At 41.8% G+C, this 72,089-nt stretch overlaps 1 pseudogene; it reads right to left on the bottom strand.

The window, feature by feature from the left end:
* Positions 1–35,755: 35,755 nt before the first annotated feature.
* LOC124272933 lies at positions 35,756–65,770 on the bottom strand (annotated as a pseudogene).
* Between the last annotated feature and the right edge of the window lie 6,319 nt (positions 65,771–72,089).

Raw genomic sequence — 72,089 nt, 5'->3', positions numbered from 1 at the left:
AAGAAAGATGAGGTTTTGGTGATATTGTATTGTTGTGTTATGTACAATAATCACACAGCACCAGTTGTCTACATTAGGTAAGAAACGTGAGGTTTTGGTGACATTGCATCGTTGTGTTATGGACAATAATCACACAGCACCAGGTGTCTACATTATTTAAGAAAGATGAGGTTTTGGTGATATTGCATCGTTGTGTTATGTACAATAATCACACAGCACCAGGTGTCTACATTATTTAAGAAAGATGAGGTTTTGGTGATATTGCATCGTTGTGTTATGTACAATAATCACACAGCACCAGGTGTCTACATTATTTAAGAAAGATGAGGTTTTGGTGACATTGCATCGTTGTGTTATGTACAATAATCACACAGCACCAGGTGTCTACATTATTTAAGAAAGATGAGGTTTTGGTGATATTGCATCGTTGTGTTATGTACAATAATCACACAGCACCAGGTGTCTACATTAGGTAAGAAACGTGAGGTTTTGGTGACATTGCATCGTTGTGTTATGTACAATAATCACACAGCACCAGGTGTCTACATTATTTAAGAAAGATGAGGTTTTGGTGATATTGCATCGTTGTGTTATGGATAATAATCACAGCACCAGGTGTCTACATTAGGTAAGAAACGTGAGGTTTTGGTGACATTCTATCACTGTGTTATGTACAATAAGTACCGGTTGTAAGTCTGTTATATTGCTGGTTAGTTGGTCCAGTCTTATGTACTGGTATGTCTAATGGTGTACATTATCTGTTTTATTGCATAAATGCATGAAATACAGAACACAGCAATGTCATTCAAAGTCCAGAACATCCCTGGCTGGACTAACATCCATGGTCAGACTTGGATCCCTGGTTGGACCTGGATCTCTGGTTGGACTAACATCACTGGTTGGACTTGGATCCCTGATTGGACCTAGATCCATGGTTTGACTTGGATCCCTGGTTGTACTTGGATCCTTGCTTGGACCTAGATCCATGGTTTGACTTGGATCCCTGGTTGGACCTAGATCCCTGATTGGACCTAGATCCATGGTTTGGCTTGGATCCCTGGTTGGAGCTAGATCCATGGTTTGACTTGGATCCCTGGTTGTACTTGGATCCCTGATTGGAGCTAGATCATGGTTTGACTTGGATCCCTGGTTGGACTTGGATCCCTGATTGGAGCTAGATCCATGGTTTGACATGGATCCCTGGTTGGACTTGGATCCCTGATGGGACCTAGATCCATGGTTTGACTTGGATCCCTGGTTGGACTTGGATCCCTGATTGGACCTAGATCCATGGTTTGACTTGGATCCCTGGTTGGACTTGGATCCCTGATTGGACCTAGATCATGGTTTGACTTGGATCGATGGTTGGACTTGGATCCCTGATTGGACCTAGATCCATGGTTTGACTTGGATCTCTGGTTGTACTTGGATATCTTGTTGGACTTACAACCATGGATGGACTAGGATCCATCGTTCAACTCATGGTCATCTGCAGCTGTGACTGCATACATCAGCAACAGAGTCTTGCTTGGTCAGGCAGCATGCACAGAGTGCTCTGAAACAAGATGTAAACAAATTGAAGAAGAATGACAAAATGGCTGGTGTCCAACACTGACCAGTGAGCCCTACCTCCCATTAAGACTTGTGGTTAATTAGTACCAAGCGATTAAAAGTTGCCTGCTTCACTCTCGCCCGCGCCAACGAAACCACAGACAGGTTACGTAACTCTGTCGCCAGAGCACTGCAGTGATGTCATATGAGGAAGGATTTTCAGTTAGTTGTATAGAATGTGTGTAGCAAGCTCGTCATTTTGATGATTTCTCGACATCAACGAAGACATGCCGAATCGTTGCATTGTCGTTGCAATTACTCCTAGAGGTCGGGCGATGGTGTCGCCATGCACAGATTTCCACAGGACCCCGCAGTTCGTGTAAAATGGGTTATGTTTGTGAGTGCGAAGCGAGCGTTGTGGAAGCCCGAAACGATATCTTACATGTGTTCAGATCGCTTCACGGAAGTTAAAGAATCAAAACTACTTACTAGTCGTAGAAAATATGTATATGATTGATGACCATAAAGATTTTCCATGACACAACTTGTAACATAACGATTTCTGCCTCAGAAGCGAGATTGTGGTCGAAGTAACAATAATACTGTAAGTAGTATTATATTGACACCCACCTCGCTTCCATGAGAGAAATTGTTATGTTATAAGCTATGTCATGCAAAATCCTATTGGCCATCAATCAAATACATATTTTACTACCAGTAGAAAGTAGTTTTGATTTTGTAACTCGGTGAAAACAAACCTAAATAGCATTTATACTCAGACTGGCGGATGTTCTCGACAGGGCGCCGCCATTTTAGAAAATCGTGAAGTGACGGGCTAAAGTCTGTTAGAATTAGTGAGATTATGGATTCTTTTCATCAAGTTAGAAAATCCAAACTACTTTCTACTCGTAGTTAAATATGTATTTGAATCATAACCAAAAGGATTTTGCATGACACAACTTATAACATAACGATTTCTTCCATGGAAGCGAGGTGGGGGGGAGAAGTGACAATACTGCGTGATAAATTTCTTGCTACATTCACGTGGTTAACGTCCACTCACCAGTATGTAGATACTAATCAATGTACGTCTTTATATTTGGTCTTATAATCCTAATTAGTTCATATCATACTTGTATGCATTTTGAAACTAAATAAAAAGCAGACGATCTGCTGATACTTATAGTGCATTTATAACAGGACTGTAATATCTAGACATTTTATAGTTTGCCAATGTGAATCATAATTCGCACACACGCCCTAGTGTATGTCTAATTATACTTCACGGCGAAAACAACGAATGAATAATAACAAAATGCAAATATTAAAATTAAAACAGATTAAATTTATAGGAACAATGTCAGGCTATTACTTTGTTCGAGGAACGTATCCATCAATATCCACAAAAACGAGTGATATGCCATTCATCTGCAGCTGTTCCAAGTAATGTGTCTTTTAACAGTCGAGTATACGAAAAAGTGATATATCGTTTCAGGTATGTCACATTGGTGTATAGTCTCATTGGTCACCCCAAGATAGCACACCTGGCAACTGATTGCATAATGTCCGCCATTCTTTAAAAACGGTAATTTAGTTAGCCAATAATGAGCAATCAATCACTGTATTGGCGGTTAATCCTTTGAAGGAAGGACGTTGTTTTTACGCAGACACAGACACGCAAGAGTGTATTCAGTATAGATGAGTAAATCTACATACATAAACACAACCTTTTGACAAATCCGCTGTGTAAGATAAAAGTAATTAATCAATCAGCGTGTTATAGGTTAATCCTTTGATCGATGTTTATAATGTTGAATATTTACTCCAGACACAAGACATGCCAAATGGGAACCTTTGTCGGGTAATCTAAGTGGTGTTACCACTAATTATACCTGTTATAAATTCATTAACTAACCATCAAGTGAATGATGACAAATAACATGTGTAGGTTTATACCACCTAACACAGGTTACAACGAGGGAGTATTAATTGCTGTATTGCATGCAATTTTAATCGCATGTGAAAACTTATGGGCCGACACTATTATGAGAATACAAACAGAACTTCATTGTTGCATAAGAAATACATATAAGCATTTGCTGTGTGCTAAAACTGTATGTACCTATTTACCTATTATTAAAAATTTCAGATTCTTCTAGCAATGGTAAAGTAGGGTTGTTTAGTTTACTGATTCAAATAAATCAAATGTCAAATTTTAATATCATATGTAATAGACGTCATATTTTTACATGACATGATTAAATATCGAGGTAAAAAACACAGAAATGGGATCAATTTGGATCAGTCATTATACAAATATGGCCTAACGACACCAAGCGGTTTTGACAGAATCGTCTATGAAAACAAGTTGTAACTCGGAAACTAGGCAAAGCAGGAGACAAAATTATATGACAGTAGATTGTGAGAACATATAGCTTTCATTTTCCACAACAGTTGTCACGATTTCAGGTTTATACAAACCTGTAAACAAGATAATTTACCCCCTGCCTGAAATGTAGATGAATTCTGCATCGGCCCTCATATCTATTCCTCATATGACGTCACAGAGACGCCCCGCTCTGATTGGTTGAAATTTCATTCGCTGGCGAGAATTGTGCACTGTTGTCAAAAAGGTCAATTTAAGTTGATTAAAGATCGAAGTGGGTAGTTTTAATGACGGGTTTCATTTATAGCGATGCCAGTTAGTGATTTATGTATTTGTACCCCCCTAGAGTATATGTGATCTTTAAGACTGACAGTGTACTGTACAGGGGTGGCTGGTGTCCAACACTGACCAGTGAACCCTACCTCCCATTAAGACTGACAGTGTACTGTACGGGGGTGGCTGGTGTCCAACACTGACCAGTGAACCCTACCTCCCATTAAGGCTGACAGTGTACTGTACAAGGGTGGCCGGTGTCCAACACTGACCAGTGAACCCTACCTCCCATTAAGGCTGACAATGTACTGTACAGGGGTGGCTGGTGTCCAACACTGACCAGTGAACCCTACCTCCCATTAAGACTGACAGTGTACTGTACAGGGGTGGCTGGTGTCCAACACTGACCAGTGAACCCTACCTCCCATTAAGGCTGACAATGTACTGTACAGGGGTGGCTGGTGTCCAACACTGACCAGTGAACCCTACCTCCCATTAAGACTGACAGTGTACTGTACGGGGGTGGCTGGTGTCCAACACTGACCAGTGAACCCTACCTCCCATTAAGGCTGACAGTGTACTGTACAAATGTGGCCGGTGTCCAACACTGACCAGTGAACCCTACCTCCCATTAAGGCTGACAATGTACTGTACAGGGGTGGCTGGTGTCCAACACTGACCAGTGAACCCTACCTCCCATTAAGGCTGACAATGTACTGTACAGGAGTACTGACCATGTGAACTGTACAGTACTGGGTGGCTGGTGTCCAACACTGACCAGTGAACCCTACCTCCCATTAAGACTGACAGTGTACTGTGCGGGTGGCTGGTGTCCACTGTACACCTCCCAATGTGGTACTGTACAAATGTGGCGGTGTCCAACACTGACCAGTGAACCCTACTCTCCCATTAAGGCTGACAATGTACTGTACAGGGGTGGCTGGTGTCCAACACTGACCAGTGAACCCTACTACCTCCCATTAAGGCTGACAATGTACTGTACAGGGTGGCTGGTGTCCAACACTGACCAGTGAACCCTACCTCCCATTAAGGCTGACAATGTACTGTACAGGGTGGCTGGTGTCCAACACTGACCAGTGAACCCTACCTCCCATTAAGGCTGACAATGTACTGTACAGGGGTGGCTGGTGTCCAACACTGACCAGTGAACCTTACCTCCCATTAAGGCTGACAGTGTACTGTACAAGGGTGGCCGGTGTCCAACACTGACCAGTGAACCCTACCTCCCATTAAGGCTGACAATGTACTGTACAGGGGTGGCTGGTGTCCAACACTGACCAGTGAATCCTACCTCCCATTAAAACTGACAGTATACAGTACATGGGTGGCTGGTGTCCAACACTGACCAGTGAACCCTACCTCCCATTAAGGCTGACAATGTACTGTACAGGGGTGGCTGGTGTCCAACACTGACCAGTGAACCTTACCTCCCATTAAGGCTGTCAGTGTACTGTACAGGGGTGGCTGGTGTCCAACACTGACCAGTCAACCCTACCTCCCATTAAAACTGACAGTATACAGTACATGGGTGGCTGGTGTCCAACACTGACCAGTGAACCCTACCTCCCATTAAGGCTGACAATGTACTGTACAGGGGTGGCTGGTGTCCAACACTGACCAGTGAACCTTACCTCCCATTAAGGCTGTCAGTGTACTGTACAGGGGTGGCCGGTGTCCAACACTGACCAGTGAACCCTACCTCCCATTAAGGCTGACAATGTACTGTACAGGGGTGGCTGGTGTCCAACACTGACCAGTGAACCCTACCTCCCATTAAGGCTGACAATGTACTGTACAGGGGTGGCTGGTGTCCAACACTGACCAGTGAACCCTACCTCCCATTAAGGCTGACAATGTACTGTACGGGGGTGGCTGGTGTCCAACACTGACCAGTGAACCCTACCTCCCATTAAGGCTGACAATGTACTGTGCACGGGGGTGGCTGGTGTCCAACACTGACCAGTGAACCCTACCTCCCATTAAGGCTGACAATGTACTGTACAGGGGTGGCTGGTGTCCAACACTGACCAGTGAACCCTACCTCCCATTAAGGCTGACAATGTACTGTACAGGGGTGGCTGGTGTCCAACACTGACCAGTGAACCTTACCTCCCATTAAGGCTGACAATGTACTGTACAGGGGTGGCTGGTGTCCAACACTGACCAGTGAACCCTACCTCCCATTAAGGCTGACAATGTACTGTACAGGGGTGTCTGGTGTCCAACACTGACCAGTGAACCCTTCCTCCCATTAAGGCTGTCAGTGTACTGTACAAGGGTGGCTGGTGTCCAACACTGACCAGTGAACCTTACCTCCCATTAAGGCTGACAATGTACTGTACAGGGGTGGCTGGTGTCCAACACTGACCAGTGAACCTTACCTCCCATTAAGGCTGACAATGTACTGTACAGGGGTGGCTGGTGTCCAACACTGACCAGTGAACCCTACCTCCCATTAAGGCTGACAGTATACAGTACATGGGTGGCTGGTGTCCAACACTGACCATCCCTGTACCAAGATCTGAAACAGACATCAGTGGTATCAATGTTTCTGTATTAAATCACATACAGCCTTTCAGTGTTCAGACCAACCTATTAATATAACAGACCAATTAATTTCTCTGTACACCATGTACATGTACACCAAGAACTTGAGGGAGATAAACACTCAATATTTGCTGGGTTCAAGTCAGGTCAAATTTATGAGAAAATATTCTAAATATATTTGAAAATGAATACTATAATGCAGTGTTTCTATTTCTGCAAAGTTCTTTACAGAATCAGAATAGACATCCTTCTGTCTTGAATAGTACAATTCTAGTAAGTTTAATACTTACATGAGTGAGTGATGGTCACAACAAAGGCAGAATTCTCTGGAATATTTTTGGAGGTCTTGCACTCTTTTTCTGAGTTCCTTGTCTCTGGTTGATGGACCTCTTTATCACCTTGTACTTGTAGTGGTGCTGTACTGGAACAGGGATTGATTGATTGATTGATTGAGTGAGTTAGTGGGTGGGCGAGTGAGTGTCAGAGAAGAGTGAGTGAGTGAGCGAGAGTCAGAGAAGAGTGAGTGAGAGTCAGAGAAGAGTGAGTGTCAGAGAAGAGTGTCAGAGAAGAGTGAGTGAGTGAGTAAAAATGAATTAGTGAGTGACTGAGTGAAAGTGAATTAGTAAGTGAGTGTGTCAGTTAAAGTCAAACTTAAGTTTACTTCTGTCATTCCTGATTGAGTGACTATCACTCAATACTGCATGAGAACGATGTAGTTATATGTGTCAACTCTCTATGACCACATACAGGCCATTATTGTGTATTCTTGTTTCACAAAAGAAAGAGGTCCCAAGTCACTTCCATGGAGTGAGTTAGTGAGTTAAGATGTCACCTACAATTTTTCTACACACATTCAGCGTAAGTCATCATGTTAAAAAACACAGCAATGAATCTTATAAAATGTGGTCAGTTCTAATTAGTGGGTGGATGCAAAACATAAATATCTTACACATATCATCCAATCACAGCTGTGACATGCCTCCATCAGAACTGAAGTTTATTTACGATACGGGCTTTTATTTACTGCAGTAGAACGTGTAGACAGAACTACATCTGTACTACGCCAATCTGTGATGTGTTCATCAGAACTGCTGTTATCCATAATGTCATAACAGCTGTGACCACATCAAATCAGGACACACACACACACACACACACACACACACACACACACACACACACACACACACACACACACACACACACACACACACACACACACACACACACACACACACACACACACACACGCCCGCCTCCGTGATGTAGTGGTTAGAGCGTCCGCCCAGAGCCGGAAGGTCGTGGTTTCGATCCCCAGCCGCATCATACCAAAAGACGTTAAAATATGGTACTTGTTGGTCCCTGCCTGGCTCTCGGCATTATGGGTACAACAAGGACTGGTTGGCTCGGAGTCAGTATAATGTGTCTGAGTGGGGTATTCATGCTTCACTGCGGCATGATATCTCAGTGGGCTAGCACTCTAAAACCAGCTTAAGTCTGGGCTAGTAAAAGCAGCCACACATACACATACACACGCATGCACGTCGTCATATGAGCAAAATATTCTCAAGTAGGACGTTAAACCCAATTTCACCTCACCTCACCCAGTATCTAACCACACCGCTCCCCCAAGCTGACAACTCATGTGCAGTAGCCCCCACCCAGTAGGCCAGTATGTAGACTAGATAAATTGGTCTCTTACTGTAACAAATGGCAGTAGCCCCCACCCAGTAGGCCAGTATGTAGACTAGATAAATTGGCCTCTTACTGTAACAAATGGCAGTAGCCCCCCACCCAGTAGGCCAGTATGTAGACTAGATAAATTGGCCTCTTACTGTAACAAATGGCAGTAGCCCCCACCCAGTAGGCCAGTATGTAGACTAGATAAATTGGCCTCTTACTGTAACAAATGGCAGTAGCCCCCCACCCAGTAGGCCAGTATGTAGACTAGATAAATTGGCCTCTTACTGTAACAAATGGCAGTAGCCCCCACCCAGTGGCCAGTATGTGTAGACTAGATAAATTGGCTCTTACTGTAACAAATGGCAGTAGCCCCCACCCAGTAGGCCAGTATGTAGACTCAGATAAATTGGCCTCTTACTGTAACAAATGGCAGTAGCCCCCACCCAGTAGGCCAGTATGTAGACTAGATAAATTGGCCTCTTACTGTAACAAATGGCAGTAGCCCCCCACCCAGTAGGCCAGTATGTAGACTAGATAAATTGGTCTCTTACTGTAACAAATGGCAGTAGCCCCCCACCCAGTAGGCCAGTATGTAGACTAGATAAATTGGCCTCTTACTGTAACAAATGGCAGTAGCCCCCACCCAGTAGGCCAGTATGTAGACTAGATAAATTGGCCTCTTACTGTAACAAATGGCAGTAGCCCCCACCCAGTAGGCCAGTATGTAGACTAGATAAATTGGCCTCTTACTGTAACAAATGGCAGTAGCCCCACCCAGTAGGCCAGTATGTAGACTAGATAAATTGGTCTCTTACTGTAACAAATGGCAGTAGCCCCCCACCCAGTAGGCCAGTATGTAGACTAGATAAATTGGCCTCTTACTGTAACAAATGGCAGCAGCCCCCACCCAGTAGGCCAGTATGTAGACTAGATAAATTGGCCTCTTACTGTAACAAATGGTATTTAAAAATTAACAGTGTTCACGAATAGCGTCTGACCCTCTGACAAATCCGGCAGATTCGCCAACGGTCTGATAGAAGTCTACATCCCGCTGGCCCCAGTGTCTGGCTGTTTATTTCACAGTGACTTTGACTGAAGTTGTTATATTTGACATATGACACTTGTTTGCCGTTAAAAATCTTATGTTTGTTAATAATTTCAATGCCAATTATACGAAATGTTAAATCTGAAATGTTTATCTAATTTTATTCTATGGGTCCTGTGAATTTTCAATGGGTCAGACAGACATCTGAAACTTACAGGACCCAATGTCTTGTTACTTTGAAACACCATTTGTGAACACTGAAATAATACGGATAAGATTAAGCTAGTTGTTTTTCGAAAAGCTGGTTGATTGAAAAAACATGAAACGTTCATGCTGGATGGTGACATTTTGCAGATTGTTTCTAGTTACAAGTATTTGGGTGTTCATATCTCAAGCACTGGTTCCTGGTATTTAACACAAAAAGTGTTATCACAACAGGCTTGGAAAGTTGTATTAATGTTGCAGTCTAAAATGAAGAATGTTTATAATCTACCAACTAAAGTATTACTACATGTATTTGACGTAAAGATACTGCCTATCTTGATGTATGGATCAGAAATGTGGGGGTTTCACCCGTCTCCTAATGTTTGAAATAGACAAGATAAATTTTGCAAACTTATTCTCAATCTCAGACGAGCTACTCCAAATGTTGTTGCGAGGGGTAAACTGGGACGCTGTTCTTTGAAAGTTAATCAATTTGTGAAAATAATCAAATATTGGATAAGACTGTACTCAAAGAGATAATGTGTATTCTTATCAGTATGATCGTGCTTAAAAGGGTATTGACTGCTGGGCACTTAAAGTTAAAAAATTATTGTTTAGCTACGGTTTTGGATATTCTTGGATAAATCAAGATGTTGATTCTGTGGAAGACTTCTTGTTGAAATTCAAATTTAGATGTATTAATATTGATAACCAATTGTATTTTGAAAATCTTCAAAAGTATCCAAGTTTGACAACGTACAGACTTGTAAAATGTTGTAATATGTTCGAAGACTATTTATCGTTAGTCACTGTTAGAAAAGCCATAGATTTGCCCTTTCACAGCTTCGATCCCCTACACATGATCTTATGATTTCTGAAGGTAGAAAACTTCCCATTCCGAAGTGACAGGTTATGTCCTTTGTGTATAATACATTTTAGAGAGGCAAGCATCACTTTTGCCTTATTTGGCCTTTCTACTGTTGGTCTTAGAGAAAAATACATACCAAAAATACTACAGTAATCCCCATGTGAAGCCAAAATTTATCCAACTTACTTGACATCTACAGATGCAAGTATTGTCACTTGTTTAGACAAGTATGTTTTTACTTGCTTTTAAGAAGCCGCCAAGTTCCTCCAGTGTCGTGGACAATGGAGTGCAAATGTATGAATGTGTACCACCACCATGCCTCTGTTTTGTGGATGTGAATTCGATGATGTAATTTATACTGGCCTATGCCTATTTAATGGAATAAACATTATTCACTGGAAGTAGGCCAGTATCACTCTGATCTCCCCACACCCCCAACAACAAACTGTCCAACCCCCATCAGAACCCACCACCCAGCATCATTCTGCTCGCCCCACACCTTACCTCCAAAATGACCAAACCCCATCAGTACCCCCACCCAGAATCATTCTGCTCCAACCACACCACACCCAAAACTGACCAACCCCTTTCAGAACCCCCAACCCACTGAGTATTATTTTCTACTCCCACATCCCACATCCAAACCGACCAACCCCATCACAACCCCCAACCCCCCACCCAGTATCATTCTGCTCTCCCAACACCTCACCTCCAAACTTACCAAGTACCCTTAGAACCTACCACCCACCTAGTATCATTCTGTTCTACCCACCAACCACCTCCAAACTGACCAACCCCCATCAGAAACCCCATATAGTACCATTCTACTCTCCCTACAACCCACCTCCAAACTGACCAACCCCCATCAGTATCCCTACCCAGGAATCATTCTGCTCTCCCAGCACCCTACCTCCAAGCTTTGACCCACCCCATCAGAGACCCACCACCCAGCATCATTCTGTTTCTCCACACCCAGCCTCCAAACTGACCCACCCCCATCAGAACCATCCACCCGGTATCATTCTGCTCTAACCACACCCCACCTCCAAACTGACCAGCCCCCATCAGAACACCATTTATACAGTATCGTTCTGCTCTCCCAGCACCTCTGCCTCCAAACTGACCCACCTCCCTCATAACCTCTCACCCCAGTAATATTCTGCTCTCCCCACACCACACCTCAAATCTGACCAGAATCCCTATCAGAGACCCCCCACCCACATAACATATCATTCTGTTTCCCACTCACCCCACCTCCAAACTGACTAACCCCCAGTGTCATTCTACTCCCCAACATCCCACCTCCAAACCAAGCCAAGCCCCCATCAGGACCCACCACCCAGTGTCATTCTGTTCTCCCCACCCCACCTCCAAACTGACTAGCCCTAATCAGTTATCCTATTATAGAGTATCATTCTGCTCTCCCCCACATCCACCTACAAACTAACCCCACCCCCATCAGAATCCCCACCCAGTATCATTCTGTGCTCCCCATCCCACCTACAAGCTAAGCCACACCCCAATCAGAATCACCAACCAAGGATCATTCTGCTCTCTCCACACCCCACCTCTAAACTGACCAAGCCCCCATCAGAACCCAGCACCCAGTGTCATTCTGCTCTCCCCACATCCTACCTACAAACTAACCCCACCCCCATCAGAATCCCCACCCAGTATCATTCTGCTCTCCCCACATCCACCTACAAATAACCCACCCCATCAGAATCACCAACCAAGTATCATTCCTGCTCTCCCCACATCCCACCTACAAACTGATTCAGCCCCCATCAGTATCCCCTAACAAATTATCATTCTGCTCTCCCCACATCCTACCTACAAACTAACCCCACCCCCATCAGAATCAATACCAACCAAGGATCATTCTGCTCTCTCCACACCCCACCTACAAACTAACCCCACCCCCATCAGAATCACTAGCCAAGGATCATTCTGTTGTTTCTCCCCACACCCACACCATAAATCTAACCCACCCCCATCAGAGATCACCAGCCAAGGGATCATTCTACATCTCCCCACATCCCACTCTACAAGCCTAACCCACCCCCATCAGAACCACCAACCAAGGATCATTCTGCTCTCCCCATCCCACCCTGCACAAACTAACCCACCCCATCAGAATCACCAACCAAGGATCATTCTGCTCTCCCCCACATCCCACCTACAAATAACCCACCCCCATCAGTGTCCCTAACAGAGTATCATTCTGTTCTCCCCACATCCCACCTACAACCAACTAACCCACACCCATCAGAATCCCACCCAGTATCATTCTGCTCTCCCTACTCCCCCACCTACAAACTAACCACCCCCCATCAGAACCCCACTTTTTAGTGCCACTCTGCTCTCCCTACACCCCACCTTCTTCAAACTGATCAACCCTATCAGGACCCACCCCAACCTAGTATCATTATGCCCTCCCACACCCCACCTTCAAAGTGATCAACCCCCATTAGAGCCCCCACCCAGTATCATTCCTGCTCTTCTCACACCCTCTTCCAAATGACTATCCCTCAACCATGCACCACACCACACACACACAGTATCACACTGTTGTCTCCACACGCCTCCTCCAAACTCACCAACCAATTGTTTGTCACAGATTATGTTACATTACACATTTGCGATACTGATATAATGGTTATTGATAGAGACAAACATAGGTTCAGTTTACTACTGTTTGGACAGCGAGCATTCAACCTATAAATGCGTTGTCAGTCATTGACCTGAAAAATACTAATTATGTCTAATAATAGAGTGATTCAGTTTTGGCTCCGTACGTCACTAAGGGATTCGCAATACAATTAGGAAGGCGTGTGAAGGCCATGTGTTTTATAATCAGACGTAAGTGAAGAATTAGATCACCATAATTTTATTCATCTGCTCAGTGACAGTTGATATTTTTTGGCTCCACGTCACTAAGATGCGTGACTTGAACACAATTAGGAAGATGTGTAGAAAGCCATGTGTTTTATAATCAAGGTAAGTGGAAGAATTAGTCACCCATAATTTATTCATCTACTCAGTGACAGTTGGCATTTTTTGGCTCACGTCACTAAGGAAGCTTATTCGCGATACAATTAGGGAAGCCGTGTGAAGGCCATGTGTTTTATGCAGAGGTAAGGAGTGAAGAATTAGTCACCATAATTTGTTTGCATCTGCTCAGTGACAGTTGACATTTTGGCTCCGTCACTAAGGGGCCTTGATGCGATACAATTAGGAAGACGTGTAGAAGCCATGTGTTTTATAATCGAAGGTAAGTGAAGTATCAGTCACCATAACTTATTCTATCTACTCAGTGACAGTTGACAGTTTTCAAAACCGAAAATAACCTCGCGTAATCAATATTGGCTTTACCTAACACGCCCGGTACGGTATTCAGAATTAACAAGGTACATGAAAATCAACAATTATACAAAGCTTCATCAATATAAAATGTTTCTAAAAAACATAATTTTCAGCCTTTGACACATCGCTATCGAAGGCGAATGACCATGCTCACACCACAGTATCTATAGGTCAGTTGCACTAACGAAGCGTAATCAATATTCGTGATAGCTAAAATCCGACAAACAGTATGGTGAATAGTTTACTCCAAAAGCTGATACCGATGTAATATTGAAGTTCATGTCTCACATTGCTGATAAGAAGGTTTTTTGTCAGGAAATGTTCAGAATTTGTCTAATTTTGTCTATTTTTATAAAAAAGACGCACTTAAACAAGTAAAAATTCGAGCAAGCTTGAATGAAAATTTAAAAAATATTCTGCATCACTTTGGAGACTTTTACTGAATAAACACAAGCATATTTTCATAATTTATTAATTAAAACTATTTTATTTAATCATATAAAGTCATTATAATAGCTTTTACTTAGTAACTTTTCATGAAAATGTGTTGTAAAGTTATAAGGATTGTGTCTGAAATGGGCTTCCATAATTATTTTCCCCGGGCAACACCCCACCTTCTAGGGTCATGACATTTCAGTGTTACCATTCACCAGTGCAGACAACCAGTAGATCGGTGCTGTCATGAATGAAAACTATTTTTTAGGGCTTAATTTCGTCTCGATGTTTTTGCATTAGTGCAGAAGTATAAAAATACGTTTGCTAGGAAACTTTGGATAAAAAACTCTCCTTTGAAGCTTGTGATTTCCTGACAGCAGGAAAATGAAGACGACTTCTTGTTTACAAACACCAAATTTGACATCACAACTTTGTATGTAGCGACCGATAGGTGCGCGAAAATAGATGTCCGCGAATTTACATTACGCCAGGAAATTATATAATCATTTTTAAAAAAAGCTGGAGCTAGAGTGACATCCCACCATTTTCAAACTCAGTGTTCCTCCCCATCCCCCTTCACCCCCAATGGGTAGTGTTGGTCACACAACAAACCCTACGAGTTGAGATAGCACGATCAGTGAAGATGAGTCAGTTTGAGCTATATCACACATAAACTACTGTCTTGCACTCTTTTTGAAATCGGGGTGTATCAAAATTCCAGCTAAAACAGTACACACGGAAACAGGTTACAGTACGGAACAAATGCCATTCCCGAAGTATTGGAGTCTATTCAGCACAGTGTCCGAGGGTAGTCACTGCCATTACCATTTGGTTCACGAAACAAGCATTTAAAGATACTCTACAGTTCAGTGCCACTGATCGTTCAACTCTTACAAAACCCGCTCCTGAACGTCTTTGGCAATAATATCGTTAGTAAATGGTAGCACTATACCTTAGGCATAGAAAGCGTCGATTCTTCTTGCATGACACGAACTTTGTGCTGTAGAAAAGAGCCATCGTAATCATCATCCACACCAATTCGCCAACAACTCCTGGCAGCCATTTTGAAAGAACAAGGTCAAGGCCGTCATCGACGACAAGCGCACTCCACAAGCTTTGTACAGCCGCGAGGAGCGAAGTTAAGCTGGGCCCCGTCTCGCATATAGCTTTGGCGAACTTTAGCGCGAGCAAAGGGAGCCGGGAACCAGCTTAGGAGCGAAGTAGCTTGTCTCACAGTCCCTGGACCACATTATTTTCCGTACTACCGAGCTCTCCCTGCAATGCTAAAGACTAAATGAAGCAAGTCTAGATTTCGTCAGGAATCTCCCATCTTACTGGAACTCCTTTTCAATTTAAATAGGTTTCATTGTTACCATTCTGCGAAATAGCCACTGGCCCGCTAGCCCGTGGGTAGTAAAAATCCAGTCGGGCCACTAATTCTTCATAGTCACTGGCCCGGGATTTTTCGTGGGGTCATTTTGAAAATATATCACTCTCTCCGACTTGATGATAATACACTTTTAAATCATGCAAGATTATGACCTGATATAAATGTTTATCATATTAGCAGCTTTCTACATTCAAATTTCGGGATAGGTAATTCTTTAGTGGTCTAGTTACTTTCAGACATAGCTAGCCCGACTGGCTAGCAAAATTTGTAAACCATTTCGCAAACTGATTGTTACTATCAACGATATATATATTCAGGGACTAAATCTAGAGGAGAGAAGTGGTAGGCTACCGTTATGCTTATTTTGCAAAATCTTTGTCCCGTTGTTTAAATTGTAAATAATTACACTTTAGCATGTGCTTTTAACGTCCTCAATAATTACACTTTTAAGGTAGTTCACGGTACAATTAATTTCTCCGGGCTTCTTCTTCAATAACAGAATGGCGATGTAGCACACTGGGCAATCCGCGGGGTTGTAAAGAAAGCTTCAATGGCGCTGAATAGAAATTATGAATACAGAAATAAGTTACAGCTTGACCTGAGCTACTCTACATATGCATGACCCGGGAGGTCAAATGGCAAAAAACGGCAGGTCGAGTTAACTTCATTAAATAGGGGAGCTGTACTTGCCAGTATTCAGGAGACATCCATCTGATCAGTCACAAGAATATGGTCATTGTGCATGACCACTATAAGCATCGGACCGCCTCCCTGGTGTAGTGGTTAGAGCGTCCGCCCGGAGAGCGGAAGGTCACGGTTCGATCCCCGGCCACGTCATACCAAAAGATGTTGGTCCCTGCCTGGCGCTCGGCATTAATGGGTAAAACAAGGACTGGTCGGCTCGGATTTCGTATAATGTGTCTGAGTGGGGTATTCATGCTTAACTGTGGCATGGTATCTCAGTGAGCTAGCACTATAAAACCAGCTTCAGTCTGGGCTAGTACAAGCATCCACACATCCACACGCATGCACGTCGTCATATGAGCGAGATATTCTTAGTACGACGTTAAGCCTCTTACTCACCTCACCATACAGGTGTGCGAAGTGCACGTGTGAAATTGAAATTTCACAATACACGCTTGGTGACAACAAAATAATTATCGTTTGTTAATCAGAGTTGGTCTGTCGATTTCATGGCACTGTGCAAAATGTGGTTTTGTTGCAATTATTAGATTTTGTGTTAGTGAGCAATTCATCGGTCTTAAATACAGTCACACGGACTGTACCTCTACCCAGAATGTGAAGGAGTCTTCAGAGGGATGAGTTGGGGCGGTGGGGTAGCCTAGTGGTTAAAGCGTTGGCTCGTCACGCCGAAGACCCGGGTTCGATTCCCCACATGGGCACAATGTGTTAAGCCCATTTCTGGTGTTCCCCGCCGTGATATTGCTGGAATATTGCTAAAAAGCGGCGTAAAACTAAACTCAGTCAGTCAGTCAGAGGGATGAAGATGTTGTTGGAGGTCGAGTTTAGAGTATTATATGTGCGACTCTCCCACATTACCAGCTCTAACACAGCTGTTTGCAAGTTGGATCTGACAGTCAGCACTTCTATTCCTGACGGATTAGGTGCGACTCTTCGGTCACATTGGTTATTTGTTGGCTGTTATTTAACGCCGCACTCAGCAATATTCCAGCTCTATGACGGCAGTCTGTACATAATCAAGGCTGGACCAGACAAGTCAGTGATCAACAGCATGAGCATCGATCTACGCAATTGGGATACGATGACATGAGTCAACCAAGTCAGCGAGCCTCACCACCCGATCCGGTTGTCACCTCTTTCGACAAGCATGGTAACTGAAGACAAATTCACGGATCTCTTCGTTCACAACCCACACGTCCACCACTGATGGGGTCTACCGGTCCTTACTTTGTGAGACACGAATTTTGAGTAATTTATTTGCACATGTGAATGATTCATTTCCGTGTTCGTCAAGGTTGCTTCAGCTATTTGCTCGCAGAGTTTTAAAATATCGTTATTCATTTTTATTTCAGCGTAAGAACATATGCATCACTTTACAACTTTGGTATGTAACCAATGGTAAATGCGCAAAATGGTTAGAGTGAGTGAGTATGGTTTTAGGCCGCACTTCCAACAATATTCCAGCAGTAGGGTTTCTCACATTGTTTCTTTATATATCTTAAATTCAAATGAACGCGGACTTGTAAATTTGTCACTTGACATAAATCTTCATTGAGATATTCATGTTGTTGACCTGAATTGTCAGAGATCGTTACACTGCCTAGAGTTGTCTACCCTGTTTATATTGAACGAAGCTGAGTAAAATGTCCAAGGTTCACACAGTTTGCCACGAGGTCAAAGTGTATAAACTGCTTCTTTCTATTCTTTCATCAGGGGAATACTGATGGTTTTCAGTGGTATGCTTTACTATGCAATATATGTTTTGTTTCAAGATACTGACGTTTATTATGTTGGACGCTTCTTTCAGCAGGGGCGGTGACCTAGTGGTTAAGGCGTTCGCTTGTCACGCCGAATACCCGGGTTCGATTCCCTGACTAAACTGACTCACTTCTTCAGCAACATTCCATCATAGGTACAAAGGACTTCAGTATCTCACTTTTGCCGCATGCTGAGGTGAATGAGTGAGTGAGTGAGATTTACTTTCACGCTGCGATTAGCAATATGCCAGCAAATTCACAGCAGGGGACAACAGAAATGGACAACGCTTAACTGCGGCATGGTATCTCAGTGAGCTAGCACTATAAAACCAGCTTAAATCTGGGCTAGTACAAGCATCCACACATCCACACGCATGCACGTCGTCATATGAGCGAGATATTCTTAGTATGACGTTAAACCCCATTTCACCTTCACCTCCACTATAGCATCGACTCATCTTCGATGATGCAGGGTGATATATTTCTACAACGTTACATTATGTGCCCTGGAATCACTGATCCGAATCTTCAGCAGACCTGAACACTCATCTGCGAGAGGAACTGTGGAAAATAAGATACATGGATATTCATCACTTCCCGAAATTTCACGACATTAGCATATAGCACGTAGGTATAAACATCCCAAGTGAGTGAGTGAGTAAGTTGAGTTTTACGCCGCACTGAGCAATAGTCCAGCTATATGGCGGTGGTCTGTAAATAATCGAGTCTGGACCAGACAATCCAGGGATCAACAGCATGAACATCGATCTAAGCAATTGGGATACGATGACATGTGTCAACCCAGTCAGCGAGCCTGACCACCCTATCCCGTTAGTCGCCTCTTAAAAGTACGACAAGCATGGGTTGCTGAAGATTAATTCTAACCCGGATCTGCACGTGTAAAACATCCCAAGAGGCCCGAGAACATTAAACACTGGATAACCGAATGTGGATAGTCTTGTTTCATATTCCTCAAGGAGGGTCTGGAAATAAAGGATAAAGATCCTAAACTACAGCACGGGAGAAACACTGGGGATTACACTTTCCTAGTAAAGTGCAGATTCTAGACCTTTTGGGAGTGTGTGTCTCATCCGGGTTCAAAACTGTATGTACCCTCAGAGGAGACCGAAATCCCCTAGAACAAAATGTCTCTGCAACCTGGCTTCCTGGAGGTCCGGCATTGCATTGTCTAGTGTATGTACTTTGTGCACGCGTCTGTAGTCCCAAATATAACACCCAACATTTGACCACCTTCTCATCGTGATGATTTGGAGATTTTACGTGCGCTTTCCGACCTGATGCTTAGTTTGCACACGGTTCAACGTTTTGAAAGGCTGGACGTATTTATACCGACGGAGTGACGTTGGGATAGCCTAGTTGTGAAAGCGTTGTCTCGTCTCACCCAAGATCCGGGTTCGAGTCCTCACGCGGGTACAATGTGGGAAGCCGGTTTCAGGTGTTCCCCGCCTTTATATGGCTGGAATATTGCTTAAAGCGGCTGACAGTCATACGCACTCACTCACTCACTCACTCACTCACTCACTCACTCACTCACTCACTCACTCCACTCACTCCACTCACTCACTCACTCACTCGTGTAATGGAAGGATATGTTAGTGAAATAGGCGTTGCCTGACCTGCGCGCTATCTCTGTTGGACATTCGACACAACAGTTTGAAATCTTTCTGTAACCCAGTCACTATTTCCTCCTTTGACTATTCAGGCGTTGGGTTATTGCACGTCACAGACACTTGTGATATAAAACCTGGAAATATTTCCCCTGTTGGTGATACCAGGAAGATTTGTTTTGCTTGTTTGTTGTTAGACGCCGCAGTATGATCTTCTGGATCTCGGCTGATTACAGAATGAAAGTGTAGTTAAATCCTGGCTATGTTTCCAGATTCTTTGTATGATTCACTGAAAAGTAAACAGAGCAAAGTTGGATTATTTGTTTGTTTGTTGATTAAAAACACTCAGCTATGTTCCAGCTTTATGACGGCTGTGTGTAAATAATCAAGTCTGGGATAGACAATCCAATGATCAACAGCAGGAACATCGACCTACGCAGTTGGGATACGATGACATGTGTCAACCAAGTCAGAGAGCCTGACCACCTGATCCCGTTAGTCGCCTTTTATGACAAGCTCGTTGCTGAAGACAAATTTGGCAGACCAATTTCAGCAAAAAACATCGTGTTAAAAAGGACAACATTACATATAGAAAAAAATATTGTCGGTATTTATTACTAGATGGATGTTCATTCAAAAACATTAAATTCATACAGAAAACCACCCAGACACAGCTACCACGTGATTAGACATACACTGCTTGCTTTTTACAACTGATTCTGATTCAGTATAGCATAGCCTCAAAGTTTCTGATGAATTTTCGCCTTCATCGAAATTCTTCCATATTGTTCTCAATAACATTAAACAAAAAGCCCATGTGTACTCAAACAGGAACGTTCCTGGCCTTATTCTCTCTGTAGAAATAATCAGGCTCTCTTATTCCAGTTTTACAGATATGTCTCATTTTGCAGTCTTAATATTTTACGTGGTATCGGCAATATTTCAGCCATATCGTGACCACAAAAAGTCATATCGATCTCTGCTTCCTTGTTGATTCTACTTCTGTGCCGTGTCTTCCTTGTTGAATTGATTCCCTTGTGAATTAGGGACGGTGCGGTAGCCTAGTTGTTAAGGCGTTCAAGGCAAAACATTGATTACACAACAGTCTCGTTTCTTGCTGACTAGGTTCCGTCCTATTGCGCAACTTAGTACAATAACCAGTCCAGAATTTTGAGACCAATTCATCAAACTGGATGCATAAATATTAATCAGTATTATTTGATACATCTAAGCCCTTGTATATTGCAAAAGTACGCTCCTTCTAATCCTCGATCGCAAACACGTCGGGCACCGTGCTCTGTCGCACAGCATGCTCTCACAAACAGAAATCTGGAATTGTGGAAATCTCAAAACGAGGCTCTGCCGCTAGAAGAGTTTGGCGGTCTGGTACGGACTTGATATTACATCAATCACATTGTGCGGTTCAAAACTACACTTAATAAGCGCAAAGAACACTTAACAGGTGTAACCAGTGAGCCAGATGAATTGTGAATCATTTTACGACCTCATCAAACAGGGGCAGTCTGTGACGTCTTAGTTAAGGTCATGCTGCCAACACCTCGATATAACATATAGAAATACGATGTTATTAAAGTTTAAACTTTAATTAACTTCTAAAGACCAATTTCTTATAAAACAAGAAATTAAAATTCAGTGTAACCATAGTTGTTTGTGGTGTCTCTTTTCACTTTCACACGAGAAAATGCGGATCGGCTGAAAAGTAGGTCATTGTCTGAATAGGTTAATGAGACTCATGTTTTGGTTTGGCTCGTCACGCCGAATGCCCGGGTTCGATTCCTCACATGGGTACAATGTCACCTCGGAACACCAGATGTAATATTGCTAAAAGTAAAAACCAAACTATCTCACTCCTTGTGATTTGTTTCCATATTTCCATATTTATACTTTTTAGATTTTTATAACTTCTTTGATTGGCGTATAAAATATTCACAGTACAGATTTAACTCCATTGTATTTACAGGGCCTCAGTCTGAGATAAAAGCTAACCTTTTTCTCCTACAATGATTATTTTACAATTTTTCACACTCTGCAACAGTTGTTTCTTGTTTTAATAGCAGAATTTTATTTCAACCTTTCTTTTGGACATCAAAATCCATATTATTGGTTTATTTCGGTATGGACGAATATAGGACAATATAACTCTTCTAAAAAAGATGCATTTCACCTAAATATGAATGCATTTGAGAATTTATTTTCGTGATTTGCATAAAGCTGTGTTGTTGAGCTTTCTTGTAAACTAAAGCCTTCTAAAATATCTTTGATAGTTTTTCAGTAATTCATAAAGGTAGGAGGGTAACGTTTCTTTTGGCGTCTAGTGTAGGTTCACAAATTGCACTCATATCAACCAGGGTCTTCGGTGTGAGCGAACACTCTAACCACAAGGCTACCCCACCGCCCCCGTTAAATTGGATGATAACACCAACAAGAATCCCATTTCGTGATTATTTAGACAGTTCAATTTGACGCCCTGACCCAGGCAGCTACTCTCAGTGAGTGAGTGATTGAGTGAGTATGGTTTAACGCCGCTTTTAGCAATATTCCAGCAATATCAAGGCGGGGGACACCAGAAATGGGCTTTACACATTGTACCCATGTGGGGATTCGAACATGGGTCTTGAGGGTTAATATTGAACGCTTTATAAACCATTAGGCTACCCCACCGCCCCGTACTATTTGGTAGTGACTTATACATGCAGACTTACGAAATCGTACAGTATACTCATCTCTTCTCATTATGGAATGGGTTTTGTCTCCTTTTCGTTACGTATCACATCCAGTTTCGTTTTTATTTCCATTTGTATTTCAGGGAAACTACACACTTCCAACCACTAAGCTTGAAGTCAACCTGTCAACGGTTCCAAGTGGAGACTACCGCATAAGGATGAAGATGGGCTCCTCAACTCAAACTTGCTACGAGATATACTTTTCAGTTGACTGATCCATGGCCTCATTTCACAAAGCACTAAGGTGATCGTAAGTCACTAAGGTAACCTTAGTGCAATGTTAAAGAATGGGAGTTAAGGTTAACCTTAGTAAAGCTTCCTTCGTGAAAGGAGCCCCATTACGACAGATCGATAACCCAACAATTAATTCAAGCTTTGATATCTGATTCCTCGTAATATGTGTTAAAGAAGGCGTGCACGTAGTGACCGTAAGATATAACAATTGTTGCAGCGTCGTATGTATTTTCTCTCGTTAGCTTTAATCAGTGTGGATCAGTGTGACCGAGCCTCTGTCATGTTATAAGTCTTGTACTACTGATGCAAACACCAACGTCCATTTGCATCACATTGAAATTCTTGCATTATTTGACTGTCACTCAATAAAACACGCAGAATACAAATGTGGTCTGTTTGTTGATATTTTGAGTTATTCCTATGACATTTGTTCATATACCATCACATTATTCTTATCGCTTCAAAAATCCAAGAATTCATATTTTTAGCAATTATACTGCGAATAATATTTTTCAATATAAAACATTAAATGAGTGTCTTTTGCATTGTAAGTATGTTAGGAATAAAATATGTATTGTGTGATTCTACCTCACTGATTTGTACATGCTAGTAAGTAATATGTAGTATTTGAATTTTTTTAGATCCGGGTTACAATTAGTCTTCAACAACCCATGCTTGTAAGAGAAGGGTAGTCAGGTTTGCTGATTTGCTTGGTGCATGCCATCCTGTCCCAAATGCGCAGATCAATGCTCATGATATTAATCACTGGATTGCCTGATCCAGACTGGAATATTTACACGCCTCCGTCAAATAGTTGGAATATTGGTGAGTACGACGTTAAATGTACGAACGAGAGAGCAAACATCAAACGAGCAAACGAGCAGGCCATCAAACAAACAAGCAATCTTTAATATCGTTGTTGAGCTATGACGTTTATCATCTACTCTGTAAACACAGGGAACCATTCATGCCAACCTTGGCACGACAGCATCATATCGGCAAAGTCAACAACAATCTCGAGCTGCGTCTTGCGATTCACTTCAAATAGCTACTCCATTCAGGAAGTTCAGCTGGATGATAGTAATTCGCAAATTAATTGGAAATTACATTAATGCTTTCTCCCGGTACAATTTGTGTTCATGCTTGGGGAAGACGGGTTCATAGCGTCAGTTTTTTAGACCGCCACACACATGTTTTTTTCAAAGTGATTAACGTGAAAACCCAACCCAACATGGACGATGTAATTTCATCTCAGTACAACACCAGGAATATTAAAACGCAACGAATTAATAGATCAAACATGTAAACAATCGCATTCCGGTGTTTGGCAGGAAAGGTTGTGAGTAAGTGAGTGAATTTAGGTTTACGCCGCACTCAGCAATATTCCAGCTATATGGCGGCGGTCTGTAAATAATCGAGTCTGGACCAGACAATCCAGTGATCAACAGCATGAGCATCGATCTACGCAATTGGGAACCTATGACATGTGTCAACCAAGTCAGCAAGCCTGACCACCCAATCCCGTTAGTCGCCTCTTACGACGAGTATGGCTTACTGAAGGCCAATATTCTAACCCGTACCTTCACGGGTGGAGACAAGCATGGGTTACTGAAGGCCAGGATTCTAACCCGGACCTTCACGGGTGGAGACAAGCATGGGTTACAGAAGGCCAATATTCTAACCCGGACCTTCACGGGTGGAGACAAGCATGGTTTACTGAAGGCCAGGATTCTAACCCGGACCTTCACGGGTGGAGACAAGCATGGGTTACTGAAGGCCAGGTTTCTAACCGGGACCTTCACGGGTGGAGACAAGCATGGGTTACTGAAGGCCAGGATTCTAACCCGGACCTTCACGGGTGGAGACAAGCATGGGTTACTGAAGGCCAGGATTCTAACCCGGACCTTCACGGGGTACAACAAGCATGGTTTACTGAAGGCCAATATTCTAACCGGGACCTTCACGGGTGGAGACAAGCATGGTTTACTGAAGGCCAATATTCTAACCCGGACCTTCACGGGTAGGTTGCAAAGTGGATGAGGGTTTACGTTGGGTTGGCGAAGTTGCGACTCTTGGTGGTGCCAGGATATGATGTATAGCAATCACCAAATTCATATTTTAATGGGTTGTTGATGGCTTCTGACAATTCGTGAGTATGTATTTTGTGTGCCCAGCTTTGTATATAATTAGAGAGAGAGGAAATAGTATTTACATCGATTGGATTTGGCTACTTATACCTATTGGAGAAATCATTGTTCTGAATTACCTCATTGTGACTCGATAGTAAGGTTGGCTCAAAAATATTTAAAAGAAATTGCTTCTCGCAAGAGATATCTAGATGGCTCAAATGGCCATGCTTGTTGACTTTGCAGATTGTGTCACATCTTCCCTGACGTCATGAGCTATTTCTCATAATATCAATCACTGGTCACGTAGAATCGATGTGATATTGCTGGAATATTTCGGAATTAACCAAACCAAATCTAGTGCAACTGGTGTTCACATATATGTTCTGAAACAATCTGTCTGAACCTATGCTATGAAAAATGTTGATTAAAAAATGGAAAACGTCACAGAAAACAGTATTGGATGCCACAACATTAAGAAACGACAAGGTGTTTAAACGCTACAAAACCAATATATCAGCGTGGGTTATATTGTTTCACAATCGGAACTGTCGTTCGTCTTGCTTGTCCTCCAACTTGAATCTGACATGAGGCCCTTGATACCTCCTTCACTCGGGCCGTAAATTAAAATGTCTCAGATCTGGTTGTCTGTTACCATGGAGAATAGGTGAAGAATGTGTGGTTTCTTGAGCCAATCAGATGTCAGAAGTTTAAATGTCTGTCATTTGGCACCATGATTGGAAAATTTCGATTTAAACAAAAGGAAAATATCACAGAACACAAATGTATCCTTTTGAGTGTGGATATCACAACGTTGATAAACAACAAGATATGTAAACATTTCAAGTCTATACCGCGTGGGTTGTATTGTTTCGCAATCGGAACTATCGGTTATCTTGGTTGTCTTCATACTTGAATCAGACATGAGGCCCTTCGTACCTCCTTCACTCGGGCCGTAAATTAATGTGCCTAAAATCTGATTGCATATTGCCATGGATAATAGGTAAAGTGAAGGATGTGTGTTTTATTGAGCCAATCAGATGTCAGCTTTCTGAAAGAACCCTGTGTCTGTCATTTGGCTCCTCGATTGGTAAATGTCGATTCAAACAAACGAACAAATGTGCCCTTTTCAGTGTTGGATGCCGCAACGTTGAGAAACGACATGGTGTTTAAACACTTCGAAACAATATTAGCGCTGAGTTTAATGTTTGGCAATCGGAACTATTGTTCGTCTTAGTTGTCCTCATTCTTGAATCAGACATGAGGCCTTTGGTACCTCCTTCACTCGTGCCGTAAATAAAGATGTCTCAAATCTGGTTGTCTCTTACCATGGGGAAACATGAAGCTCTGAAAGCTTTGGTTGATCGTGTCGTAACTTGAGACGTTTGAAATCCGATTAGGTAAATCAATGGGAAAACTAAAATGTCTACATTTAAAATCGAATCCGTAGCCTGCTGACAAAGGTTTCCCCAAATGCCTACGTGGCCTAGGAATCAGTCCCAATCATGCCAAGTTAAGCGCTTTTGTTTTCTGTAGGTCCTTATGGTCGACCTTATTTCATCCCCAATAACCAAGAGTATCCTTTCCATATTAAAAAAATAGGGCCTACACATTCTGATCAGGACCCACAACGTTTTCTGGTTCTGGGTCCTAAGGGCCTGCAGCGTTTCAGGGTTAAGGACAAACACTGGCTGGGACTACTTTAAATAATGTTGGGATGAATAACAAACAAAAACGAAATGTACGTTTATATAAATACAAATACGCCGGTATAATCCCCCAATTAATGGGAATCATGGTTATTTCATCCCATCAGCTTATAACCACCTAATCCACAAAACCCGCTCTGGCTTTTCATTTACCTGCCTAACTCACATCCCTCACCACTGGTTTCCCTCTAATTAATCCCCCACCACCTTGGCTTCTGCCTAATTAACTTACATTCACTAATTGTCATGGTAATCCCACTCATCTCATTTATGTTATTTCAGCTCATCATCATGTTATCGCAGCTCATCATGTAACTTGCTTCGATGCTTTGTTATTCAACCTTTGTTATTGTTATCTCATTATCATATGTACATGTATCTTGTATATAAACTGGCAACTAACACATCCTTTCACTTGAATAAACAGCCAGAAGCCGACGTAAAACTTGCAAATTCGTTCGTTCGTTCCCCCATATGCTTGAAAACGGTATAAGAAGCTATACCGAAAGGTCGCTATTGTGAAAATATAGAAGTTGATCATCCATAAAGTTGTGTCATCTCTATACCACCAACTTCTAGAATGCCACTCATATTAAGTTGTATCACTTAAGGTCCAGACACAAGTGACGTCATATGAGGAACGATTTAAAGTGTGTAGCAAGCTCGTTATTTTGATGATTTCTCGACATCAACGAAGACATGCCGAATCGTTGCGTTGTCGTCAATTGCTCCTAGGGGTCGGGCGATGGTGTCACCATGCACAGATTTCCACAGGACCCCGCAGTTCGTGCTAAATGGGCTATGTTTGTGAGTGCGAAGCGAGCGTTGTGGAAGCCTGAAACGATATCTTACATGTGTTCAGATCGCTTCACGGAAGTTAAAGAATCAAAACTACTTACTAGTTGTAGTAAAATATGTATATGATTGATCACCATAAAGATATTCCATGACACAACTTGTAACATAACGATTTCTTCCTCGGAAGCGAGGTTGTGGTCGAAGTAACAATAATATTGTAAGTGGTATTACATTGACACCCATCTCGCTTCCACGAGAGAAATTGTTATTCTAAGATATGTCATGCAAAATCCTATTGGTCATCAATCCAATACATAATTTACTACCAGTAGAAAGTAGTTTTGATTTTGTAACTCGGTGAAAACAAACCTAAATAGCATTTATCCTCACACTGGCGGATGTTCTCGACAGGGCGCCGCCATTTTTGAAAATCGTAAAGTCACGGGCTAAAGTCTGTTAGAATTAATGAGATTATGGTTTGTTTTCATCAAGTTAGAAAATCCAAACTACTTTCTACTCGTAGTTAAATATGTATTTGAATCATGACCAAAAGGATTTTGCATGACACAACTTGTAACATAACTATTACTTCCACGGAAGCGAGGTGGGGGTCGAAGTGACAATACTGCGCGATAAATTTCTTGCTACAATCACGTGGTTAACGTCCACTCACCAGTATGTAGATACTAGTCAATGTACGTCTTATATTTGGTCTTATAATCCTAATTAGCTTATTATCATACTTGTATGCATTTTGAAACTAAATAAAAAGAAGACTATCTGCTGATACTTAACAGGACTAATATCTAGACATTTTATAGTTTGCCAATGTAAATCATAGTTCGCACACACGCCCAAGTGTATGTAGTCTGTCTCATTACACTTCACGCAAAAACAAAAAATCGAAAACGATTATTGAAAACATACACAATCTTTGTCTTCAGTTCTGATTTATAACAAGGAAATTGAAGCTGAAACTATCTTGGTACTATATTGGCTCACAACATAGTTTGAATTATAACACCGATTTTCATAAGAAAGGACATATTCCTTACAGTGTATGGGGCATTTCAATGTTGACCGGACCGCCATGGGTTAACGTTTGTTATACAACTCACTTCTCCAAAGTATTTGTGCTGTTAACTTTTTCACATTTTATGGGACCCTGTCTGTTCAGAATAAAAACAAATTTTCCAAATCAAACACAGCATGTAAAAACATAGGAACTGAGTATTGGCAGCGTATTTGAGCATTTAATTTCTGAAAAAGCACGTAGTGGTTTGTTCGTGTGTTGTTTCACGCAACACTCGTCAATATTCCAGCTATATGGCGGTAAAAGCAAAAGCCCGAAAATGAAAAATGATTAGCTTCCACGTCCTTTCTCTTAACATGTATTTTACCTTAAGGACCTTAAGGTGAAAATATATGTTAAGAGCAAAGGACGTAGTACCTTAGGTCGTCGTCTGTAAACGCCAATATCAAGAACAAACAGGCCCACCAATCACATATACCAGCCATCATTTCTCTTAATCAGTACCGTAGTTAGAGTTAATCTTTACAAGTTCTCTATGTTCAGTAAGTGAAGGTCTTGATATTTGATCATATCTAGCTTACGCTGGAAGAATGCTACTTTCTTACGACTAATCGTATTTGTTCTGTTATCTGTGTATGTATTTTAGTGATGTCTGTATTCCATGCTACGTGTTACTACATGTAATTTTCTTTCAGCACAATAAGCAGGGGCGGATCCAGGGCACCCCCAAGAATATTTCCCTGACGAGCATTTTCCCCAACCATTAGACTTTAGGATATATGTGCTACGTCTCCTCCCCAACACACACACACACACACACACACACACACACACACACCTCTCCCAAATGCTGGAACCCCCTGATAGGGTATCAGAGTCGTACCAGGTGTTAAAGAGATACAGATATCAACCTTGAACGAGGTGTACGTATATGTTGTCATCCAAGATTGGTCGAATCTTTAGTTTTCCACCAACCAACCTTGTATATTAAAGCACAATGATAGATCAGTACCTCGCGAATAACAGTGAGAAAACAGAGCAGTTCACAGTTGTTTTAAGCAAGGGTGTAAAGATAAGTAGATAGTGATTGGGATACCCTGTTATATTTATGACATATATTGTTATTAATCTTAAACTGAGATTTCATGATAATATGAAGTGAAACAACCTTACGAGGGAGTTGCAATGATATCTGTCATACGTAGAGTTTATTCCCATATACCTAGCCGATTCGATCGATTGAGACAGAAATTACTTCAACCGTCTTGTTTTTTCAAATTATCAAATCCACGACATTCTTACGGAAGATTCCGGGTTAGAATCGTTTTCTGACTCCCGTCAACCCTTGTTTAAACTCCGCTTACATAGTGGTCAGGCATGCTGAATCGATTAATTCATGATAGCTTTATTATATCTTGTCCAGATGTATCGTTTTTTTCCGCCAAAACCTGCCTTAGTATTCTAAAAAAGCGCACTGCAAATTTGTATATATCTTCTCAATGTAAATTGTACTCTTTTTTGTTGTATTTGTAATATTCATACACTAAATGCCCAAAGAAACGTTACCCTCCTACCTTTATGAATTACTGAAAAACTATCAAAGATATGTTTGAAGGTACTAGTTTACAAAAAAAGCTTAACAACACATTTTATGCAAATCACGAAAAATAATTCTCAAATGCATACATATTTAGGTGAAAAGCATCTTTTCAGAAGAGGTAAATTTGTCCTATATTCGTCCATATCGAAATAAACCATTAACAGTGATTTTGATGTCTAAGAGGAAATGTTGAAATACAATTCTGCTTTGGGACAATGACAAACCATTTAAAGTCCCCATTTTTCAACTATTAAACAAGAAACAACTGTTGTAGAGTGTGTAAAATTGTAAAATAATCATTCCTGTGATTTCAGTCTTTTAAAACATTTTCTTCTGATTTGCATTCGTGAAAACAAGTAAAACGTGTCTTTGATATCGAGAAAACATGTTTATTAACATCTAAAATCATCTTTGTTTACAGTGTTGCTTGCAAAGTAACATTTTTCCATTTTCTGTTTACACATAGCAATATCAATAAATCGCCAAAACGCAGCAATATTCAAGCAGTATTTGCATCCATTTCACATGTAGAATGATTCTATAGGGTATGAAGAGAGCCTAGAATCTATGATATGATACACAAGTACGAGAAAAGTGCCATGCTTAACAGATGAAGAGAGAGAAAGAGACAATGGGGTGGTGCAGATGGGGTCGACATACAATGCATTGGCGGATCCAAGGGTGTGTGTGTGTGTGTGTGTGTGTGTGTTTTTGCGCGCGTGCGTGTGTGTGTGTGTGTGTGTTTCCGGGTGTTCGAAACCACACCCCCAACCCCCCTTTGAAACTGACGTAAGACCACATTGAAGATTTGTTTGTGTTGGCGAAGCCAATGGGGATTTAAGGGGGTTCGAACCCGGTGAACCCCCCCTTTCAAAATTCCTGGATCCGCTCATGCAATGCTGTTACCAACGCCCTCGGATGACACCGTATCACGCGTATAAGACTTATTCAGGGCTTCAGACAGACAGGTCACCATAGACAGACCAAGAAGTGGACGTCCACGCATCACAACTCCAACTGAAGATAGGTACCTCCGTCATTAAGGAAGGAGGGTAACGTTTCTTTTGGCGTTTAGTGTATATTATACTCTGTATATTTTTTTAGCTCAAGTGTCTCTAATAATTCCGTACGGAATGGCTCAACTTTTTACTGTGATATTGTGTTTATGTACTTAGCTGTTTTTGTACCATGTTGAGGCGAGACGTAACTAACTAACTAACTAACTAACTAACTAACTAACTAACTAACTAACTAACTAACTAACTAACTAACTAACTAACTAACTAACTAACTAACTAACTAACTAACTTTCTGTCATCGTGTCCCAAGCGCGTAGGTCGATGCTTATGATGTCATACGTCAATCACTTGATTGTACGGTCAAGACCTTATTTATATACTGCTGCCATGTATAGCTGGAATATTGCTGAGCGTTTAACAAAACACAACAAACATTCTAGGTATTCGACCGATCAGAACGTAACCGCACATATACGACACTCCTCATCAATTATTAGTGTCTATATTTATGATACAAATCGTATGACCTTTGATGATTTGGTTTTATTTGGCTTGTTTGTTGTGTAATGCTGCACTCATTATTTTCCAGCTATATGGCGGCGGTATGTAGATAATCGAGTCGACCAGACAATCCAGTGATCAACAGCATGATCATCGACCTACACAACTGGGATGTGCCAACCAAGTCAGCGAGTCTGAGTCAAGCATGAAGTGCAACACGCACGCAATAACAGCTGGAGAAGAAAACAAAACCTATAATTTATTCCCCTCCGAACACAGATGCACATGTTGCAGTATCGGACTACATGTACATCAACTAGTCGGACGTCACATGAAATTCGGTTGCTTGCAACACCGTCAAATAAATTATGAGCAAACAACTTTATATCAACTTACGCCATGCGTTTCATAACACACTTCTGTGTTAAGAGTGAATGAATAAGTACGGTTCTACGTCACATTAAGCAATATTCCAGCAACATCATGGCACGGGACGGGCTCCACACATTGTGCACATGTGGGGAATCGAACCCGGATCTTCGGGGTGACGAGCCATTGCTGTGTTTAGAGTGAGTGAATAAGTACGGTTCTACGCCACATTTACGAATATTCCAGCAACATCACGTCCGGGACACCAGAAATGGGCTCCACACATTGTGCCCATGTGGGGAATCGAACCCTGATCTTCGGCGTGACGAGCGGACACTTTAACCATTAGGCTACCCCACCGCCCCCTCTGTGTTTAGAAGAACACGTCGTTGGACAGTTCTACTGAAAGAACAGATGGTGAATACATTGGGCACGGTTGCCATTTCAAAGATGTATACTCTTTTCGATAATGCATAACAACAGACTAGGCCGTGAAAGTCCGGGTAAGAATGAACCTTCAGTAACCCATGCTTGTTGTAAGAGGCGACTAACGGGATCGGGTGGTCAGGATCGCTGGCTTGGTTGACATATGTCATCGGTTCTCAATTGCACAGATCGATGTTCATGCTGTTGATCTCTGGATTGACTGGTCCAGACTCGATTAGTTACAGACCGCCGCCATATAGCTAGAATATTGCTGAGTGCGGCGTAAAACTGAACTCACTCACTCATAACAATAGACACATTGCATGTTCGCATGGTTTCTCATTTCTGCTCGTAATTCTAATTGTGAGTATGAAAAAATCGTCGAGTTGCTTTCATCACGAGTCTTGGTCTATCGGGCAGTATTGTGGCCTAGTATAATTAAACGTTCACCCGTCATGCCGTAGACACTGGAAATATACCATATTTTTTACAATGTCACATGAGACTTGCCAACCATGAAATAATTTACACAAAATTTAATTATGAAATGAAACAACCATCCAACCTTGATCACATGACGAAATGCGATATGTTCTTTTCATCAACTGTGCACAGAACACATGCTCTACATTCCTACCACATGATGAGTTCATACCAGAAAACAATAAACAGACACACCAAAAAGCCATTTCACAAACATCTGTGACCAGGCATTGTGTGCCTATATTTATTAAGTGAGTGAGTATGGGTTTACGCCACTTTAGGCATTATTCCAGTAATATCACGGCGGGGGAAACCAGAAAAATGGGCTTCACACATTGTACCCATGTGGGGAATCTAGCCCGGGCATTCTGCGTGACGAGCGAACACTTTAACCACTAGGCTACCCCACCACACCAGATCTATATGAGAACAGGAGCACAGTCATAAACTGAATTGGAATTATTTTGAAAGAGAAAACTATTCAGTTTGCTTCAGAATTAAATGTCAACGAGTTCAAGGCATCAGAAGGTTGGCGGGCACACTGGAAGACACGATACGACATCAAACAGTCCAAAGTGAGCGGAGAAAGTGCCAGTGTAGATCAGAGTGATGTTGACAAGAATATGATGACTATCAGCACGTTGTTACGGCACACGGAAGATCATTCTCAGGTTGAAAAGGACAAAAGTTCTCTAAAACAGCACGCCCTCTATACCGGCACTTTTTGCCGGTCCCAAACGCATGCCGGTTTAGTGGGCTTCCACTGTATGTTGATGATGTAAAGGCAGCGCGGTCTGTATCAAAGATTTGAGACATCCGTTAGGGGTTATATCCTGAAGAGATTAAGTCAAACCAGAGGCGTATAATATAACCTTGACTAAGAAGTCGATGTAAATATATTTGTTAATAAAAAGATCACGCGTCCCAAGTGCTCATTGCGAGGGACAGAACAAACCGTCCTTGCGTCTGGTTTGTTGACATTTGAAACTGCTCATCTTTACACCAAAGACAAGCTGCCACCATTTCGATTCTTTTGTATCCAGTACAATGAACTACGGGTGTGAAGTTTGGGGAGGAACACACGCCAGAGAAATTGGGAGTACACGTGAGTTCTGCAGGAGATTATTATAAGTTCATTCAAAAGCTTCTAACGCAGCAGTCTATGGAGAATTTTTAGGAAGATATCCTCTCTACATGAATAGATTTGTACAGGTTCTGCGTTTTTATTTCAAACTTCTGAATACAAATAATAATGCTTAGTGAGTGAGTTAGTTTAGTTTTACGCCGCACTCAGCAATATTCCAGCTATATGGCGGAATAATGCTTAGTTAGCTCTGAACATTATGATGGAAAGTTGTAATATAGGTGTTAAAACCGGGCTTCCCTTGTTCAAGATGTACTATATAAACTCGGTTTTGGTTTTGTCGTTGAATCCCCTGAGTGTAAACTCACAAGAATTTTGTAATGTATTTAAGCAGCGTTCGGTTGATGAGTTTTTACAAAATTGAAAAAGTGAAATTGATAATAGCACAAAACCTCGAAGTCTGTCCCATTACATTACACGTTTACGAATGTCATGTCATAAGTTAGAAATAGAAGTTTGTAGATATTTACATCCAAATAGACCATTGCGATTACATGTGAGTTTTGTGTTGAGCAAGGTATCTCTGTAATCGAAGACGAATATCATTTCATTGGTGCATGCCAAAAATATCATGTAAATAGAGTAAAACGTAAAACGATTTTAATGTAAATGTTCATCAAGATTCATTTTTTTCAGTTGTTACAATCCTCTAATAAGATTTCTCAGTTGCATCTAGCTAAATTCATAAAGCAAAGTTTACATCAAAAGCTAATTTTGAAATGTCCTACCTCCTTACTCTGAATGTAAAATTTATTGTGTAACGATGACGAGCTCAAGTCTTTATGAATAAACGTGTTCTGTTCTGTTCTTTCTGAGCACAGCCTGTATATTCGGTCATTTCGTATGTGTCTTTGTCTACCATTGATTAGTTATGCCTATCATTGCCTATCATGCAGCAACTGTCACCATTGATTGCTTAACGAGGGGGTGAGGGACTGAGTGAGTTTAGTTTTACGCCGCACTCAGCAATATTCCAGCTATATGGCGGCGGTCTGTAAATAATCGAGCCTGGGACCAGACAATCCAGTGATCAACACCGTGAACATCGACCTACGCACTTTTTATCCACAGAGCGAGCCTGACCACCCGATCCCGTTAGTCGCCTCGTACGACAAACATGGGTTGCTGAAGACCAATTCTAACCCGGGTCTTCGGCGTGACGAGCGAACGCTTTAACCGCTCGGCTACCCCACCGCCCCCTTGTCACACAGGTGAGGTGAGGTGAAATTGGGTTTAACGTCGTTCTTGAGAATATTTCGCTCATATGACCACGTGCATGCGTGTGTATGTGTGGTTGCTTGTACTAACCCGGACTTAAGCTGGTTTTATAGTGCTAGCCCACTGAGATACCATGCCGCAGTGAAGCATGAATACCCCACTCAGCCACATTATACTGACTCCGAGCCGACCAGTCCTTGTTGTACCCATTAATGCCGAGCGCCAGGCAGGGACCAACGTCACACAAGAACTACATCGAGTGATGTTGGGTCTTTGGGGATGTTTCCCCGTTATTGGTAAGGCTTATCAGACCTGTTTTTTGCCTATTGTGGAAGCTTAACTATTGTTAAAGTGATTTTTATTGATTTTTGAACTTAATTTATTGTTTTTGTTGTTTGTTCTTGTTGCTTTCTGATTTATTTCTGGTAAATTCATTGTTTCAGTTTTAGAATGTACTGGTAAAAGAGGTTTTCAGTGTGGCAAAGACAGAAAACAGCTGTTTAATGAAGTTTATTTTTTATACTGCATCGCACGACCATGTGGTGATCGAGCCTTAATCAGGTCATCGGAAGTGATATCTCGAGGACAGTCGTTGCATGTCATGCCTTCTTTAGTTGTCTGTAACAAATGGCAGTTCATCATTATCATCAACATCATCATCGTCATCATCATCATCATCACCATCACCATCTTCATCATCGTCATCATCATCGTCATCATCGTCGTCAACCCCTTAATGATCTACCAAAAATGTCCAAATGTACCCAGCGCTTTTTCTTCTTCTTCTTCGAGAAGACCTTCAGCAACCCATGCTTGTTGTAAGAGGTGACTAACAAGATCGGGTGGTCAGGCTCGCTGGCTTGGTTGACACATGTTGATCACTGGATTGTCTGGTCCAGACTCGATTATTTACACACTGCCGCCATTTAGCTGGAATATTGCTGAGTGCGGCGTAAAACCAAACTCACCCTCTCACTCCTGATGTAAATATATACCTTTAATGAGCGAGTGAGCTGGAAAATATATCTTTTACTGCTTTTAACCATTTCCGAGACGTGACGTGGACATTGATGATTTGTAATTGAAGAAGATGTGAAACAATTACACTCTGGTCAGACTAGACAACACATTAAGCAATAAGATAACCATGCGCTAAAATCAAATAAAATATGGATGTTGTCGGTTTGAGCATCATTTGGTCAGTAATGAATTGTCCCAAGTCTTCAGATACAAGGGATGCTAACCCGTAGGTTTGGGAGTTGGTTTGGTGCCCGTTGTGGATTGTGGGGCTGTTTTGGTTGTTGGTCTCTGGGTCACGGTTGGTCGAGTTGCTTTGGGAATAACTGAAACATGAGATTAATATTGAGTAAGTGATGCTAACATTGCTACAACATAGAGCTTGAAACATAGAGCATAGAAGTGTAAGAGTCGGTGAAACGTAAGAGCATTACCCCGAAAGTGAGAAAGCATTTATCAAATTTAAGGAAAATCTCGGATTTGATCTAACTAACAGTGAAAGATAGTCCTGAAGACTTATTCACATTATGGAATAGAGAAGTCTCCTTGAAACGTAACAATGCCGACATTACTTGGAATATATCTGAATTCTCTTTGGCTTGGGACTGTATTGCCCACAGAGACGTCGTCAAGTCAGGATGTCATGTGTTACGAGAGTCAGTGAGTGGGTGAGCATGGTTCTACTCCACTTTCAGCAATATTACAGCCATGATTGGCGTGGAATCCCCTAAACAAAACCATGCAACGTTCCTGTGGAGGGAAGCTAGGTGTTCTGTATGACGATCAAAAGTGCAAGCTCAAACTAATACACTATGATAGACGGCAATGAGTACTTTACATATACTATCCCCAAAAAGAAACGCATGGGCTTTTTGTATTTTTAAAATCGATTAATTACCTTCTGTGTCAAACAGTGTTGATAACATGATTTTACACAATTGCACAAGTAGAAAATCGACTTTACCTGAAAAGGTTGGTTTTGATGTGATTGCTTACAAGAATTAAAAAGGCATCGCCACAACGCAACAGAAATCACCTTCCAGTTGAAATTGTGCAGCAAAGAGCATGCACTGTCTGGCTATCAAAATCTAGATTACTTTCGGAAATCGGCATTCGTTTTGAAGGAGTTTCAAGGTCAAATCACTACGCCACGTCTTGACGCTGCGACACGGAACATCGTCATTGAAAGAATGCACGCTGGAGATTAACAATCTTCTGTTGCCAAGCGTCTGAATGTTAATCTGAGCACGATATCACGGCTTGCAGCTCGTTACAACCAAACAGGTATAACAAATGACCGTCCCGTACAGGCAGACCTCTATTCACCACTTCAGCCCAAGATCGGTACATCCGGGAACTACATTTGCGTGTTCCTACTGCCATGGGTGAAAGCACAGCAGCCAGGGTGCCCGGACTTCGGAGGATATCCGGTCAAACTGTACGGTACAGGTTGAGAGAGATTGGACTGAGAACCAGGAGACCCGACGTCGGGACCGTGCTACGTCGTCACCATCGCGCTCAACGTCTCCGTTATCTAAAATAATCCACTTGGTTATATAGACATTTCCTTCTTCTAAACTGATGTAAGATTTCATGCACTAAAGTCTATATGTGGACGAGTTATACATGTTTGAATATACCACATTTTCGCGACAGATTTCTGGCCTATGCGTTTCATTTTGGGATGGTATATTTTATGATGTTTGGTTGAAGTGACGTTTTCGTTTCTCTCCATGCGGACTACTTCAAGTGCAAAGGAGTTGTAATGTATGATTTCTCAAATTGTAGAACAAGGCTCTTTAGACAAAGCTGTGTTATAGTTATGACGGTTGCCAGCTAACGTAACTTATAGAAATTACGATGTCCTTAGCGCTAAGTTCGCTTTGTGTATGTGGCCCTGATCTTTGATAAAGGTGCCCTTACGATACCAGCCATGATACTTACCATCTGAACAAGCACCTGTTGTCACGCTGAAATCATCGATCGCCATATCACCCGAGTAGCCAGCTCCAACGGTGCCCTCAAAGACAATTTGGTATGACGTGTTGCTTGACACAGTGCTGAGAGAGACCTTCGCCACTTTCCAAGAGTTACCTTGATTTCCTGTTGAAGAGTGAATTTGGGGGACATCATTAATTGCTGATGTGCCCCAAAGGTATCATAGGAGGGCCTGAGGATAGCAAATGTTGCAAATCTGGGATTGAGGAAACAGATCTGTCGTGACTAGGGAAATGTATCAGCATATCAACTCTTAAGTACCATGTGCCTTAGCTGACCTGAATAGTTTTCAAACAATACACACATGATGAAACATTTCATCCTTCGAAAGGTCGTCACAATCACTGGCACAGACTTGGGTTAGTCAAACACCTGGAGGGATGGTAAGGGGAATGCAAGAATTACAGATATTTTTACGTCTTACCTGACAAATGCCAAAGAGGAGAACCCCTGGCACCATTCCTCATGACATAGACATTCAGACTACCAATGGAGATTCCATACATGTGGTACCAGAAGGTGAGGCATGTTGGTGAGGTGGGTCCAGTTAATATGAAGGAGTTGAGTCGAGCAACATCACCAGGTCGTCTTGGTGCAGAGGTCTCAATGTACATGTAGTGACCTGAATCAAGTGGTAAAGTGGAGTTATAAGAGTAAGGCTGGCAAGACTGAAACTGATGACGATGGTGATCACAATGATAATACGTGAATACACCCTGCTTCGAGGGTTACCTTGCTATCATATTAACCATTAGCTACTAATGTAACACACAATTGGGGGGGCATGGTTGGCGAGCTGGATAAAGCGCCAGGCTAGTGATCCAGCGAGCATGAGTTGCCGGGATCGAGCCCACCTGTGACCGGGTGTAAAAAACCTTGGAGTCAACTTTGCGTGCAGACTCTTTCAGTGTTGTCACAACCCCTAGTGTACAGTACACAACCCTGTGCACCTATAAGAACCCACGAATCCGTTGGTATATGACCAGATGGTGGCCACATGAATACGTGCAAACACCTAGTTGCGGGTATAGCAACGTGCAGTAAACTTGGACAAAATACCGTGACTATGTGTCCCAGTCCACCAAGCTGTGAATGGGTACCTCGTACGGATGGGAAAGCCGCAATAACTCGGTGCGCCTAGAGGCTGCAAGAATTGTATGCTCCCCAGGGAGTAAAATGTGCCGTTGAGATTGACATCCAATGATCGAGGGAAAAACTACCAGCACCTTGAGCATGCACTAGTGCGTGGATATGTGCGCTGTATAAATTTCCAATAATACAATAATTATGGCACTATCTGACTAGTGTATAAATGGTTGATAAGACAAACTAAGGACCACTGTAATTCAAGGTGCTGTGAAGTGAATCTGGAAGAACGGAGGGGGTTCATACCTAATCTTGTACCATACGTGTGGTCACTTGAAGGTCCAGTGCCGAAGGAAGAGGTTGGCCCCTCATGCCTTGACCAGTCGAAATCGTCTGAAAGGTCTTGAGAGAATCCACATATGATGATATCCTCAAAGGTACATTTGTCAGCAGCTGGTTTTGACGAGGGGCCCACTGCTGTTCCTGCGTAAGATGAAGAATAGACTCGAGAGTGACAAACTATTTCAGTAGCATCTTGTGGCTGTTGCCTTGCATCGCTGGCTCAAAGTAAGCTAAGCATGTCTATGAGAGATCCAAGTTTACCTGCTGATGGTAACTTATTCTGGATTATGTTTGTGAGGCCTACACACATGAGTGAAATAACCTTGAGAGCTATGTCACATCCTTTTTCAACTCGTACACACAAAAAAACGGGACGCTTCTTGTCTTTCATGATCTAGATACAGTGGAATGATATTTTCATGTCAGATGTAGATTCGGATGTAACGGTCTAAAATTAGAAAAATATCAGTTTTCAGAGGTATTTGAAGCAAATCTAAAATCTCCTTAGATCATATTCCTCACATGTATCTGTGGAAATACTCATAGGCTTTCAATGATGGATTCAGAAATCCGGTGGTTAATTTCTGTGAGAGGAATGGAGAGGATGGAATCATTTCTTCCTGGTGATTGTCAAAGGGACACGAGACAGCATAGCATCAATGGTGACGCTCATTTAAATGTATACATTAGATGAGTTTGTGGGGTTTGTGCGAGGGCATATCTGTTGCTGCCCTCAGCCAGCAATGTTTAGCCATTTCCAAGCCTTGTCATGACAGGTGACATCACTGATGCACGATGGAAGAAGTACCCATGTAAAACAATCCCCCCACACGTCTTCGTCTAGACAAGCCAACATTTTTAGCAATTGGCTACCCAACTGCCAAAATCAAATGAAATACCGATGTTATCGTTTTTTTTTTCCAAAATTCGAACTACGGCGTTTGGTAACTACTGAATTGTGCAATAACGTCAGATATATGTGATGCTAACCCGTAGGTTTTGGAGTTGCTTTGGTTCCCGTTGTAGATTGTGGGGCTGTGGTTGTTGGTTTCTGGGTAACGGTTGGTCGAGCTGCATTGGGAGTCACTGAAACATGAGATTAATATTGAGTAAATGTGATGCTAACATTGCTTAAAAAGCGTGGTTTGAAACATAGACGAGTAAGAGTTGGTGAAACGTTAGAGCATTACATTGAAAGTGAGAAGGCATTGATCAAAAGTTCAAGCAAATCTTAGATTCGATTTAGCAAATGGTCCTAAACACTTATTTATATTGTGGATAGAGAAGTGTCCTTGGAAAGTAACAATGCCTACATTACTTGGTTGCTTGGTTGATTAACACCGCACTAATCAATATTCAAGCTATATGGCGGCGGTTTATAAATAATCGAGTCTGGAACAGACAATCCAGTGATCAAAAGCATGAGCATCGACCTACGCAACTGAGATAGGATGGCATCTGTCAACCAAAACAGCGAGAAGGAACACCCAATGCCGCCTCTTTCGACAAGCATGGGTTACTGAAGACCAAACCTTACTCGAATCTTCAAGGGTCACGTCACTTGGTGAAAATATAGCGGAACTCACTTTCTCCAAGGGAACAACTTCAAGGGCAAAGGACTTTTGATGCATAATTTCTCCAAATTTCCTAAAAAGGTTCAATTTGACAAAGCTGTGTTACAGTCACCAGGCAACGCATTTTTTAGACGTTACTATTGACTTGGCTATAAGATCGCTTTGTGGAATGTGGCCCCGACCTTGGATAAAGGTGACCCTAAGATACTAGCCATGATACTTACCATCTGACGAACAAGCACCTGTTGTCACGCTGAAATCATCGACCGCAATATCACCCTCGAAGCCAGCTCCAACGGTGCCCTCAAAGACAATTTGGTATATCGTGTTGCTTGCCACAGTGTTGAGAGAGACCTCTGCCACTTTCCAAGAGTTACCTTGATTTCCTGTTGAAGAGTAAGTATGGGTGACATCATTAATTGCCACTGATGTACCCCCTCATTTATGATAGGGAGGGACCAAGGATAGCAAATGTTGCAAATCTGGGATTGAGGAAGCAGATGTTGTCGTGACTGGAGGACATTGCTCTGCATAACAACTCTTTAGTACCGCGTGTTTTAGCTGACCTGGATAGTTTTCCAACAACACACTTAAGGTGAAACATTTCATCCTTCCAAAGGTCGTCACAATCCCTGGCACAGACTTGACCTCTGGGTTATTCAATCCCTCTGGAGGGATGGTGAAGAGAATGTAAGATCTGAAGATTTTACTATGTCTTACCTGACAAATGCCAAATTAGAGAACCCTTGGCACCATTCCTCATGATATACACATTGAGAGTACCAATGGAGCTCCCATACATGTGGTACCAGAAGGTGAGGCATGTTGGTGAGATGGGTCCAGTTAATATGATGGAGTTCAGTCGAGCAACATCATTGGGTCGTCTGGGTTCAGAACTCTCAATGTACATGTAGTGACCTGAATCAAGACAGTGGTAAAAATGGGAATTATGATACTGAGGTTGACAAGATTGAAACTGGTGCTGGTTATGTGTAAATTAAAGCCAGTTTATGAGTTTTCAGGACTGACATTTACCATTAGCTACTACAGAGGCAATGCCAATTATGGCATCTATATAGTTTGTAAGACAAACATATCACCATTGAAATTCAAGGTGCTGTTACTTTTACACTGATGATTTGGCTCTAAAACAGACATTGAGGAACCTAGAATTTGCAGCATTCCTGAAAGTACGGATGGGGGTTCATACCCAACATTGTCCCATAAGTGTGGTCACTCGCGGGTCCAGTGCCAGTTGAACTAGTTGGCCCTCATGCCTTGACCAGTCGAAATCGTCTGAAAGGTCTTGAGAGAATCCACATATGATGATATCCTCAAAGGTACATTTGTCAGCGGCTGGTTTTGATGAGGGGCCCAATGTTGTTCCTGTGTAAGATGAAGGATAGACTCGTGAGTGACAAACTATTTCAGCAGCATCTTGTGACTGGCTCAAAGTAAGATAAGCATGTCTGTGAAAGATCCAAGTTTAACTGCTGGTATGGTGATTTAGATATATGGTCTGGACTATGTAAGTGAGGCCTGAAACACACACACGAGTGAAATAGTCGTGAGAGCGATGCCACGCCCCTTTCCAGCTCTTTCATCCCAAACTGGACGTTCTTGTCTTTCACGATCAAGGTACAGTGGGGAATGATATTTTCATGTAAGATATTGGATCTAATAATCTAAGATTAGAAAATATACTGGACAAAATAAGTTAGGGATATTGGTATTTACATGATTGATATTTTACCAGTGTGTCAATGAATAAATAGATCATTATTCATAATTTCAAAATTTACATATATCCCTAACTATTTTTTGTCCAGTACATCAGTTTTCAAAGGCAACTGAGGTAAATCAAAATTTCTTTAAAACTGATTCCTAACATATAACATTGAAATAAACGTAGACTAGAAATCCGATGGGTGATCTCTGTGAGAGGCATCCATGATTGAATCATTTCTTTCTGGTGACACAAGACAACAAAGCCCAGTGGCGATCATTATTTATATGTATACATTAGTTGAGTTTGTGTTTGGGGGATTTGTGGGAGAGCATTTCTTTGCTGCTTTTGGCCATTTCCAAGCAGTGTCATGACAGGTGACATCAATGATGCACGATTGAAGAAGTACCCATGTAAAACAACCCCCCACTCTAAGCAATGGGTTAACCAAACGATAAAACAAATGAAATACCGACGTTATTGCTTTGAAGCAAAATACGAACTACGGCGTTTGGTCATTACTCAATGGTCTAAAAGTGTCAGATACATGAGACGCTACCCGTAGGTTTTGGAGTTGCTTTGTTCCCCTCTGTGGATTGTGGGGCTGTGGTTGTTGGTTTCTGGGTAACGGTTGGTCGAGCTGCATTGGGAATCACTGAAACATGAGATTAATATTGAGTAAGTGATGCTAACATTGCTTCAACATCGTGGCTTGAAACATAGAGCATAGACGAGTAACGGTCGGTGAAACGTTGGAGCATCACCATGAAAGTGAGAAAGCATTGATGAAAAGTTCAGGTACGTATGGTACGTCGTTGATAGACGTGTACGTCCATGGATCTAAAAAACAACAATTCTGCTATTACTGATAAGTGGAACAGCCCAAGTCGAGATGACATTGTTCGACACATCAGGAGCATGCCACGAAGACTTCTTGCATGTCTTGTCAACATAGATGTTTTAAGGAAGGATAACAAGATATGGACGAAAACAGTCTTCATTACAGTAAGAGTGGCATTTCGGTGTAGGTTCTAACAGTTATCAAGGTTGTCAGACCCTACACCATAACCTCACTCACACTACAATAAATACGTTGTTCATCCATATATTGTTATCTATTCTCACTGGACCGCCTCCGTGGTGTAGTGGTTAGAGCGTCCGCCCGGAGATCGGAAGGTTGCGGGTTCGATCCCCGACCGCGTCATACCAAAAGACGTTAAAATATGGTACTTGTTGGTCCCTGCCTGGCGCTCGGCATTAATGGGTACAACAAGGACTGGTCGGCTCGGAGTCAGTATAATGTGCCTGAGTAGGGTATTCATGCTTCACTGCGGCATGGTATCTCAGTGGGCTAGCACTATCAAACCAGATTCAGTCTGGGCTAGTACAAGCAGCCGCACATACACATACACATGCATGTACGTCGTCATATGAGCGAAATATTCTCAAGCACGACGTAAAGCCCAATTTCACCTCACCTCACCTCACCTTCCTTACTGAAAAGGTATCTAGATATTGAGACGATTGTTTCTGTGGCAGTCGAGCGCTTACTTCCACAGTACCCCGTCATGACGGTGATGTCGTCAATTGCGATGTCGCCAGTGTAGCTAATGCCCCGGACGCCTTCAAACACAATGGTGTAACTACTGAACCGCTCTGTGATTGGTGCCTCGCCCAGGAACCAGCCGTTGCTTCGGTTACCGGACTGATGCCAGATCATCTTGTCAGTTCGTCCTGTTCATGAAATTTTCGTATGTTTAAAGAACTGCGTTCATATGATGACATATATAAGTAATGTAGGTGTAAAAAGTCAAAGAGGGTTGTATATATTGTATGAAGCTATATCGGTTTAACGGGTACATTAGAAATAAATCTGAATACGTACCAATTACCATATTTGTGAGTGAGTTTTGTTTTACGCCTCTGTTAGCAATATCAAGGCGGGGGACACCAAAAATGGTCTTCACACCGTCACCAATTGGCACAGTAAGATTATACATAAATTAAATAGGCTTATTATCGAACTGGAACCACATTGTTTAACGTGTATTTATGTCTACATGAATTTTAATAGAATATCTGTTTATTGCTAATCTCCGGCTAAACTTGGAGAACTGGTTTAAACACGACTGGGGAATGTTAGTAGCGGAGGTGCGGTATGTAACCATGGTTCCCAGTAGGGTGCTGTTGGCAACGTCTGACCCCATCTTTATATCGTTTTCTTGTCGGACAGTTTTAATTAGTTTGTGTCTGATTTAAAACCCTTTAAATACGCGATATATTGCTAATTGTTATACTGTCCTTCATGTTACAATTTTCGTATAACTGTAAAAACTGCCGACTGGACTTAAATTCAACTCACTCATTCATGTTATTGAACCAGTATTAACCAATCTTTTCATGTCAGTACGATTGCAGAAATTCCTTTACAAGTGCGACTTACCGGGCACCCTGATGTAGACGTTGAGGGAACCGACTGTGGCCCCGTACATGCTGTACCAGAAGTTGATGCAGCTACTGGTGTTGGAAGGGGGGAAACTCTCACTGACCAGCCACGCCTTGTCTCCGGCCAGTCTTGGGGCCGAGGTTTCAATGAAGAGGTACCTGCCTGCACACATACCATTGCAAAACTTATCATCTTTGGTGGTTGTGGTTCGTGTGTCCTTTTGATATTTCCGTGACATATTACCCTGGCATATTACGCGTTGCATATTACCCCTGTCATATTTCCCTCACAATTACTTCTGACAGATTATCCCTGGTAGATCATCCTGACAAATTACCCTGACAGATATCCCCTGTGATATTACCCTGTCACATAACCCCTGTGATATTACCCTTGTGACATAACCCCAGTGATATTGCCCCTGTCAGATAACCCCCGTGATATTACACCTGTCACATAACCCCTGTGATATTACCCCTGTCACATAATCTCTGTGATATTACCACTGTCACATTACCCCTGTCACATAACCCCTGTGATATTACCCCTGTCACATAACCCCTGTGAGATCACCCCTGTCACATAACCCCTGTGATATTACCCCTGTCACATAACACCTGTGATATTCCCCCTGTCACATTACCCCTGTCACATAACCCCTGTGATAATACCCCTGTCACATAACCCCCGTGATATTACACCTGTCACATAACCCCTGTGATATTACCCCTGTCACATAACACCTTTGATATTCCCCCTGTCACATTCCCCTGTCACATAACCTCTGTGATATTACCCCTTTCACATAGCCCCTGTGAGATCACCCCTGTCGGATTACTCGTGACATATCACCCCTGCCAGATGACCCTTGACATATCACCCCTGTTGGATCATCCCTGCCAGATTATCCCTTACAGATTACCCTTGACATATCACCCCTGTCAGATTACCCTTGACATATCACCCCTGCCAGATTACCCCTTACAGATTACCCTTGACATATCACCCCTGTCAGATTACCCTTGACAGATCACCCCTGTCAGATTACCCTTGACAGATCACCCCTGCCAGATTACCCTTGACATATCACCCCTGCCAGATTACCCTTGACATATCACCCCTGCCAGATTACCCTTGACATATCACCCCTGTCAGATTACCCTTGACATATCACCCCTGTCAGAAATTAAACTATGGCGACACAGAGTCTTGAATATTAAAATATTCGTATACGTGTCATTTCGCCTTTTGATATGTTGTGTTGATGGATGTGGTAAACATACTGTCTGTAAACCTTTACTCATTTAATTTTATTCAATTAATTCACAACGGCATTGTTCTTTGTGATTTACTGAGCTGTATACCTTGTGCATTGCCGAGCGTGTGGTCCCTCGAAGGTCCAGTAGAGGAACTGGACGTCATACCGGAACCCAAAATCCAGTCAAACTGATCTCCCCCGCCAGTGTTCGACCAAGTGCACAGGCCAGATTCGAACGTGCAGTCGCCTATAGATGAGGACAATAACAGAAACTTGATTCCCTGAACAGACACGCAGTTGTGTTCTATCAGATGTGGTTACCATGCCCAATCGTCAATAAACATTGATCGAAAATAATTTAAACACACTAAATTCCACACACTATGGTAGAGCAATCTGAAAGTTAAAAATTGCAGTTGTCACAATACAACATTTCATTATCAAAATGTCATTTATTAATAAACCAAAACAAGTAACAGAAAACTTCTTTATAACTTCTTTGAGTGGCATTTTAGAAGTCTGTTAAAAAATCTGTATTGAAACATCGCACTCACGAAATAAAGAATTTGTTAGCGAAAATTGTCTATTTGGTAACAGTTATCCATAGACATGTAGTGTGAAGCCCATTTCTTGTGTCCCTTACGTGATATTGCTAGAATATTGAAGATTGAAGAAGTACCCATGTAAAACAATCCCCACTTTAAAGCAATGGGGTAACCAAACGATAAAACAAATCCGATTGGTGATCTCTGTGAGATGAATCCATGATTGAATCATTTCTTTCTGGAGGGTGTCACAGGGACACATGACAACAAAGCCCAAGTGGCGATCATTTTAGTCTTCAGATACAGGGGATGCTAACCCGTAGGTTTGGGAGTTGGTTTGGTGCCCGTTGTGGATTGTGGGGCTGTTTTGGTTGTTGGTTTCTGGGTAACGGTTGGTCGAGCTGCATTGGGAATAACTGAAACATGAGATTAATATTGAGTAAATGTGATGCCAACATCGCTTCAACATCGTGTCTTAAAACACAGAACATGAACGAGTAAGATCATTACCATGAAAGTGAGAAAGCTTTGATGAATGTTCAGGAACATCTCGGATTCAATCTAACAAACAGTGAAAGATAGTCCTGAAGATTTATTCACAATATGGAATAGAGAAGTCTCCTTGAAAAGTGACAATGCCTACATTACTTAGTGGAAAATATATTGGAACAAAGTGGACCTCCCTTTGGCATGGGACTGCATTGCCCACAGAGACGTCATCAAGTCATGATGCCATGCCTTACGAGAGCCAGTGAGTGGGTGAGCATTGTTCTACTCCACTTTCACCAATATTACAGCCCTACTTGGCGTAGCATCCCATAAACAAAACCATGTCATATTCCAGTGGAGGGAATCATAGGCGTTCTGCATGACGATGAAAAGTGCAAAATCAAACTGAACTAAACAATAAACTATCACTGACAGCAATGTGTTTCACAGAGCACTATACATGGTTTATAATGATTAGTTCAATGTGATATTTTCGTTTCTTCCCATGGGGGACTACTTTAAGGACAAAGGACTTGTGGTGTATGATTTCTCAAATTTGTAGCCTTTAAGATCTAAGAAGGATATATTTGACAAACAAAGATCGCTTTGTGGAACGTGCCACCGATCTTTGATAAAGGTGCCATTACGATACTACCCATAGTACTTACCACCCAATGAACAAGCACCAGCTGTCACGCTGAAATCATCGATCGCAATATCACCCTCATAGCCAGCTCCAACGGTGCCCTCAAAGACAATTTGGTATGACGTGTTGCTTGCCACAGTGTTGAGGGAGACCTTCGCCATTTTCCAAGAGTTACCTTGGTTTCCTGTTGAAGAGTGAATTCGGGTGACATCATAAATTGCCACTGATGTACTGGTAATGTATGATATGGAGGGACCAAGGACAGCAAGTATTGCCAATCTGGGATCGGGGAAGCAGATGTTGTCGTAGCTGGAGAACATTCCTCTGCATAAGAACTCTTTAGTTCCTTGTGTTGTAGCTGACCTGGATAGTTTTCCAACAATACACTACAAATGAAACATTTCATTCTGTAAAGGCCACAACAATCCCTGGCACAGACTTGATCTCGGGGTTAGTCAAAGCGATGGTAGGGGGACTGACACATATAAAGACATTACAATGTCTTACCTGACAACTGCCAAATAGAACTCCTGGCACCATTCCTCATGACATAGACATTCAGAGTACCAATCGAGGTTCCATACATGTGGTACCAGAACGTGAGGCATGTTGGTGAGTTTGGGGGACATTATTAATTGCTGATGTGCCCCAAAGGTATCATAGGGAGGTCCTGAGGATAGCAAATGTTGCAAATCTGGGATTGAGGAAACAGATCCTGTCGTGACTAGGGAAATGTATCAGCATATCAACTCTTAAGTACATGTACCTTAGCTGACCTGAATAGTTTTCAAACAATACACACATGATGAAACATTTCATCCTTCGAAAGGTCGTCACAGTCACTGGCACAGACTTGGGTTAGTCAAACACCTGGAGGGATGGTAAGGGGAATGCAAGAATTACAGATATCTTTACGTCTTACCTGACAAATGCCAAAGAGGAGAACCCCTGGCACCATTCCTCATGACATACACATTGAGAGTACCAATGGAGATTCCATACATGTGGTACCAGAAGGTGAGGCATGGTGGTGAGGTGGGTCCAGTTAATATGAAGGAGTTGAGTTGAGCAACATCACCAGGTCGTCTTGGTGCAGAGGTCTCAATGTACATGTAGTGACCTGAATCAAGTAATGGTAAAGTGGGAGTTACCACACTTAGGCTGGCCAGTTTTAAAATGATGATGCTAATATGTGAATGGAAGCTGCTTCAAGCGTTATCTTGCTATTGTATTCACTGACTATTTTGAGTGCCCATTGGGTGTGAAGCAAGGATGTTTGTTAAGTCCAATTCGTTTTTCCTTCTTCATTAGATACCAAAGGAAGATACAGTTATGGGATATATCTGTATAAATTGTTGATAAGACAAACGTATGACTTCTTATATTCAAGTTGCTGTGAATTGAATCGGGACTGACGGATGGAGGTTCGTACCTAATCTTGTCCCATACGTGTGGTCACTTGAAGGCCCAGTGCCGAAGGAAGAGGTCGCCCTTCATGCCTTGACCAGTCGAAATTGTCTGAATGGTCGACGTCTTGAGAGAATCCACATAGAATAGTATCCTCAAAATTACATTTGTCAGCGGCAGGTTTTGACGAGGGGCCCACTGTTGCTCCTGCGTAATATCAAGCATTCACTCGTCAGTCACAAACTATTTCAGTAACATAATATAAAGGGAATATCTTGTTTCGTGTTAAAAACAAAGGTACATAGAACAGAATCCATGTTTTGTTTTGGCCAGCTGGTAGTCAGACCTTTGCCCACTGCACACGTATGGTACGTCGTTGGTGGACGTGTACGTTCATGGATCTAAAAAAACAACAATTCTGCTATTACTGATAAGTGGAACAGCCCAAATCGAGATGACATTGTTCGACACATCAGGAGCATGCACGAAGACTTCTTGCATGTCTTGTCAACATTGATGTTTTAAGGAAGGATAACAATATATGGACGAAAAAAGTCTTCATTACAGTAAGAATGGCATTTCGGTGTAGGCTCTAACAGTTATCAAGGTTGTCAGACCCTACACCATAACCTCACTCACACTACAATAAATACGTTGTTCATCCATATATTGTTATCCTTCCTTACTGCTTCAACTTCTAAATGCCTCTCGAACAAGTTATAAATCTTTTTACATAATGTTAATGCAAATTTCGAATATGTCACCGACCTCTTTCACGAGAAAGTGCACCATCATATCCCCATGAGAACCCACTACTTGGCGTAGTTGGCGTTGGCGTATGATCATATCATTTTATTTGCCAATACCACAAGAGTCATGGACTTGATTATTTCCAATATCCCCTTTAGTTTTGGCATTGTATATTGTATTTGTATCATTTTGCCATGTTTTCATAAACAAATTACCCGTGATGCCATTTTCAACAAAATCCACAGTTTTATTATAAAGGGCTAAGCATGAAAACCAAACATTTGTATTCATTGAGCATTTTGTTTCATTGTAGTGATGCCTTTTCCCTCATAAAAATAACCTCAAATCTATCAGTATTTGTCCTTTACATCTTTAACATATAGCTTTTTTATTTGGTTATAGAGTTTCAACAAAATTAATAATTATTTAATAAACAAAAATTGTTTCCTGAAATAAATTACCTAGTGCCTGTTTGGTACTGTGTTTCATGCTTTGGAAACCCCTCCATTTACGAATGCTGACCATCCACTTCTGAGATTTGGACCTACTGACAATTTAACATTCTGCAATATGCTATCGACATGCAAAAGTCTTATACACGAGGTAGAATGAGCAATGTTTGGTCAATAGAGATGGTGCACTTCATCACCTGCTGAACAAGAGCCGTTGGCGATGTTAACGTCATCAATGGCTGTAACACCTTGATTGCCGCCACTCACGCCTTCAATCACCACCTACAACAAGATGAGATTGTCATCAGAACAGAACCATTTTTCCTCCCTATAGTACTTTTCAGTTGAATATCAATCTGGTCTTTTTGCCTTCACTTTGGAGAACACTTATTATTGATATCGAACCATATTTTAGCCAAAAGTGACAACAGTCTTTCCTGAAAGTACTGTCTATGAATGGTTATTTCAGAATTTAATCTGTTTTATGAACAATATTGAACTAAAATGCAGCAACAATTTTGAACAATACTTATGGTGCTGCTTTATGATTTCCATTCAGCATTGTATTTCTCACAAGTAAGTAATATTCGTTCACGCAGCAGCGTTTCATATACGGTTTTGGGGTCAACACATAGTATGATCCTTACTTTGTCCCTACTTGAAAAAGGGCGAATGGGGTAGCCCAGTGGTTAAGCGTTCGATCGTCATGTTGAAGACCCGGTTCGAAACCCCACATGGGTACATTGTGTGAAGCCCATTTCTGGTGTCCCCGCCGTGATATTGCTGGAATATTGCTAAAAGCGGCGTAAAACTAAACTCACTCACTCACTTACATTAAAGGGATCTTGACGTTGACTGAGATCTGCCCCATGAGCCAGTGGGGTGCCCTGAGTCCCAGTCCTCTTCCAGGTTGGAGTGGATGGAATGACTATTCCTGTTTGAACGTACACGTTGAGGGCGCCGACGTTGCTGCCGTACATGTTGTACCAGAAGGTAATGCAGCTCTGGCCTGCCTGGACCAGGGGACTGAACAGCCGAGCTTTGTCCCTGGTTTCCCCCCACTGACTGAAGATGGTTCAGAGAGGATGTAGTAGCCATCTATAAAGAGAAACACTGATGAATTCTTCGCGCCACTACCATAGATGCCAAGTTCCAGACTTGTATTCAATGGTCATTGGATCGGGATACTTGTCGAAACAAGATAAGTCTTCTTTTTGAAGTAATGTACATTAAAGGTGAAATTTATGGACATCAGCTTCTCTATTATGAGAAAAACCACGTCCAAGAGTAAACTCTACTTCTGAATAAGGGGAGTAAGAATATACTCTGTAACAAGAGGTGCCTCATAATAAAGAAGTTGCCATCCATAGATTGTCATCTTTTTGATTACAATTGCATCTCGAGAGGATATTAACGTCACGTCAAATAGTAATTATCTGTAACCGAATAGATGGGATGTTTTATGCCGTTTGGGGCAAAATTCCAGCTTTGTCAGACAAGTCTTGCCGTTTCAAATTATTAGTAAGAACTACCCTTTATCTTGCCTCACACATAAATGTCGTTTTCTGACTGGCTGAGCGCTCTTCTATTATTTTCAATGTACCCCGTTAACAAGCAAGGAACATTTTCTATGTACCCCGCTGGGAGTGCCAAACTCATTTGGTACTTCGTATCAGGAATTCTTTATCTCGAATAACATTGAATCACGTATGATGTACGGAAATTACCGATGTTTTGCGAATGCAAATCGATGGAAGGCAATGACGGCTACAAAAAGATTTGTATCCGTGCTTCAAACAATTCAAAATTAACATTGAGGTGTTCGGTAAGATACATACGTTGTTCAATGTTCCCTCGGGCCAATGTTGATGTACCCTCGATGTTTGTTTATGTTTCCCTCTCCCTTCAGGCTCAGGGAACATAAACAAACATCGAGGGTACATCAACCCATGGGTTCCCGAAACATTGAACAACTTATAATGTCCAACGTAAAGGCACAAACCAGGGTATCAATGTATACAAGGAGGGAAAGCATATATCATAAATACAATTGTCATTAAATGACACCTGCTTGTATATATACCTATAAAACGTTGGAGCGGGAAGATGATTGCAATGTTATTTCAAGGAGTCTTACTGGAGTTGCCAATACGTCATTAAATGACTCTTGCTTGCATATATAAGTATCAAACATTGGTGCAGGAAGATGATTACAATGCTATTTCAAGGAGTCTTACTGGAGTTGCCAAAGGTATGGTCTGTGGAGGGGCCTCTTCCAGAAGTGATACCCTGTCTCCTGTTCCAGTCAGAGAGATCCGTTCTTGAGATCTGTACCCAGCCACAGAAATCGTTCTGGAAGTCGCATGATAACGCTGCCTTCCCCACCGACTGTGTCGTCACTTGTGCGGTCGTCTGTAGAACGGCAGCGGCATTCGGCGGAATTACTGAGTGTATAAGAAATGACGCTACATTTTCTGAGTTTGTTATAATCGTATCAATTTGGTTCATTTCCAATGCGTAAAATGTCTAATTCTATTTACGAAAACAACACAATCATGACACACCTGTATCTTATATAACTGAAAAGGTATCTAGATATTGAGACGATTGTTTCTGTGGCAGTCGAGCGCTTACTTCTACAGTTCGACGTCATGACGGTGATGTCGTCAATCGCGATGTCGCCAGTGTAGCTAATGCCCCGGACGCCTTCAAACACAATGGTGTAACTACTGAACCGCTCTGTGATTGGTGCCTCGCCCAGGAACCAGCCGTTGCTTCGGTTACCGGACTGATGCCAGATCATCTTGTCAGTTCGTCCTGTTCATGAAATTTTCGTATGTTTAAAGAACTGCGTTCATATGATGACATATATAGGCAATGTAGGTGTAAAAGGTCAAAGAGGGTTGTATATATTGAATGAAGCTATATCGCTTTAACGGGTACATGAGAAATAAATCTGAATACGTACCAATTACCATATTTGTGAGTGAGTTTTGTTTTACGCCTCTGTTAGCAATATCACGGCGGGGGACACCAAAAATGGTATTCACACCTTCTACCCATGTGAAGAATCGAACCCGTGTGAACAATTGGCACAGTAAGATTATACATAATGTAATAAGCTTATTCTTGGACTGGGACCACATTGTTTAACGTGTATTTACGTCTACATGAATTTTAATAGAATATCTGTTTATTGCTAATCTCCGGCTAAACTTGGAGAACTGGTTTAAACCCGACTGGGGAATGTTGGTAGCGGAGGTGCGGTATGTAACCATGGTTCCCAGTAGGGTGCTGTTGGCAACGTCTGACCCCATCTTTATATCGTTTCCTTGTCGGACAGTTTTAATTACCCCCCAAAAATTAAACCCTTTTAAATACGCGATATATTGCTAATTGTTATACTGTCATTCATTTTTCAAATTTCGTGTAACTGTATATACTGCCGACGGGACTTAAATTAAACTCACTCACTCATGTTATTGAACCAGTATTAACCAATCTTTTCATGTCAGTATGATTGCAGAAATTCCTTTGCAAGTGCGACTTACCGGGCACCCTGATGTAGACGTTGAGGGAACCGACTGTGGCCCCGTACATGCTGTACCAGAAGCTGATGCAGCTACTGGTGTGGGAGGGGGCGAAACTTTCACTGACCAGCCACGCCTTGTCTCCGGCCAGTCTTGGGACCGAGGGTTCAATGTAGAGGTACCTGCCTGCAAACATACCATTGCAAACCTTATCATCTTTTGTGGTTGTGGTTCGTGTGTCCTTTTCATATTTCCCTGACATATTACCCTGGCATATTACGCGTTGCATATTACCCCTGTCATATTTCCCTCACATATTACTTCTGACAGATTATCCCTGGTAGATCATCCCTGACGGATTACCCCTGACAGATATCCCTGTCACATAACCCCTGTGATATTACCCCTGTCAGATTACCCCTGTCACATAACCCCTGTCAAATTACCATTGTCACATAACCCTGTGATATTACCCCTGTCATATCACCCTGACAGATTACCCTGTCACATAACCCTGTAATATTACCCTTGTCACATAACCCTGTGATATTACCCCTGTCACATAACCCCTATGATATTACACCTGTGAGATCACCCTGACAGATCACCCCGTGAGATCACCCCTGTCGGATCACCCTGCCAGATCACCTCTGACAGATATCCCTGTCACATAACCCCTGTGATATTACCCCTGTCAGATCACCCCTGACAGATTACCCCATCACATAACCCCTGTGATATTACCCCTATCACATAACCCCTGTGATATTACCTCATCACATAACCTCTGTGATATTACCCCTATCACATAACCCCTGTGATATTTCGCTTGTCACATAACCCCTGTGATATTACCCCTGTCACATAACCCCTGTGAGATCACCCCTGTCGGATCACCCTCTCAGATCACCCTCTCAGATCACCACTGTCGGATTACTCCTGCCAGATGACCCTTGACATATCACCCCTGTCAGAAATTAAACTATGGCGACACGGAGTCTTGAATATTAAAATGTTCGTATACGTGTCATTTCGCCTTTTGATATGTTGTGTTGATGGATGTGGTAACCATACTGTCCTTAAACCTTTTACTCATTTAATTTTATTCAATTAATTCACAACGGCATTGTGCTTTGTGATTTACTGAGCTGTATACCTTGTCCAATGCCGAGCGTGTGGTCACTCGAAGGTCCAGTAGAGGAACTGGACGTCAAACCGGAACCAAGGTCCAGTCAAACTGATCTCCCATGCCAGTGTTCGACCAAGTGCACAGGCCAGATTCGAACGTGCAGTCGCCTATAGATGAGGACAATAACAGAAACTTGATTCCCTGAACAGACACGCAGTTGTGTTCTATCAGATGTGGTTACCATGCCCAATCGTCAATAAACATCGATCGAAAATAATTTAAACACACTAAATTCCACACACTATGGTAGAGCAATCTGAAAGTTAAAAATTGCAGTTGTCACAATACAACATTTCATTATCAAAATGTCATTTATTTATAAACCCAAACAAGTAACCGAAAAATTCTTTATAACTTCTTTGAGTGGCATTTTAGAAGTCTCCTTCTGGACAATGACACAAAATCTGTATTGAAACATCGCACTCACGAAATAAAAGAATTTGTTAGCGAAAATTTTCTATTTGGTAACAGTTATTCATAGACATGTAGTGTGAAGCCCATTTCTTGTGTCCCCTGACGTGATATTGCTAGAATATTGCTTAACACATTGTACCCATGTGGGGCATCGAACCCAGGTCTTCGGCGTGACGTAATAAATCGTAACCGTTGTCTTCAACTTACCAGGAATAGAACATACTCCCACGGTGAACTTGACATCGTCCAGAGCTATGTCTGATTTGTAGTTTGAGCCACTGATTCCTTCAAACACCATCTGAATTCCATATGAGTTATTCTGTTAATAGCACCCTGTTGTCACGCAACGATATTTAATTATTCGCACGATACATAGTTTGCTTATTAAAATGAATGTTGCTAAAATAACTTATTCTTTACGAAAGCTGCCACTTTGGCAGCATTACATACCTTATCAGCGAAAGTTCTGCTTGCTTCGAATATTTTCGCGTTGCTTCGAATATTTTCGCGTTACTTCGAATATTTTTATTTTATATTTTTTTCAAAAACTTGCAATTGCAAGTATTTTCTCGTTGCGTAAGGTGTTCTCCAAAACTTGAAATTTGAAGTTGCTTTGAGTATTTTATCGCAACTTCATTTTTTTAAAGAAACTTGAAGCAAGGAGAAAATACTCTAAGCAACGAAGAAATAATTGAAGTAACAACAAAATACTCGTAATAATGAGTAAATTTCAATTTTTTTACAGTAATTTGAAGTAACGAGAAAGTACTTGAAATTTACAGTTTTTGAAAGAAACTTGAAATAACGAGAAAATACTTTATATTTTATGCTAAAAAACTGGCAGCATTAGGCTTTCGTAATTCTTCACCTACATTGCAGATTTAGATCAACTATAGTTAGATATAAAATGTATATAACTGGTCGACGACCATCTTTGCTGATTGTGCAGAAATTGCTGCTTAGGTTTTAGTTCTGGTGTATCGGAATAGAACGGTAGGCTATGGAATGGGGTTGAGAAGCAGTAGTGTTATCAACCTCGCACCTGGTATCCTGAAGCGGAAGTTGCTGGGATTGTTGCCTGTCCAAAAGACCAGTAATTGCCCTGGTTACCACTTCGTACAAAAAGTGGTCGACCTCTGTTGTTTCCGACCTGCAACGATATTAGTGTAAAACACTTACATACGTATTACGGTATTTCAAGCTCATGTCGGAATGCGCTTCCTTGAATAGGTCATCAATAACAATGGCACAGTTCTTGCGATCAAATTCTTAAGAAACGACGAGACTATCAACGACATGATTGCACACAACCTGAAAAATACTTTGAACATTAATAATTATGTGAACATTTATTGGATCAGTATGAATGTTTGATGGACAGTTTGACGGTTAAAAAATATCTGTTTGTTTCCAGCTAGAACTAATCACGCCTGGACCAGACAATCCAGTGATCAACATTATGAGCATCGATCTACGCAGTTGGGATACGATGACGTGTGAACCTAGTCAGCTGGTCTGATACCGTCAATCGCTCCTGACGACAAGCATGGGTTCCTGCATGAAGACCAATTCTAACACATGCATAACTGTTGAAAATAAATGCCAATCATATTTCTGTATATATATGTAAAATATACCTTAACATAGACGTTCAACGTTCCCATGGAAGATCCGTACATGTGGTAGTAAAAGCTTAACACATTGCCTGGCTGTCATGATAGGTCGGCGACAAGATGCGTGCTGTGTCCCCCTGTATTCGGGAGGATGCTTCAGTGTACAGATAGTGACCTGAACGAAAACAGATAAAACAGTGACATACTCCTCTAATCTCGAACTTCGGTTATCTTGAAACTGTTCGTTCCGAGAAGGGTGTCCAGTTTGTTATATAATCGTCTCTGTATCTCCACCTTTAGTTATGTTGAAAAGTTAATGTAAGATGTCAGCTTAATTGTACCATGTTATATGCGCCCGTGGAATTGTATCCCACTATCATATAAATCTAGGAAGTCTGAGAATACACATCTATGCACAGTGAATTGAAGCGCGCCATTGACGGAGAACTGACCCATGCCATACACCAACTTCAATCCTTGGAGATAGGTGTAGGGGAAAGGACTGACTGTCTGACTGAATTTGGTTTTACGCCGCTTTTAGCAATATTCCAGCAACATCACGGCGTGGTACACCAGAAATGGGCTTCACAAATTGTACCCATGTGGGGATTCGAACCCGGGTCTGGTAGGGGAAAGGTGTAGGTGTAGGGGAAGGGATGGGGAGAGAGGGAAAGAGTAAGGAGTAGGGAAAGAGATTGAGATAGGGATAGGACCAGGTGTTGGGGTAGAGGAAGAGATAGAGAGACTTCATTATAACTTGACAGTCACCTACCACTTGATGTTCCGTAGGTGTGGTCGTTGCTGGGTCCTGTGCCGTCAGTGGACGTTGCATGTGACGTCAACGTCCAGTCAAAGGTGTCCGTGGTGTCCTGAGTGTAGCCACACATTGTAATACCTTCAAAGTCACATTTCCTGACGACTTGCCCTGGGGTGGACAGTGGTGTGGACAACCGGTCGCACTGTGCAGAAAAGTATGGAGTTACACAAACCAAAAAAATATATTCAAGTTGTGTTCCGTTTTAATGCATAGATGAGTTCCTACTTCTTCATCAGATGAAGACTGCATGGTGTGTGACATTTGCCAATCATAAGCAGGATACGCTCTTCTAGCGTAATCCTGGTATCGTTATTTATTCAAAGTGGTTCAAAACAGTCTGAATCATAAAATCTGAATGTAACAGTCTGAATCATAAAATGGTCAGAGTATTTTGGTAGAAATATCTCACAGTAACGAAATTGATTTTGTCGCTTATTTCATGAAAAACAACATGCATTGCCTTTTCGGCTAGAATGCACTTTACCGGGCGCAGCCCTCGCTGCTCCCTTTACGGTCCTTAGGGTTAGGGTATGGCACCCTTTATGATCCTCAGGGTTAGGGTTAGGGTATGCCACCTTTACGATCCCTAGGGTTAGGCACCCTTTATGATCCTCAGGGTTAGGGTTAGGGTATGCCACCTTTACGATCCCTAGGGTTAGGCACCCTTTACGATCCTTAGGGTTAGGGGTTAGGGTTAGGGTTAGGGAACCCCAGCAACGCTAATTAATCTGAAAAAGTGCACCCGGTAAAGTGCAGTACTCCCGCCTTTTCTATTGAATCATACGTTGTGAATTAAGGTACGTTTGCTACTTGTACAGAAACAAATACTATCATGTTCATCAGATTTAGTTCATGATGGAGGCTGGTCTGTATCAGTACCCGTGCATGCATTATCTGCCAATAAGACGTCATCGACGGCAATGCCTCCGTTATACCCGTCTGCCGTCACAGCTTCTATAACAACCTGAAACAAGAGTGTTGAACAAAACTTGAAACAACAAAACATGAGTACTGAAATAACAATAATAATAACAATAGTAGTAGTAGTGATAGTAGTATCAGTGGTAGCAGTAGTAGTAGTACTTGTAGTAGTAGCAGCAGCAGCAGTAGTAGTACTTGTAGTAGCAGCAGCAGCAGTAGTAGTACATGTAGTAGCAGTAGTAGCAGCAGTAGCAGTAGTAGTGGGAGCAGTAGTACTTGTAGTAGTAGCAGCAGCAGTAGTAGTAGTAGTTGCAGTAGTAGCAGCAGCGATAGTAGTAGTAGTAGCAGCAGTAGTAGTAGATGTAGTTGCAGTAGTAGTAGTGGTGGTAGCAACAGTAGTTGTAGTAGGTTGTTTTGTACAACGGCACCCACGCGAAGATGGTAAGCATGCCCTCCTGCCTTACTTGTAGCACCCACCATATTAACGTGTACAATCATTGCACTGGAATCTACACACTGAGTGAGTGAGTGAGATTAGTTTTACTCCACTTTTAGCAATATTTCAGAAATATCACGGCGGGGGGACACCCGAAATGGTCTTCACATATTGTACCCATGTGGGGAATCGAACCAGGGTCTTCGGCGTGATGAACGAAGGCTTTAACCACTAGGCTACCCCACCAGCGCCTACACACTTGGTGTATGCTGGCAGTATCACCAGATGGATTAGTGAACACTTGACATTTTCTTCTCGGCTTCGAGGGCAGTAGTAATATAACCAATGGTGGGTGACTGAGAGAGTGAGGGCTTAAAGTCGTATTTAACAGTATTCCATGACAGGGGCAGACCGTCACTCGATACCATCATAGGTTTCTGGGGTGCCCAAGGGATGAAGCATAGTTGGAAACATCATTTACGTTATATGTTACTCCTCCTCCTCCTCCTCCTCCTACTACTACTACTACTACCACCACCACCACTACTACTACTACTACTACTGGGCGGTGGGGTAGCCTAGTGGTTAAAGCGTTCGCTCGTCACGCCGAAGACCCGGGTTCGAATCCCCACATGGGTACATTGTGTGAAGCTCATTTCTGGTGTCCCGCGCCGTGATATTGCTGGAATATTGCTAAAAGCGGCGTAAAACCAAACTCACTCACTCACTCACTACTACTACTACTACTACTACTACTACTGCTACTCCTACTCCTACTGCTACAGCTACTTCTACTACTACCACTACCACTACTACTATCACTACCACTACCACTACCACTACCACTACCTCTACTGGTACTGCTACGACTACTAATTATAGGACCTGTGAAGATCCGGGTTAGAATTTATCCTCAGCAACCCATGCTTGTTACACTATGTAGTAAGAGGGGTCGGGTGGTCAGACTCGCTGACTGGGTTTACACATGTCATCGTATCCTAACCTCGTAGCTCGATGCTCATTCTGTTGATCACTGGACTGTCTAGTCCAGACTCGATTATTTACAGACCGCCGCCATATAGCTGGAATATTGCTGAGTGCGGCGTAAAAACAACAGACCAAACAACTACTCGTAAATATACATAATAGAAACACGTGGCAGCTCGTGGAGTGCCAAGCATCCGGAACCTTCTACTCACCGAGTATGGCGTATGTCCCTCCACCACGGTGATGGCAGCTTGGTTCCAGGTCAGGCCCTGGGTTCCTGTCTTGGTCCAGATGCGGCTGCCTATCATTGAGGTGGACTTGATGTAGAGACGTTGAGGGTGCCGATATGGTCGCCGTGCATGTGGTACCAGAAGGACAGACACTGGGTCACCAAGCGAGGATGATGGTGTTACTCTGAATTCTAGCTGTCTTGTTGGCTGTCAGTCCACTGACCTCTGTGTAGAGGTAGTACCCCTCTGGAATACATATGATTGAAATCTGTGAACAGTAGTTGTGTATGAGTGAGTGATTTAGGTTTTACCCTCAATTCAGCAATATTTCAGCAATATCCGAATTATTATGTCGCGTCCATAGACTGGGAGTGAGTCACACCACAATCAGCAATATTCCATCAGCAATATCACGATCTGATATCGCGTCCTCAGCCTGGGAGTATAAGTATATCGTAGGTAGCAATATTTTAGTGATATCCCTCTGGAGTTGAGTTTTCTGGATAATTAAAACCTGTGACCAATAGCATTATTATGTCCACGCTGCTTGATGGGGTGGATAGAGCTATTTAGGGCGCTGTATACTTACTTCGCCTGTTGTGTGATCAAGCAGAGGCCCCGTCCCACTGGAAGCTGTGGATCCTTGATGTCGTGTCCAGTCGAAGTCGTCGTTCTTCATTTGAGTCCAGCCGCAAAAGTCGTTGTCAAAACTGCAGGTGACAGGCTTGTACGCTGAAACCCAGTGAAATATAAGTGAAAGGGATCAGTGACTTAATTTTATTTAAAGAAATAACTGTTATAAAAAAGGCAAAACAAAGAAGAAAGAAAAATAACAAAACAAACAAAAACCCCCCAAAACTAACATCTAACCCCCAAACCCAAACAAAACAAAAAAAAACAAAACAAAGAAAGCAATACAAACAGAACAACCCAAACAAACAAAACAACAACAAAACAATGCAAAAAACCCCAAACAACCCAAAGAAAACAAAACAATTGTAACAGTTAGAAACGTAGCTGACACTGTGACCATTTAATTGAGCAAATAAATCTTTAAGTAAGTATTCAAATAAGTAACACTTAGATGACTAAGATGACTAACATTTACCAGTTTTAAAGCTTGTTACACATTGCTTGAGTTAACTTTAGCAATGCTTGATTGACGTATAGTAGATATTACCTTGCAGAGAACAAGGCCCGTCGATAACTTTAATGTCGTCGATGAAAATGTCACCTTTCTCGCCGTCTCCGCGAACAGCCTCGATCACAACCTGACGATTGCGAATTCACTTGTTGTTAAACAATAACATGTACATCTCCCTTCTGCTAGTGTATATGAGCCAAGGAAGAAATGCTGTCTTAAAGCTTAATTCCATTACACACATTCTATTATCAATACGAAGACTTGAAATACCTTGAAACATTTGAATACCTCAAAACTAAGAATAACATTTGAATACCTCAAAACTAAGAATAACATTAGAATACTAATTCTAATGTCTTTTGTCATGTTCACATGCGAAAAAACAGTACACACAAGCTATTTGAAAACGGCACATGAAGGTATATAATTCAATAAGTTTTACAATTTGCTAAGTCTTGACCAACCTGAAGGTCCGTAGCCTCTGGGAGGGGAATTCTTGCCTCCATCCAGTCGGTTCCCTGGTTGCCATGGCGAGTCCAGATGCGGTTCCTCGTCGTGCTGGTCTTCCCGTATACGTTGAGGTTGTTGACGTGCTCTCCGTACATGGTGTAGTAGAAGACGAGACATTTGGACTGACCACTGGCGATGGTCAACGTCGGACTGATCAACAGTGCATTGTCTCCATTAGCACCGAGAGACGATCCCACGTGGATGTAGTGTCCCTCTGTGTTCAATGTTGGCAACATTAGAAGAGGTACTTCAGAAAACAGCATTGTCTGGGTGGCTTGACGTTTATACAAGGATGGCCAGTATTTCATTTACCATGCCATGAACGTTCTATATCTGGGACGAAAGTTCAGACATTTGGTTCAGGACGAGAATACGTGTTAAATCGACGTAAAGCATTCAATACCAAGAAGAGTGAGTGAGTTAGTGAGTGAGCGAATGAGTGAGTAATACTCCAGTAATCGGGGATAGCAGAAATGGGCTTCACTCATTGTACCCATATGGGAAATAAAAATCGAACACATTGTACCCAAGTAACGTCCATGATGAACAATCGTAACATTCTGTAATGCAAATTTGTACATGGTCAGCTGTATCACTTATCAAACGAATAATATCAAGTGAAATTTTTAAACTTTAAATCATAAGTTATTTATCGCTGCGTCAGCATTTTCACATCGAGTGTTTCGGTAGGAGAATGTAAACCAGTGGAGTCGTAACGTCACGATGAAGATGATGTCACTGAAAGAGCAGCATGCAACGAAGATGCCTGGCTGCTTGCATTAGTTCGAACCTCTGTCGGTTTTGTAGAGCCATGACAATGATAGGGCAATACGAGCTTACGCATCAGCTGAAATAGCAGTTGAAGAAACATTTGTATAAGAAATAAAAGCAATAACTTACTTCCAGTGGTGTGGTCACCGCTTGGCCCGGTGCCGGCTTGGGCAGTCCATGGTATCAGATTCCAGTCAAATTTGTCTGTTCCTTGATCCTGTGTCCACAGACAGAAGTTGGTTTCAAAAGGGCAGTCAAGCTTTGTGCTAACAGCTGAAAGAATACATTCAGATTCATAGTTATATGTCAATAGCCTCACAAGATGGCACCCAAAGATAAATAGCGGGATGACTATAGTTGTTTGTTTGTTGTTTAACGCCGCACTCAGCAATATTCCAGCTATGGCGGCGGTCTGTAAATAATCATACAATACACTGATCAACAGCATGAACATCCTTCAACGCAATTGGGATACAATAACATGTGTGAATCAAGTCAGCAAGCCTGACCACCCGATCCCGTCAGTCGCCTCTTACGACAAGCATGGGTTGCTGAAGGCCAGTTCTAACCCGGATCTTCACGGATGTAGAGTCGAATTGAAACTGGAAGGCAAACGATCCATTCGAGACATAAAAGCTCCGGGGTATGAACTTTACAGCAAATACACACTTCCCAAATAAGTGGTTATTTGAATTCCGTGTGACAAAGTTGCATTCACAATAAAGAGATCCGACATATAAGGTGTTTCAATTCATCCGAGCGTGTAAGAACTACGAATGCGCTTCTTTCAACCTTTCACAGTCGGAGCTGACTGAGTTATTTAATTGTATTAAATTAATACAATTGACAAATTCATTTCTATATTCATGACATCTCGGCTAAAATCGTTAGGTATAAAACCCCGATTTTCTGGAATTCTCATGCGGCGGAATAGTCGGTCATATTGGCGGCAATACATTGACATCTTAGCCTGTATTATAAAGAGGTATACAGGAAACGTTGTTTGAGGGTCACCCAAGGGATGAGATGCCCGGATGACGCTACATATCTATTTCATAAGTAGGTGGCAACATTAGAGGAAAAGAAAACACCATGGTCCGGCGAGGAGCAGGGACCATCAACAACAATGGGGAGAAGCTTTCTGCATTTTGCCACAACCTAAGGATAGAAGGAATCTTTTTTGTCCGCAAAGACATCCACAAAACGACATGGAGCTCTCCAGATGGTCACACAGAAAACCAAATTGATCATGTCATCATCAACAAGAGATGGAGAGGCAGCCTACAGGACGTCGTAGCAAGGGCGAGGAGCAGACGATCTGTGGAGGCAGAGATGAAGGATGCAGGGTGGACGTCGGGACAGGTGCAGCAATGGGCCCAAGATAGACAGCATTGAAAACTCTAGTAACGGCCTTATGTGCCAAGAGCACGAAGAGGAATAAGTAAGTAAATCTATACTCTGAAAATAGTAGAAGAACCTGAACTTTCAATTTGGATAGGAAGTATAAGCGTTAACAAACATTTCAAGAAGGTCGATAAATCACAGTAGACCATAACTTTTGACAATCATCTTGCATCACATAGTTGTTAGTGTTTGCTTTGTAGTTTTAAAAATGAAAATCGTACATATGCAAATTTTACTTCATACACCAATCATCTTTCAAGACTGACTGACTGATTTGACGCCAACATGCGAAGACTGACTGACTGACTGAGTTTGGTTTTACAACGCTTTTAGCAATATTCCAGCAACATCACGGCGGGGGACACCAGAAATGGGCTTCACACATTGTGCCCATGTGGGGATTCGAACCCGGGTCTTCGGCGTGTGACGAGCCAACGCTTTAACCATTAGGCTACCCAACCGCCCCTCATCTTTCAAGAGCGATTGCTGTACAAGCAACTATAGTCATAAGGAAGTGCATGTGGTGATGCACTCTCAAAACATCCATTACCATCATATCAACATTACTACGATATATCCCCATTTTTTCAATCGTAAATAAAAAATTAATAAGTTCCCCTATTTTGTTTAAAGAGTGTATATAAACGAACCTGAACATCCAACTGCTAGCGCCCACAAAATCGTCACGACTGCTGCGGTCATTCGTATGCTTTGGTGAAACTTGTTACCTTTCCCTGCTGCAATGAGGACTGAGCACTGAGTACTCGAATATAAAGGCCGGTGTTATTGATATGAGAGTCAGTGTTATCAACTGGGTGTATATCGCACCAACATCCAACGTCGCCGATGTCACTTAAAACACTTGAGACTGTTGATAGTACACATTGTACCTGGACGATCTGTGTTGTTCGCTGTACGATCTATCCGTTATCGATAACAGATTATATTTTTAAGAATGAAACTTCGGGAGTAAGTGAGTGAGTGAGTATGGTTTTACGCCGCTTTTAGCAATTGTTCAGCAACATAACGGCGGGGGACACCAAAAATGGGCTTCACCCACTGTATCCACGTGGGGAATCGAACCCGGGTTTTCGGCATGACGAGCCAGCGCTAGAACCACTAGGCTAGCCCATCGCTCCCGGGAGTATGTAGAACATATCAAGTTTCTTTTTCAGAAATGAGTCCATCAAAAAGATCGCAATGGTAACCTTCAACCATACGGGGGAAGTGGAAGTGTAACGTGTTTGGTGTTTTACGCGTGTTTTGGTGTTTAGGTTGTATGTCAAACAATATTGAATGTGGACCAGATAATCCATTGATTGGCATCTTGTGCATTTAACCACGTAGTCGGGATACAATGACACGCATCTACTGTGCCACCGATCTTGACCACCCAATCTTGTTAGTCGACTGGACAGAACTGTTTGAAATGCAGTGAGTTTCAAACACCCGTGAAGACCCGGGTTAGAATTGGTTTTCAGTCACCCATGCTTGTCGTAACAGGCGACTAACAGGATCAGGTGGTCATGCTCGCTGATTGGGTTGACACATGTCATCGTATCCCAATTGCATGATTGTGTTGTCGTAACAGGCGACTAACAGGATCGGGTGGTCATGCTCGCTGATTGGGTTGACACATGTCATCGTATCCCAATTGCATGATTGCGTGGTTATTTACCACTCGATTATTACAGACTGTCGCCATATAGCTGGAATATTGCGGCATTAAACAACAATCCAGCGAACAACCTAGTGCTTCGGCCTTCAAGGTTTAAGGAGTTGTTATCTCGGAAGCTGCTATCAGCTTGTTCGACCAAGTTGTTTAGTGTAAAGTGAACCCGCTGGGCACCCTTATCGTATAATGAATTGATATGGCAGATATACCCCTTGAAGATTAATACTTGCATAGTAGGTGGTAAAGACAATTTGGTTGCAGCTCGCTGTATGAATGTATGTATGTATGTATGTATGTATGTATGTATGTATGTATGTATGTATGTATGTATGTATATGTGTGTGTATGTATGTATGTATGTATGTATGTATGTATGTATGTATGTATGTATGTATGTATGTATGTATGTATGTATGTATATGTGTGTGTGTGTATGTATGTATGCATGCATGCATGCCTGACTGAGTTTAGTTTTACGCCGCTTTTAGCAATATTCCAGCAATATCACGGCGTTGCATGCATACATGTATGTATGTATGTATGTATGTATGTATTGAAATCGTGAGGTTACAGGTCTGAATACACGACTTCGTCTGGTTGATAATTTTGTGAGGCCTCCTCCTTGTTTAGAAGTAGAGACCTCACTTTAAGGTGGGGAATTGTGTTGTTGGGGAAACTTGAATAGAGAAGTAGAGACCTCACTTTAAGATGGGAATTGTGTTGTTGGGGAACCTTGAATAGAGAAGTAGAGACCTCACTTTAAGATGGGGAATTGTGTTGTTGGGAACCTTGAATAGAGAAGTAGAGACCCTCACTTTAAGATGGGGAATTGTGTTGGGGAACCTTGAATAGAGAAGTAGAGACCTCACTTTAAGATGGGGAATTGTGTTGTTGGGGAACCTTGAATAGAGAGAGGTAGAGACCTCACTTTTAAGATGGGGAATTGTGTTGTTGGGGAACCTTGAATAGAGAAGTAGAGACCTCACTTTAAGATGGGGAATTGTGTTGTTGGGGAACCTTGAATAGAGAAGGAAACCGTGAGCACAGAATTGTGACTTGATCCGTTTATTTCTGGAGTGCAAGTGATGACTGTTACAGAACAATCAATAAAATTATATAAAATATTCATGCAAAAATAAATGAAAGTTTGATAATTTAAGAAATTCATACACAGTAAATAATTTTAAACATTCCATATTTTAGAATTATTACGGTAATGGCTTAACAACATTTTACAGTAAGTACGGTGTCACATGTTTTCTTATTCACAATAAACTCATACAATGAAACACATGTGACATAAAGACAATTATACATGAGTACAGGTTAATGATACACAATGTAGACAAAGGGGCTCCTGGTAGATAGAGATTACGAGAGTGTGACCGGAGGCTACTTAAAGCAATGATCCACGAAATATCTCAATTAACACTAGGTTTACAAATGTAAAAGGCAGTTTGCGTGAGACGCTGCACCTAGCCTATAGTTTAACATTGTCCATTAATGACTTGATAATTAAATAAAACAACACACATTACAACATATGCATTACAATATGTACACTACAAATCTGACCCATTACGTTAATTCTAAAGGTTGGTAATCATTTTTAGATGCGTCGCTAGTAATGAAGGGAGACAACTTCATGTCTTAATATACCAGTCGCAAAGGAGATACAATGATTATTTTATAAAATACTATTTGTCGCAGAGATTCAATATTACAGTTTACAATATAGTTTAACATAATGGATACAAACATTGTATACACTGATTTAAGTCTTAGAAATACACCTTGTACACACTGGTCAAGGTAAAACTTATGTTACCAAATTGTCAACGCGTGGATACGTGTCGACTGGGGAATTAGCTCATGTTTAAGATGAAGTGTACGTACAATGCGTTGACAAGACGAAGGAATACGTTGAGCTCAAACTTCTTTAGTTACATGACAAACAAATGCACAAAACATAAATGAGGTGAGCGGAGTACCTGCTCAACCCCAGAGCGTTTCCTACGAGCGGCATTATCCTGCTCGTGGTCGTCCCCTACACAAGCAGGCGGTATACCAGACTCGACTCCTCGACAATTTATACGCGAGCATATACATACAGTTCTTGACAACAATGGACAGGCGACGACTCAACAATGTGACATATATTTATATTTGGGATTAACCTTTCTTAGTAACGTACAGATTCTAGTACTTTGGGTTGAATCCCATCGGGATTCGAACCCACACCCTCAGAGAGTCAGGCACCTAATAGCCAGCACACAGGTCAGACGCCTAGACCAAAAAGTACTAGAATATGTGCTTTACTAAGAAAGTGTAATCCCCAAATATAACATATATTACATTGACCACTCTCTAAGATGACATTGTGTATTTCATGACTCAACAATGGACAAGATGGAAAAACAATAGCACTTCCTTGACCAGTTGATGTGATGGCAGACACGGCCAAGGGGATGACCAGTTATAAATGTAAAGGTTATAAATGTCATATACAGTAATTAATTGCCTGACAAGTCAATGTACAATGCGGAAGTGATAAGGATTACATAGAATACAGATTAGCGTCATATAAATAATTACAATAAAGTCTCACATGTCTTGAGTACATAGTTTTTTGACTTTTAAATATTTGGACGATGGCTGTCCTGAATTAGTCACTATAACAACTTCCCTCTGCTCCGCTTGGACCCCAAGCTTAAATAGAAATTATTGAGTGAATTTAAAGATTGTAAGTTTTTTTGATTTTTTTCACTCATTACTCACGTATTAAATGTGAATATTAGCGCGAGAACATAACTCCAGATTCAAAGACAGGGTGAACAGTTGTAGTATTTTGTCAATTCACCATGGGCAGCATATGCAGGCTTCAATGCGGCGGGGCATACTACTGATCAAAGAAGTTAGAAAGTCGTGGTCCATGCTGTCCCAATATCGGACCACCTCTTCTTTCATTTCAGCAATATTTGTCAGATGTTTCTTATTGACTCTTTCCTTCATAAGTCCCCAAACATTTTTCTATTGGATTTAGGTCAGGGCTATAGCTTGGCCAATCTAATAATGTCATATTTTGGGTCGAAACCAGGCCTGTGAATGCTTTTGAACGATGTTTTGGGTCGTTGTCCTGCTGGAAAATCAAACATTTCCATAGAACACGTGAGCAGATGGAAGTAAATGTCCCTCGAGAATATCTGTGTACCGCTCACTGTTCATATTCCCTTCAAATACACAGAGGGGCGTTGCCCTAACACAGATATGCCACCCCACACGTTAAATTTCGGACTGTACTTTGGGCGCTGATACAAAGGTTTTCAGTTTGTTTGGTCCAGAATTTCAGTGTATTAGGAAACAACCACACAGAACTTTCATCTGAGAAAATCACATTGTCCCAGTTAAAATTTCTGTGCTGTAAGCACCAGTTCAACCTTCGCTCCTTTTGTTCAGGTTTCATGATCGGTGATGGAATTCCTCGACTTTTCTGCCAACCCATTGCATGCAGCTCAGTTCTAATTGTCTCCTTACAGACAGCCACAGTTCCTCTATCAATCATATCCAGCCTTAAGTTTTCTAAACTCCTTCGTTTGTTTTTAGAAACAAGAATACCAAGCCGCCTCCTGTCACCGACAGTCAATTTTCTGGGCCTACCTGCGCCTCCCTGGTGCTCAATGCCATATCCATTTGCAATATTTTTCAAAACACGATAAACAGTGGACAAAGGGATGCCTGTTCTACTTGAAATCACTTTAGCTGATCTGATGTCCTTGTTATAATACTCTAAAATCAACTTCCTCTTCTCTAAATCATCCATACTGAGGATCACTGAAAATGTCGTCTGCTAGCAAGTAAACAAAGGGGGATAACTCTTCACAAACTAATGAAAAGGATTAACGGAGTTGTCTCTCTTGAGATGAAACCAAGCACTTGATAGCTGGTCAAGGTTGTTTATACTATAGCTGGGAATCCAATTAAACATATTCCTAAAATTCTCAATAATTTCTTTATCATACCTCGGGTCATACTATATGGTTGATATTATGAAAGACTATCTACTATGGGGTTCACTAATATAGTCCAGACAATCAGCCTCACCATGGAGTCTTTCAACGAGAAGCATACTGTATTCTCAAACATTCCTCGGTATAGTTGGGCGTTAAGGTAGTCCTAGTAAAGCATTCGCTGATCACGCCGTTCAATTCCCAACTGAATTCGAGAAGTGATGTCCTCAGCTCGACACTGCGCGATGTTTCTAACAGCGGACCAGTTCACCCTCCCTTTGTTTTATACTTCTCCTGCAATTCGCAGTGTGAGTGTCTGTCTTTAATTCGTATTTTTATTTTTATCAATTTATTTAATAACCGCCTTGGTGACACAGCAAAGATCTATTTTTGTATCACAAAGGCGTGATACCCTTGGATGTCTAGTTGTTTGGACAGAGTGCACTAAACGTCAAAAGATACGTTGCCCCCTACCTTTATTAATTACTTAAAAACTATCAAAGATATGCTAAAAGGTATTGGCTTATAACAAATCAAAGCAAAGGTGAAATGCATCTTTTCAGAAGAGTTAAATTGTCCTATTTTCGACCATGCCAGAAAAAACAATAACAGTAATTTTGATGTCAAAGAAGGTTGAAATATAATTATGCTTTGAGACCAAGATAAACCTTTAAAGTCACCATTTTCCAGCTATTAAAGGCAAAGCATCAGACTGTTTATAGAGGTGTGGCAAAATTGTGAAAGAATCATTCCTATGATAACATTTTCTTAGCAGATTTGCATTAGTGAAAGCAAAGTAGAGACGATAATCTCCTGTTATTGTGAAAAGTGTTTGAGAACACATAAAATTGTCTTTTTAACATTTTTGCTTGCAAAGTAACATTTTTCCGTTTTTCTGTTTTGCACATTGAAAATCGATCGCTTAACGCAGCAATATTCAAAGAGTACAGTTCGTTCAGGCTTGACCTGATCAAAGAGTGAATACAAATGCATTGCGTGACCGTGTCAGAACTGGTTGGGTCTATTATTGTGAAGGGGGTGCATTGATTGTCAGCATGTCCGAACAGTCGAGACGATGTCGCAGTTTGACCACCTCAGTGTCGAAATCGTCAGCAATGCTCAACTTTCTTTAAAAGAAGCTTTATTGTTTCTGATTCGAGCTTTTAGGCAGCGAGCAGCAACATTAATAACATTGCTCCCTATTTACTGAAGTTAACTCGACCTGCCGTTTGTTGCCATTTGACCTCCCAGGTCATGCATATGTAAGAGTAGCTCAGGTCAAGCTGAACAGAAGCTGTATTTGCGTCAAATTCACGTGTAGAATGATTCTATAGAATTATAAAGACTGGGGTCATGGCAGACAGACCAAGAAGTGGACGTCCACGCATCTACTATTCCAGTGTTCTAGTATTTCAAACTTTATTTCACGAAGCACCTTCCGTCTC

This window comes from Haliotis rubra, unplaced genomic scaffold (genome assembly GCF_003918875.1).
Source record: "Haliotis rubra isolate DU_JTF1 unplaced genomic scaffold, ASM391887v1 Scf1743, whole genome shotgun sequence".
Classification (NCBI taxonomy): Eukaryota; Metazoa; Mollusca; class Gastropoda; order Lepetellida; family Haliotidae; genus Haliotis; species Haliotis rubra.
The sequence above is the reverse complement of the archived record's forward strand: the minus strand, read 5'-3'. Positions and strand labels throughout refer to the sequence as shown.